The sequence below is a fragment of the Ictidomys tridecemlineatus genome, unplaced genomic scaffold, assembly GCF_052094955.1.
Source record: "Ictidomys tridecemlineatus isolate mIctTri1 unplaced genomic scaffold, mIctTri1.hap1 Scaffold_108, whole genome shotgun sequence".
NCBI lineage: Eukaryota > Metazoa > Chordata > Mammalia > Rodentia > Sciuridae > Ictidomys > Ictidomys tridecemlineatus.
Window position 1 is genome coordinate 763,113 of NW_027521026.1, and position 72,089 is coordinate 835,201.

Below are 72,089 nucleotides of genomic sequence, written 5' to 3' on the forward strand. Positions count from 1 at the left end.
CAATTCCTGGAAACAGATTTTCTATTAGTCATTTAAAATGAAAAGGAAACTTGAACTAGAAACCCTTCTTCTTCAGTCTCCTAATAACTGGGGTTACAGGTATGTACCAGCATGTATTGCCTGTGTCTAATTTTTAAACCAATTTCTTATATTGAATAAATAATGTGTGAAATAACATATGTAAAGAAAATGTAATCTCATTTGTATTAATGTATATGAATAAGTAGACATACCTTCCTAAAAAAGGTCCCTGTGGTGAAAGATTTCCCTGCTTATAGTGGTGGGTAGGTTCCTCTAAAGTGGTAAGCCTCTGCAGCCAAGCAGCTCTTGATAGCAGGCTCTGCTCACCCAACTTCCAGTAGACCGCAAAAGCTCACCACCAACCTTCTTTTGCAGGTTTCGAGGGTTCCCAATCCCAAGGAAGAAGTCCAACCTTCAAGCAACCACAGCACCTTGCACTGGTGCATGCAGCTAGTGGTATATATACCTCTTGGGTCAATCTCATTGGTTCAATTTTATGCTAATAAGGGTTCAGAAAAAGTATCCACATTATTGGTCCAAATTTATTAAAGGGCTCTGCCAGTAAGCCCCCAGCGGAAACCCGAGGTGAGGGTGGAGCATCGGAGCTAACCAATAGTGTGTGTCCATTTCCAAACCACCATTAGCACAGAAGCCTTCGCCTCCAGCTCAGCGTCAGGACAAAGGAGCAGCCACAGAAGCAGGAGCCAAGGTCTACCTTGCCTTGCTGCTACCACCGGAGCCTTAGAAGCCGGCACAGCCATCAACGCTGTAGCTGCCACCAAGCCCAATGCCCCCAGTGGAGCACTGCTGCTGCAGGAGTCACTAAGGCCCATGCCCCAGGATCCACCACAGGAACCGGAGACACCATGGCTACCAACGCCAATCTGGGGTCCCAGCTAACGCTGTCACAGGAGCTACCAACACCACTGCTGCAGGAGCCGTCTCTGCTTCAGGAGTCCTTGTCAGGCTCCAAGGCCAACGCAGTAGGACTGTTGTGGGGGTAATGTTGAAATCCCTCCTTTCTTTGGCTACGTATTATTTCTCATAAGTCTAATTATTGATATTTGAACACTTCTTTTCTACTGGGAGTTAGCATCTTTACTCTCTTCGAATTCCCAATAGAAAGGAAGTGTTCTGTATTTTGAGTGGAAAACCAGCTGGTCCCTAGATGGACAGTTCCTATTTAGATGTTCCCCTTGGGCCAATCAGCTGGGGATGAGTTAGGAGAGAGTGGATAGCAATGTGGTCCTGTTGTCTACACCACACTGTCTACAGCCTGGTGTTGGAGACCTAAATAATAGAGGGGTCTCATTCTTGCATGTAAGCTGTGAATTTGCTCCTCACTCTGGTTCTTAAATCTCTGTTTCAAGTTCTTCCTTTATCTGCTCCCCTTGGTGGTAGATCTCCTACTGACTAGTCTATTGGGTTTCAAGTGATCCTTTCAGGTCTGATGTGTTCCTTGACATGCTCTCTCCCATCCCCATTCTTGAGTCTCATTTAACCATATCCATTTGGCATCTTTTCCCTACTACTTATACTGCTATTTTTGCTGCTACTTGTGATAGCTACCAATTTTGAGATTTTATAAAATGGTAGAACCTGCTTTATTCTTTTTTCTGCATTATCCCATTTAGTCTTTGTAAAATCTTATATGGTGCTAATATCATTATTTTCTTTTTATAGATAATAATATGAAGTTTATTATAATGAGAGCAACACATAACTCAGGGTATCTGTGTGTCCTAAGTGAGCTTGGCTCTGCAGGTCAATTTTCCCAAGTATTCTGTTACATTTATAAATGACTGAACACTGTTAATGCCTTATGATGATTGACTCTTCTGCTCAGGAGGAACCACCTTTCTGTGGTCCCTGAGTGATATCTCTCTAATTAGATTTTTTATGTGTTTTATTGGTACATCATACTTATACATAATGGTTGGTTATCTTGTTTCATATTTGTACATGCCAATCATATAACAGCATAATTTGACCAATATCATTCACTACAATTTCCCTTTTCCATTTCCTCCTTTCTCCCTTTCATCTGCTCTACTGGTCTCTCTTCATTTTCATGAAATCCACCTTCTACCCTTTTTCCTTTTTTCTCCCTAGCTTCCACTTATGAGAGAAATATGTGATGCTTGTCTGTCTTTGAGTTTGGCTTATTTTTCTTAAGAAAATGTTCTTGAATTTCATTCATTTCCCTGCAGTGTCATAATCCTATCTTCTTTGTGCCAAAATAAACATGCACTGTGTACATATGCACATTTCTTTATCCATGTATTAATTGATGCACATCTCTACAGTCTTCATAATGTGGCTCTTATGAATTGTGAGGCTAAAACTATAGTTATGTATGTGTCATTATACTATGAAAACTCTAATGCTTTGGGATGAAGACTGAGGAGTGGGAAAGCTCGATCAAATGGAGATTCCATTACTACTCTTTTGAGGAACCTCCATACTAATTTCTATAGTGTTCATATTAATTTACAATGCCACAAATAGAGTAGAAGTGTTTGTTATTCTCCACACCCTCTCCAGTGTTTATTATTGTTTATATTCTTTATAGTTGCCCCTCCAGCTAGAGATTAACTCTTAGTGTAGATATGATTTACATTTCCCTAGTTGCTAAATATTTTGAACTTTTTTTCATTTTTTTGGTCATTTGTATTTTTTCCTTTCAAAAAGTATTTGTTTAGATCATTTGCCCATTTATTGATTGGGTAATTTTTGGTATTAAGTTTTTGAGTTTTTTACATTTTCTGGATGTTAATTCTTCATCAGAAGAGTAGTGGCAAAGATTGTCTCAAATTCTATAGATTCTTTCTTCTCGTCCTTAATTGTTTTCTTTGCTGTGCAGAAACAGTTTAATTTGATGGTTTCTCCACTTTATTAATTCTTGGTATTTTTACTGAGCTTTAAGTGTCCTATTGAGAAAATTTTTTCCTGCACCTATATCTTGGAGTGTTGACCCTACATTTCCTTCTAGGAATTGCACAGTTTCTGGTCTAATCCCTAGATCTTTAATCCATTTTGTGTTGACATCTGCTTAGGGTAAGAGATAAGTATCTAGTCTCATCATCCTACTTATGGATAATCAGTTTTCCCATCAATATTTGTTAAAACTTCTATCTCTTTTCTAGTATAGGTTTTTGGGCATCTTTGTCAAGGATCAGATGACTATAGATGTGTGGATTTGTTTCCTTGTCTTCTATATGTCTGTCTTTTTTTTTTAATGCTGGTGACATGCAATTGCTGTTACTATCACTCTGCAGTATAAATTGAAGTCGTCAGGTATTATGATACCTCCAGCATTACTTGCTTATTTGTTTGTTTGTTTGTTTGTATTTTACTTAGAATTCCTCTGACTGTTCTGGTCTTTTACTCTTCCAGATGAATTTTAAGACTATTGTATCTAGTTCTATGAAGAATGTCATTGACATTTTGTTGGATATTTCACTGTATCTATGTATTGATGTTGGTAGTATGGCCATTTTAACAGTTTTAATTCTTCCTATCCATGAACATAGGAGGCTTTTCATAGTCTTCTGTCTTTGTAACTTCTTCAGTTTTATATAGTCTTCATTGTAGAGGTTTTTGCCTCTTTTATTGTTTTATTCCTTTTTTGTTTATTTTTGTTTTAGGTGATGTGAATGGGATAATTTTTATGTTTTTTTCCTAAGCAGAGTCATTATTGGTATATAGGAAAGCTCTTGATTTTCATATGATGATTTTATAATCTGCTACTTTGATAAATTTGTTTATTAGATCTAGCAATCTTCTGGTGGAGTCTTTTGGATCTTCTAAGTGTAGGATATATTCTCTGTAAACAGTGATGACTTGATGTTGTTTTTACTATTTTTATCCCTTTTATTTTTTCCTTGCCTAATTCTTGGCTAGAATCTCTAGTACTATACTGAATAGGAGTGGTGAGAGGGACACTCTCTGTTGTTTCAGAATTTAAAGAAAATACTTTCAAGTAAATACCCATTTACTATGATGTTGGCTTTGGCTTTCTCATAGATAGCCTTTATTATGTTGAGACAAGTTTCTTTAATTTCTAATTTCCTCAGTGTTTCTATCATGAATGACTGCTGGAGTTTTTTTTTAATGACTTCCTCTTAATCTACTGAGATGATTAAGGGTTTTCTTCCCCCTCAATTCAGGGGTGAATTCCATTTAATGATTCATGTATGTTAAACCATTCTTGAAACCTAGAAATAAAACCAACTTGCTCATGATATACAATCTTCTTAATACATTATTGAATATAATTTGCTAATAATTCATTAAAGATTTTTGCATCTGGGTTTATCAGGATTACTGGTCTGTAGTTTTCTTTCCTTGATTTTGATTTGTTTAGATTTTCTAGCACAATGGGCAAGAAAAATAGAACACATGTATTTAGTGTTTTCTTAGTTGGAAGCACAAATAAAGCTATTATATACTTATTCTGTTGGCACTTACTATTTAAGTTCAGTTCCATCTAAAATATGGCTATGTATGAGAAATGTCTTTGAGAATCAGTTGATGCACTCTGATGCACAGACATATACCTACCTCTTATTCTAAAGCAATAAGAACAGCAAATGGTGCAAACAAAGTAGTATCAGTGTTGAGGACTTCACTAACCTGCCCTCTGAGAACTTTACTCTGCATTTGAACTAGTTCCTGAATTTCAACAAAGAGACATTTGGAACTGTATACTTTTAATTATCAATCAGGTGTGACTAAGTTAATAGTTCTTTCTTCTCACTTTTTAAAAATTAGTTTTCTCACCAGAGAATGAGGTTAATAATCTCCATCCTACTTTTTCACTTAGTTGTATTGTGAGGATAATAAACACTAAAGCACTGTATAACATTGTAAAACCCAAATAAGTGCTAGTGTAACAAGAATTTAGAGGCTGCCTTTGTTAAAAGTATTGACTCTTTCCTTGGGATTACAAATGTCCAACAGGTTAAAATATTGACATATCTGTCTCTTTCGCTCTGATTCACCTTGCATTCCAGGAACATTATGTCTAATCCTAAATGTCTTGTAATGAGAGGAAATTATCCCTCAGTCAACAGCAGCTTTATTTAAGGAAAGAACCTGTCTGACTGAGATAATGATCAACCAGACCACTCTGATCAAAATGGATTCAGTATGCATATTTCTGGTCCCCTTATGTATATAATCTGGAAGTCTGGAACATGTCAGTATCCTGAATACAGGGCAGAGATGCTTCATCTCACTTGTCTTCCTAATCTGGTCATATTGATTAAAATTCCTTTATTTGGCTGAGGTTGTGGCTCAGCAGTAGACCACTCAGGTGAGTGGTCTCACAGGGAAGTCCCTGGGTTCAATCCTCAGCACCACATAAAAATAAGTAAACAAAATATATTGTGTACAAGTAAAAAATAAATATTAAAAAATCCCTTTATTTTTATCATCATTCTTCTTTCTACTTTTGTTTCTTTTTGGGGGGGAACTTTGCCAGAACTTGTTTCTTGGTCCCTCCCAAGTAGGGCCCCTGGTTTTCAACTACAATAACACTATTATTGTCATTTTACTATTCCAATCCATAGTGAAGGCTACTAAATGAGTTAGGAATAAATAAATATTTTTTCTGCATTTAAAGTTGATGCAGCTTGACTTTTATCCCTAAAGAATCTATTTTCCTCCCAGAAAGAAATAGAAAAAATACCTAGAGACATTCTCCCTTCATTATTCTGACATCTCTGTCAAGAACAAGAAATCTGGATTTCTTCCCTGCTGTGTTGTTTTTATCCTATCTTCATCTCCAAAGCTGAATAGGATGCCTCTCTTGATAGATTCTACCTCCTACACACATTCCCCTATATACAAAATAATTTGATTTTAAAATATGCCATTTCCTCTGACAGAAAGAAATCTGGCCCATGGGAAATGTGTGGATAAGTTCTGGAATAGGTGAAGGATGACCCCTAATCTTACCAATAAATAGGGACTCATTTTTTCTTGTGCCCAAGAAATAAATCAGGTCATCATATTTCTCTGTTCTCCATTAACCTGAGTTTGTTTGAAGAGTAATCATAGGTTATGACATGATAGGTAAGTCATCTACTTCATTTTAAGCTGGATTTCAATTCTAGCACCATTATCCCTTATCCATGTAGCTTTCTGCAAATAGTTCTGACTTTGGGGGCCTAATTTTCCTTATCCACCAAAAAATATAATGTTAGTTGATGCTTAGTGAAATAAGCCAGACTCAGAGAGTCAGAGGTTGAATGTTTTCCTTCATGTGTGGAAGCTAGAAAGAAATTAGGAATTAAAAATGAAAGAAGATCTCATAAAAATAGAAGGGAGAATTATGGGGTAAAGGAAATGAATCTAGGGAAGGGAGGAGGAATGGGAAGGGGAAAGAACTGCAGAATGAAATTGACCAAATTGTGCTAAGTGCATTTATGAATAAATCACTATCAATTCTGCTTTTTTATATATAATGCCTCAATTATAAAAACAGTAAATGAATAGAAGGGAGATCAATAGAATAGAGAAAGGTGATCCAGAGAGTGAAGGTGGGAGGGAAAAAAGAGGTACAGGGGATTTAAATGGAAAAAATATTATATGTATTTATAAAATGTTGAACTCCACTTCTATGTATAACTAATAAAAATATTGAAATGAGGTTAATGGTAATAAAATTTATTTCACAGAGTGGTTGTGAATGATAAATTAGGTTTAGCACTTGGTACAATGCCTGGTGCATAGCACATCCTCATGAGTTGTAGCTGTTGTCATTTCAACACTGCCATTTTATTAGGGGAAGTGGGAAACACAATGTTGACCTGAAATGGTGAAAATCTTTGTCTCTTCAGGACCCCCAGGTGGTTCCCATCATGTATCCAGCTCCTTATGACCTTTGCCCTGCTCTAGTTTTCCCCAGGACTCTGCACTGAAATGGAACTACAAAACCAGAAGGAATTTCTCTAGCAGCTTCTGAGTGTTAGAGCCTATTCTGTGGAAAGCTGTCCTCATTGAGTCAGGATGAGCCCAAGGTATTGAGATTTCTTTAGATTGAAGCCTGGATCACAAAAGCCCCTAACTCATAAAGTTGTCCTTACAGAGTGAGCATCCTGGCTGATATCTGGCAAGAGAGAGACAATGAGAAATTCTAATTTTCTTCAAGCCTTGAGTCATTTATAGTTGATAAACTATAAGGACATCTTCATCCTACACCATGCTAAATTAATAAAATATCTTTTTAACTAAAACTGTCATGCCTGAAACATCTTTTGATTTTAAAGGCTTTCTTTGAGGACCAAGTACTATGCTACTATTAAAGAAGCCAGAGCATTTTAAGCCATGCAAATGAGCTTTGTATGAGAAAAATGGGCAGCTGATTAAGCTGTTGGCTTTTTGCTTGAACCTACAGCCTCCATCTCTATGCAGACTTAATCTCTTTCATTCAGTATAGAAAAGGAAAGCTAGAGTTTAATTACCTGTTGTTAGTCATTTACTTGAAAGAGTTTTTAAAACATCTGGGTGATATAAAGATATGACTGTTTCAGTAGGCACTTAGCCCGTAAAATGGAGACAAGATTTGTGTGAATGCTGTTTGATAGTGATATTCTTCTGTTCACCTTCTACCATGTGTGTTAAATTCTCTTTCATCTTGCAGTTCTTCCTTCCTTTCCTTCCTTCCTCTCTTCTCAATCCAAGATTTATAATGTTTGCTTTTTGTGTTTTTTTTTTCTGAAGAGATAATGCTATTTGCTGTTCAGGAATGATGGATTTGTTTTTTTTCATGGGATCATACATTGAAAGGATGTATTTTAATTTATGTCTGAATATACATAGGAAGACTTTCTGGCAGTCTTTCCTTTAATTCCCAGGCAAAGAAAAGCCACCTCCATGATCTTTCCCATCATTTTCCAACCAATTAGCTGCTACTTCCATTTGCTTTCAAGGCACTCTTTTCTTTTAACATGATGGAAAGCTAATGTCATTGTGCCAAATTGAAGTGGTTTGTACAATGCTGTTTCTCTAAATTGAAACACTTAAAGGCAGAGACGATTGTGAATTTCTGTTTCCTCCATATGCAGTTAGGTTCTAATCCAATGCCCAAAAGAGTATGCGTTCAGGAAACACCAAGTGAGTCATGCATGCCTACTTAGGACTAGGATGAAGAGGGTCATGTGAACATACTTATGTTTTTATAGGTGTAGTGCTAGAATGGAACTACACACAGCTACCCGGAGGAAGGAGATCTGACTAGACTGAACAGTGTGTGTGTGTGTGTGTGTGTGTGTGTGTGTGTGTGCGTGTGTATGTGTGTGTGTGTGGTGGGGGGCAGCTGGGGGGGTAAGGGCATTGTAGCTACAGCTGTGCTCCCAGCTGCAGTGGTATTCTCCAAGAGTACAGCATGTACCCAGTGGTATAGAACAGATGGAAGGGGAAATTGTGTTACCAACAACTTCAGATCAGAAGATCATCCCACAGGAAACTCAATGTCTGAGGGCTGAGTGCTGGGGAGAAAGAAAGACTTTACTGAGTGGTGGAAGAAAGAAGAGGGAGCCTTGCTTACCAGTCAGCAGGAAATTGGTGAGTTACAGATACAGGACAGGAGTGATGAGAGAGATGGATAGGATAATGAAGGGAAGGAGAGGAATAATCAAGTCTTCTCTGGGAATTGGCAGAGAGCTTGCAGGAATTCCTATGCCACCTTCTTTCAGTCCTTCATGGTTTGTTTTTTGTGTTCATCATGGCTGGTAATTGAGGGAGGAGTGAGAGAGAGACAGACACAGAACCCTGTGCAGTCTGAGTCATGTTAACTCTATATTAATTTTAGGCAAAACATTTTCAAAATGATCCACGTGTCTAGATGCAGAACTTGGTAGAGTCTGGCAAAAGGTTAAGGTAACAAAGGAGACAGACACAGAATAAAGACTGAGATTTTCAGACTTTTCATCCTATTCCAGTTACTGATTAGATATCTGTAGGCCCAAGTGAAGACTCAGTAGTGTAATCAGGAAAAGTAGCCTTTAGGTCCCTGAAGAGTAGCCCAGGTAATCATTATCATAACCCATCAAGGTGTGAGCTAGGCAAAGCTGGTAAAGACCAATAATGCATGTGACCAGCAATGTGACCTCCCAAATTAGTGCCTTTTAAATCAACTAATAGCAATTGAAGGTAAAGTGTTTATTTAGGGTTTTAATTTAGAAAAATGTTTTATACATTGGAAACATTTTTAGGGGAGAATTTTGAGTCAGAAATGACAATATTTGTTACCTAAGAGGGCACAGATTTATCCAACTTGTGATCTGTTTTTCTAATAGATGTTCATCCAACAAGAAGAATATTAGTAAAAGTAGTTTAGGTTCATTCCCAACTACTGTCACTGAAAAAAAAATTATTTGCTGCCAAATTAGGCAAGAAACAGGCAGCAAGCCAATCATATATTAATTACAACATCATATTAAAACAAGGCAATTTTTTTCAATCAGTGCTAACACAACTTATTTATAAACTGTTATCATATGCATTAGTGTCCTAAAGTATATTTTATTCCAGGCTGGGACTATAAGTGTTTCATTATATTCTAAAGTGAAAGGCCATTAACCTACAATTTCTCATGCCATCTTGCCCCTACATGGGATTCTTTTCTATTCAGAACAGAATTTTTAAGCTCTTTTAGATTACTTATCTGTTACTATTTAGTTTCTCTGTGGATCTTAATAGGCTACAATCACAGCTTGTTCAACCGGTGTGACCTGTATTGTGGGCAACTGGCTTTTAAAAAAATATCTGGAATGGGTCCTGAATGGGGTCAGGCCTCTTTATTTGTCTCTTCTTCCTGGGTGTTAGTGATTATAGAAGCCAATATGTATTTCCTAGTTCTGAACCCTTGCAGGTCTTGGCAACTCTACAAAGAATACTTAGAACATAGCGAAACAAGTTGCGGGACAGCTCCACCAGTAAGATGACCTCCTATTTTCAAAGCCAGCACATGGCTTAGTGTTGGGAGGTCTTGTTCTGCAAGCTGAGTGTGGATAGTGTTTAAGCCTAAGCCTAGAATTCTGAAGGAACAATCTCCATGTTGGCAGCTTCTCCCAGAGAAAGCTCATTAATTGATGCAGTGAACATAGAGACTGAGTGGAGGGCAGTTGTCACTGGAGAAACTTGTGATTAAATACCTGGATGAATCAACTCTAATCTGCCTCCACTGCTCAGAGAGTGACAGAATCTTCATATGAAGAAGAGGAAACTATTTATAGTTTCTGCTATCAATGTGCCAGAAACTGCTGAGTTGAGCATGTTTAATTATATTTCTCAATATAGTTTCCTGACTCTTCCAAACTAGGTATTAATACCAAGCTCATTTTATATACAAAGAAACTGAGGCTCCATTCCCTCTATATTGCATCATGCTGTAGTTTTCTTTTTTACATTATGCAACATTTTCCAAGGGTGAGTTGTCCGTTCTGAGGATTAATTCTATAAATTTTCTTTTCTGGTACTTAGGCCTGTACTCACTGTATTACTACAGTCTTTTACACAGGAGGCCGTAGGAGGAAGGGGGATGTTTGTGGAATGATCGTGACATGATTGTGGACCCTTCTTGTATGTGTGCATGAATTTGGGGCCAGAGAATAAGGTAGGTTGTGTCCTGGCAGTGCAGACCATGGCCCACACAGCAAGAATATGGCCCTTGATGGAAGCTTCTACACCCTGGGTCAGAGCTGATTGACATTTTGCATACTAGTCTAGTTTAAAAAATAGGATAGCAAATGTGGCCACATGCATGTTGATTATTTGTCTCTGAAAGAAAAGAAACATTTTAAGGGCAGTTCATATTTCTAAATATAGATGTTTTTTCTATGTTTTCTTAAGAAGCCTTCATAAAAGGAGGACAGGTTTCCCAACAACTGATAGTTTTCCTATTGGTGTGCATTTTGGAATCAAACAGTACACTTCCACCAAATTACTTCACTAATCCCCCTGCTGCTATACCAAATCTCTTGGTGGAGTTTGTGACAATCTCTAGTGCTAGGAGCCACAGCAAAAGTATTACATTCATATGGAAATTGGACTCCCGGAGAGTTCCCATTGGTTGGGGAAGGATGGTAGGAGGGTGTTCCGGGGGAAGTGCAGGCCCCCCCCCCCTCCGGTAGACACACGTGTGTGGACCGGCTTGCAAGAAATACTGAGTATGGGCCTCACCTCACACTTATGGAATGAGAGTCTTGGGATTAGCACCCAGGCTGAATTTGTAAAGTCTCTCAGGTGTTCAAAATGAGAGTCAAGTTGAAAAACAACTGAGTTCAATCCTATAGAGTCCTCCACTTCAGAGTTTCAGACTCAAATAGATAATCTTAATGCAAACACATCTGCATGAGGACATGTAGTAAGAGAAGGTTCTAGACCAAACACAATAGCCATAGATAACATCAAGGATGGCATGAGAAACAAATGCAAAGATGAAAAAATAAACATAAATTGTCAGGGATGAGAAAAGGCATCTTGGTTTTATTGCATCTGGTTGATAGGAGAAAAGATTCTGCTGTTCATATTTTAAAGTTGTAAATAAGGGCTTCAGCTAGTTCTACTTTGAAAGGTAATGTTTTAACTCTTTCATTATTGTGATGTATTTAAAACCATATAAAATTATACAAAGAAATTATCTAGAATGCATGCAATTTATTTTAAAGCTATACAACATTTCATTCTTATCCCAGAGTTGTGAATAACAAAGTCCTACATAAGACTGCATATGTTGTCCAGCAAAAATTGAAGTATAAGTAATATGCTCTGAACATGTATAAGCATATATTCACAGTCATATTTAAATGAATTCCAAGTGGTCACATATCAAGTGAAAAGAAGTCAAAGATTTACAGTCTGGTAAGGAGAGGTTCTCTGAGGAGCACTCTGTGGAATGCATTTCTCTTGGCAGTAGTTCTGGTGGACTCAATTCAATTCTAATCATATTTCTTTAATCCTGGCCTCTCACTGGGTCAGAACCATTTGATTTCAAGTATTACTGTAGGAGACCCAGGGACAATGATTATTGAAAGGTCTATGATAAACTTTCTCTGGAAATTGCTTTTTTTTTTTTTTATCTTTTGATCATGCTCAGAAACCCTGATTCATCTTGGTCGAAAAGTCCCAGGACTACCTCTATTTCAGCATAGGGGACAAACTGAGTGCAGCTGGTGGTCCTCAGATGGTAAATATGCCAAAAACTCTGTTGAGGGATTTGGGATTTTTTGTTTGTTTGTTTGTTTGTTTTTTGTTGTTTTGTTTTGTTTTGTTTTGTTTTTTAAATCGGCTGCTTAGGAAAGTGCTTAATCAGCTTTGTATATTCTTTGTATCACTTCAGGAAGATTCATCTGGGTAATTTAAGGACATGGTCTGGAAGAGAATTTTCAGAATTGGTAGGATAAACATTTTGAAATCAGATGGTCGAAAGGATCCTGTGGTTAGCCTTCACCTGAGACAATTCTCAACAGGTGGCTCAGTGACAATGATTCAAGGCAGCTCTTAGGTGCTGCCTGTTAACTTAGGATCATTTTGGTATTTGCCAGCAGCTCCCCAGATTCTTTTGTTGTTTGTAGTTTGGGTGTTTACATTTGCAATTATATTTCATAGTGATATTTATTTGATCTCTTTCTTCCAAGGTTTTTACATCCTTTCTGGTCTATTTTTGATTTATTTTTAGATTTTAATTTTTTGGTGCAAGGGATCAAACCTGTGGCCTTGGTTTCAATGTGTCAGGTGATATTTCTAGTGCAGGGTTAAATAATAAACAGCAGCGACAGCCACATTCTTGTTGTGTTGATCTACATCTGGGCATCACTGTGTTGTTTACCCAATGAAAATGATGAAGGTTGAAGAATGATGAAGGTTGCCATCCCTCTCAGTCCCCAGATCAAGTGACAGTATCAGGTTTTATGTGACAGGACCACTCAGGCATTCCTGGAATAAACTGCAGAATTGACAGTACCATGAAAGCTCAACAAATGTCAGCTACCATTATTTTCTCTTTAGGTTTATATAAATAATATGATTCTTTTATATTTCACACAATGAGGTTGGGGGGACCAAAGGCCTTGGGGCAAAGAAAAGAGCACGAGCCTGGCTGGGCCTAATAAATGCCGCAGTACCTTTTATGAAGTAAATAAATGAATAAACTAATTTCTAGACTGAAAAATCACCACAGTAAACACACCTTGTCTCTCTCTGTATTTATAAATTTTGAGATATATATATGCCCTGTAAGAAGCATTTTCAAATGTTCTTACAGATTTGTAACTGAGTATTTAAGTGTCAAAGCCAGATGACTAGAGATTTCAACCCTCAGAGAGTCTCACTACCCACTACACTCAGTCTACCAGCCATGAAGACTTTGAAGGGTAGGGGACCCAGGGGAACTCAACCCTGTTGCCCCTTCCAGTGGGTCAGCTCTCTCTGCGATTTGCAGTAGGTCACCTTCCAGACCAGTGATTTGTGCAGGAGAGACAGCAGCTCCTTTTCTTGTTTACTAGACTCAGAAACTGAGACATGTCTTTTTTTTTTCTGTTATTGTTAGCAATCAAGAGCTCGAAAAATAAATGGGATATGTATAATCTCAGCTCTTGAATGGATGAGGGGGCAAGCAACAAACCATACTCCCCTCAGCTCGGTATTACCCTACCAGGGAAGGATGGTGTAACTTTGATTTTCTTAAGTTCTGCCAAAGGTTTTGAAGTTGTCCAAACCCAAGCCGCCCTTGGGGTCAGCCTGGGCTTGGCAGGGGGTGCTCACAGACACCACTTGCACAGCTTTTCCGCGATCGCCTTCTCTTTCTGCAGTCTTCTCCCTCCAGATGGATTATCAAAGCACACCGCAACGAGAATCTGCTAGAATGTCCAATGACACATTCCATTTCTCAGAACGATCTTATTATTCTAAAGTACCCTCAGCCTCCAGATGCCCGCCGCTCGAGTTACCTTAGAGCTCGAATCCTCTTAATCAGAAGCGTCCAATTAGACATCCATTGGCAAAGCTCTGCCCGCGTTGTTCAAGAGCCATAAGCTTTTATGTCTGCACCTGAGGGGGGATCCTGCTGCCTGCGCGCCGCCCCGCAGCCTGTGGCTACAGGGTCCCTAGCCCCGCTGCTCCAGGGCCGGGCGGGAGGCTGAAGCCCACAAACGTAGCCTGAGGGTGGAGAAGCCACCGGAGCCCTGGAGCTACGCCGCGCCTCCCTGCCTTGCATGTTTTCCTCATCTGCCCCTGTTCCCCAAGGGATCGAGCCAGTCCCAGGGCTTCCGTCTCCACTTTGGGCAGCAAGAAAAGGCGGCCGAGGGCGGGAATGGGGAGTCGATATCGGTCCGGAAGCCCAGCACCTGGACATGGCCAGCACAGATTCAACTCCGGCGGAAAGAGGGAAGGGGCTACCAGGATGCCCGTCCTCCCACCCCCTCGCCGGAGCGTGCCTCCGCCTCCTCCCGAGCTGCCCGGCAGGACCTCGGAGCCCTGTCTATCTCGCAGCCCCGGAGCCGCCCCCGAGCTGCGAGGAGGTCAGGTTTACCAGAGGAAGAGAAGACTGTGTCCGGGTGCCCCGGCTCCGCTCGGCCAGGGAGCAGCTGCCAGGGGCAAGGACCCGCGAAGCGCGGAGCTCCCAGCGGGCAGCTAGGCGGCCGCCGGGCTGTCACTGCCGCCGCCACGGAGCCGCTGCCTCTGCTCCCTGACGGCTCTGGCGACTCCTTCCCCTCCCTCTGCCCGCCCTCTGGCTCAGGATCCGCAGGGATCTCTCTCTCTCTCTTTCTCTCGCCTCACTTCTCTCCTGCCTCCTCTATGCTCTCCTCGCCTCTCCGCCCTTCCCCCTATCTCTTTCTGCCTCCCCCTGGCTCCCTATCACGAGTGCGGAGTTAAGTTCCAACCTCCCTCTCCTGCCTCGGGACTTCTCTCGCGTATCAGAGAGCAGCCCCTGCCAGCCCCAAGGGTGACGGTGCTGGGAAGGAAAGGGGACAGGCGAGGAGACAGGAGGTAAGTAGGGCCCGGGTGGCGGGGGTGGGGGGTGGGAGATTGGATTGGGATGAGGGGTGAAGACAGTGAATGGGGACGCGGGTTCCGGACTCAGGTCGGACACTAACCGCCAGCCAATGAGGATGCTCCAGTCCCTTGCCTGCCCCAACCTCTTCACCCCGCCTTAACCCACTCCACTCCACCCTGGCCCGGGGCGGGGGGATGAAAATGCTGCTGGGTCTCAGAGCTAGTGATTCTGCAATCTTTGTAATGTTTTGAACGACCAATAAAAATAAATAAATAAATAAACACAGATAGATAGATAGAAACTGAGACATGTCTACAGGCTGAGGATTATAAATAGAGTGAGAAGCCAGAGACCCCACAAAGGCATGATTTCTCAACTCACTCCAAGGTATACAGGTGTGTGGGGAATGGAGGAGAGACTAGGCAACAAGAGAGGAATGGCAGCAAAAAAAAAAAAAAAAATGACATTCCCACTGAGGTCTGCCAGTGAAGGAAATGAAGATATTAGTTTACCAGGAAACTCTGTTATATTCTTGAGCCTGGTTATCTTACCATGTTTAAAGGCAGGTGAAAGTATTTTTTATTTAGAAACTGTTATAATAAGTTATACTTAAATTAAATTTATTATTATATGCATGATGGGGTGTAAAGTGATGTTAATGCTTTTACAAATAATTAAATCAAGATAATTAACATGTCACCTTGTGTGAAGGTATTTCAAAGTGTATAAATACTCACCCCTATTATTTAATAGTGGTTAAGAGCCTTTCCTTGATAATCTAACAATTCTATGTGTGAGCTCCAGCTCTGTCAGTTATAGGTTGTGTGATCTTGAGCCAGTATATTAATTAAGCCTTCATTTTCATATTTGTAAAGCAGCAATAATACACCACCCTCCTTCTTAAGGTGCTTGTGTAGATGAAATGAGAAAATGTACATGGAAGTACCATGGAAGCTCAACAAATGTCAGCTACCATTATTTTCTCTTCAGGTTTCTATAAATAATGTGACTCTTTTTATACTTCACACAATGTGGGGGGGGGGATCCAAGGCCTTGGGGCAGAGAAAAGAGCTATTTATATCCCTGTAGTTTTTAATGATGTTGAGAACTGTAATACAACTTCCTATAAAATACATTTTAGCTCAAAGCCAAGGGAGGTGTGATTCATAATGTTGAAAAGTGTATGCCTCTTGGCCTTGAATAAAGTCTAAGTGACCACAAATTCAGATGAGACATGAGTCCTTAAAATAGATTGTTTACAAAAAAATACACATTTTAAAAAAAATTATATATGTATGCCAAGGTCTCGGCTTGGCACCAGAATCACAAGCCACCACACACCTTTGTAGGTTCAAACAGCAATACTTTATTCCCGCTCTCACACCGCCTCCACACAGGTCCAGGGGCAAACCCGTTCTGCCATCTGCCCGCACAAACTTACTCCACGAGGCTATCTCCAAATCCCATTTTAATCTCACGAGAACTCACGGGAACAAGCAGCAGGAACACCCTAATCCCAGCAATAATCTTCAACCTCTAACTTCCCTAAAACCCATTATCTTAAACTGGCAACGCCTTAAACTCAAGGAACCAGTTACTTCCTCAAACCTGATCAGCTCTAAACCCGGATCTGCCTTGGTCCTTGAGCAAGGTCACCTTATTAAAGCATGTATGCAATGTTCCATCAAATGTCCTCTAAGCAGCATGGGGTACGCTTGGCAAGGAAATTTTGATGTGTCATTCCTACTTGGTAATGGCCCTCAGCATATATATATATATATATATATATATATATATATATATATATATATATAATCAGCTATAAAATGATCATGCAAAGCAATATTCAGTACTAGTGAATATAATATGCACATACTGATATAGAAATTTAGGCTTTTTTCATATTGTATTCTATTTTAAACAAATTAGTCAAATTCTAGAAGAGGAAAATTCCAAACATAAAAAGGACACTTATTGGAATAGCAAGTGAAATATTTAGCTTACAATATGACACATTCATGAAGCCCATGGGTCAGCACACTTTTTTTTTTTTTTGGTAACAGGATAGTAAATCCTTTAGAATTTTCAGACTGGTAGTTCTCTGTCCCAACTACTCAACTCTGGTGTTGTAGCAAGAAAGCGATTACAGACAACTTATAAAATAAATTAGTGTGATTGTGTTACCATACAATATTGTTTATATTGGCTTGTGATGCTAAGGCTGGAAGACCTCATGATTCTCAAAGCCAGCTTCAGCAAAAGCAAGGTGCTAAGCAACTCACTGAGACACTGTCTCTAAATAAAATACAAAATAGGGCTGCGGATGTGGCTCAGTGCCCCAAAGTTTAATCACCAGTATCCCCTATTGGAACAAACAAACAAACAAACAAAAATAAGTGGCAGGCCAGATATAGCCTGTGAGTTTTGTGTTACCTTTATTAAATATATATGTGTGTGTGTGAACTGTTAACAAATGAAGATGATTGTGTGAATATATTGGTATGTTATATTCATGTAATATGTTACAAGTATTTAATGTTTAAATCTTATACATATTATGAAAAGCTTCAAACTATATTGGGCTCTTTCCTTTCACAGCTACAGCTGCAGCCAGAAGGAAGCTGAGGCTTCAGAAGAGGTTTGCCTCCAGTGTCCTCTGCTGTGGCTAAAAGAAGATCTGGTTGGATCCCAGTGAGACCAATGTAATGTCCAAGGCCAACTATCACATCTGGATCAGATCTGGAAGCTGATCAAAAATGGCTGATCATCCACAAAACAGTGACTATCCATTATGGGGCTGCATGTCAGAAAAATACCTTGGCTCCCCAGAGGCACAGACATGTGGGCATAGTTAAGCAGAAGAGTACAGCTAATGCTCCAATGCAGGAGAAGGTCACCTTCATGCAGAGGATGCAGATTCTGTGTAGGCTGCTCAGAGATACCATGAATCTAACATTGACCACCACATATATCACAGCCTCTACCTGAAGGTAAAGGGCAATGAGTACAAAAACAAGTGGATCCTCATGGAGGATATCCACAAGCTGAAGGCAGATAAGGCTGACAAGAAGCTTCTGGCTGACCAGGCTGAGACCTGCAGGTATAAGAACAAGGAAGCACACAAGTGCTAGGAGGAGTGCTCCAGGCCAAGGAGGTGGACATCATACAGACTCTGTCCAAGGAGGAAGAGACCAAGAAATAAAGCTCCCCTTTTGTGTTTGTATATAGTGGCCTTGGTGATAACATAAATACTCCTTGGACTATAAACAAACTTTATCTGTTAAAAAAATAAAAACTGTATTGTACCAAATTTTTAGAAGTTAGAAGTTTTCTAAATCATCCTTTTTACAATAAAAGAAATACAATTAATCTGGTCTTTGATTTGTGAGGTTTAAAGAAGTCATGTTACTTGTGTTAAAACCAGTAATAGTTCATCACTCTGCAAATATTTCTGCTCTGTTGCTCTGTTACTTTGATTTTTTTTTAATCTTCAACATCGTTCTGAATTTTGTTCACCATTACATAAAATGTTCAAATTTTCAGCATTAAATTTTATTGGAAATGTATAATTGTCTTGTTGAAACTCATGTCCTGAAAGACTATGGACATATTTAAAAAGCTAAATAATGAAATGCAACTAAAAATAATATTCAGAAAGAACTTTAAGTGCATCCTGATGATGGTCACTGGTAAAAACTGGCAAAAACAAAAATCTTAGTACAAGAATATGTAAATATAGTTGGAAACCTTTGGCTGATATGAAAAAATATTAGAAAATGAAGCTGTCAATTGTCATTTGGAAAACAAAAGCTATGCTTAATAGAGGACAACTTTTTTTTAAGTCAAGCTTTTTTTTACAACCATATAATTTATATGGTAAAGATTTTATTTTAACAATTGTGGTTAGAAATACTATATCTATACTTAAGCACTTAGCTCCAGTCTAGAAAATGAAGTAGCTTCTGGCTAATTCTATCAGTTTGACAACTGTATTTTGTTGAAGATGAACTAAAAGAGACTGGTTTCTCATTATGGGAATGAAAAATCAATGGAACTTTAAATCATCACACTGTCTTTATAAGTTCCAAAACACAAAATGTAGTGATGTGCATAATGAGCTCAAGAGGCTTACAGAACATCATGGCCTGTTTGGGCCACAATATTTTCTGCACTCAGAAAGCAGTTCAAGAATTTGAAACTGAGCAAGATCTAGAGATGTATTGAATTCTTTTTTTCAAGAGGACTTTGGTTCAAGGGCAAGAACTTAATGTTTCCTGACAAAAGAGACAAGTGCCCCCCGCCCTCTCTCTCTTTCTTTCTTTCTGTACTATGAACTGAACCCAGGGGTGATTTACCACAGACCTACATCCCCAAACCTTTTTATTTTGAGTTCTCCCTAAATTGCCCATGCTGCCCTTGAACTTGAGATTCCCCTACTTCACTGGGATTACAAATGTTTGTCACTGTACCTGGTGTGTGCCAATTACTTTTACAAACCAAACTTGAATGGCATTTAATTAAATATCCAATTTTGATTTCATACATGCATAACCTTGTAGATCAACAAAGAGTTTGTTGGAGTTTGTTGAGTGAGATGAAAAGTACTTAGGATAGTATCTGATCTAATAAATTCTCAGTGCACTTTATCATTACCTTGTTAATATCAACATTTCTTATTGTGTACTGTATATCTTGGGATAGTGGAACAGTGCACCTTGATACTTGTCTGACAGTTTTGCCACTAGCCATGTTCACAGCCCACAATCCTCTTCCCTGCCACCTGGTCCTTCTCCAACATCCTTGGGCAGTGGTTTGAAGATAGGTGCACACCAGCATCACTTGCAGGTTCATCATCTCATCTGACCTCCTTCTTCACCTGGGGCTGCTGATCTCTCTTCCTTGTTTCCCATGCAGTGCTCCTGTGATTTGCTGTCCTGGTCCCTTTTCCACATTGATAGAAGGGAGCTGAGCCATGGTGGTTGGATGGTAACCACCAGAGCATTTGTACAGTCCTGCAGAACTTCTAGCACCATGAAGAGTGCAGGCTCTGCAACCAGCTGCCTGGGTGCTTGTTCAGCTCCTGCTCTAGTTCTGCCCTGAGCAAGTCCATTGCTCTAGACCTACCTGCCTTCCTCTGTCAAGACAGACTCCTATATGGATCTATATTGTCATGTGGTGTTGATGATCTACTAAGGAATGGGCTTAGAAATACCTGGCATATAATAAGCAGTCAAAATTAAAAATTTTAATTTATCTTTTTTAATATTCCTCATTATTAGCCCTAGATCTTGGGACAGTAAAATAAATGGAAGCTAGCTGGGTTCAAATTCTGACTGAACAATTCATTGGGAGTACTATTTGGAGCACATTATTAAACTAAATCAGCCTGTTAGGCTATAGGATTAATAATACCTACTTCGTAACACATAGTTGTTATAAAAATAAATAAGATAAATGGAATTAAGCACTTTGTATAATGGCCAGCATGGAATAAATAGGAATTACTAAACTTCAGTGCAGTGGTTTATAGACCTTATGATTACTGATACCAGATTGCAGATCAAAGTTATTATACAGGGCCCTATTTTCATATATCAATTGGAATTTAGCTCTACTAGTATCTAGAACTGAGTAGCAACAAATAGTTTTTTTAATAACCATAAATTACTTTTTATTTTAATAAATATTAAAGTTTTAATAAAAATATTAAAATTTAATAAAATAAGAATTTTTATTAATTATTAAAAAATTAATAAAAATAATAAATGTATATACTGCATCTTTAAGTAATGAACTTTGCTCTCTGGGTTTCTTTCCATTCCACCTTAAAGTGCATTAATTAAAAAATAATGAACCACTTCTTTATCATTATTGTTCAAAAAAGTAAAAATAATATTAACATGAAGACACTAATCCACTACCATTAGTACTGCAATCTGGCAGATTAACTTAACATCCTGCTCTATTTAATACTATCCAGCAGAAGAAAATATCTAATTTTGATTTTAAACACACTCACAAACAAAAAAAAGGAAACAAAACAATCTCACCATGGACCTCTGACAAAGGTTTGCTACAGATGCCGGGATCAGGGTGTGGTGAGGGACAAGGGTGCTGGGATCCTAGGAAAGGCTTCTGGGATCCTGGAGGGTCAGGTGAGAGGGTGAAGGCCTGCTAGGGAGGAGCAGGTGAGGGCAGGGCCTCCCTCCAATTTAGGAAACAACAGCCCTTGGTCTTGTGATTCTGGCAGCTTATTCAGTGGCTGTAAAGCCTCATCTGTCTGAAATCAAAGGCATATGCAGAAATCTACTCCCAACATAGGGTGAGTCCTTGGAGAAGCTGGCTGGGCTTCTTTCCGGAGAGTTTCTCTGAGATATCAACAATGGAAAAACAACCCAAAATTGACAGAAGACCTGCAGGAAATGTCACTCTCTTGCTTCTCCCTTTACTGGGACACTGCCTCCGGGAAGGCCAGACTGGTTCCAAGCACAGGGGTCCTCCTTCTTTGCGAGCAACCATGGCATTGTTAGTAGTCCAGAGGAGTGGCTGGTGGTATCTGCTCCAGGAGGCCCAGCTGGGGTCCCCTCCACCCAGGGTGGAGGCCATGGCTACTTCTCCACAGTTCTCTGTAAGGCTTTCAGCCCTGCCCCATGGGAGAACATACACAGAATGGCAACCACCCAGCATCCTGCATGCTGCCTTACCTCCTAAGGTCTGGCTCCTAACAACAACCTCTTCCCTCCTGGGAGGGTTTTTGCCCTACCAAGGTTGGGCAGGAACCAGAAGAACAGTTTCTCTGTTTTGCCAAGACTGGGACATGGGCTTACTCAACCCCAAATCCCTTTTGGCAAGTGTCATGAGGGCAAAGTCCACACAGTGGAAACCAAACAAAATGACATGCTCATGGAGGGGGAGAATGGGAAGCCAAATACAAAACAAAACACCCCTCCACAGAGAACAACAGAAAAGCTCACCCAACACTCCTTCTGTTCCCATGTGAGGCTGACCCCCCAGGGAGCCCAAGCAACCCCTAAAATAAAACCCAAATCAAAAACCTGAATTGTAAATCCAAACCAACAAACCCTTCCTGAAACATGCAAAGGAACTGCTTACTCAGAAATATCCCAAATAGTCTGTGATGATGATCCAGAGCATTATGGCTTCCCCTACCCTCTAAACTGGAGAATTGTATTTTCCATGCAGCACCCCAAGGAGAGCAAACTCTCTTCTCAAGGCCAGGGCAATAACAGCTAAGTAAGAAGGTAGTTCTTGCTGGCACCTGGGAACTGTGTTTTCTTTAACTCCCAGGCACAGACAGTGGCCTGGCCCAGGGAGAGATGTGAGCTCATGAGACAACTCCAAGTCCCAGGGACTGTGGGGTCTTCATATGCACCCAGCCATGGTGGATGGTGGCAATTCCTGAGAAAGAGCATGATCCGCAAACATGGATAAGGACAATATAAGGGCTACCTCTGGTGACAACATGGTAGCCACCAAAACAGCCAAACGAGCAGGATGCTGGAGGCCCCCCTATGACCACATCTCTTCCAGATTTGTAGCAAAGGCACAATTGGGGTTTCCAAGATGGCCTGTCCCAAATGACATGTAGTCCATCAATGAAGAAACCATGGTGCACCATAGGTCCCAGCTTTCTCATGTCTGGGTTCCAGGTCATTCCCTTCCCTATTCAATGTATCCTACCTTCCAGGCAATAGCTGGAAGGTGGGCCATCTTTCAGGTCCCACATCTGTAGGGTTTAATGTTGTCCTTCCCCTCTGGTTGACGGTGTTGAGCACCTGCACCCATCTCTCGATCTTCTCCAGGCTGTCTGACTTGCCTCATTCTGCCTGCTCTTTAACACATCCTGCTCTTTTCCAGGGGTGTTAGGCTGCTCATTCTCATCATGTACCAAGTAGTGGGAAGGGGCCCAGCCCTCTAGCTCCCCAAACCTCACATACCAGTAGCCACTCTCCTGATTTTCCAGCACCTGCACCTCCACTCCAGCAGGGAAACTGATCTCTGAGTCCTGGATCTTCTGGGAGGTGCTACATGTTACATAGGAGGTGGCTGGCCCTTCCTACTCCTTCTTAGGGATACATGGGAGAGCAGTGGCTGGGAGGATAATGCTGTCGGCTGAGCCTCTCCTGGTCCCCCTTCATTGGGCCCTTCAGAGGCTATGTGTGGGGTAAGCTCTGAATCCTCATTCCTAGGGTCCTTAGGGCCCTTCCTCCTGGAGCTGGCCTGTGGGTCTCAGTTGGCATCCTAAAGTGCTGATGTCCATCTTCTCTTGACTCTGTGACTCTGCAAGTTCAGAAAGGGCTTAGGCTGGACAGATGGCTTGGCCTGGACACAGGAGGTGATCCCAGCCCTCATATCAGTGTCCTTCCCCTGGCCCTGACATTGGGAGTGCCACGAATGCCTGCATCCTAGGCAAAGCATGGCTTCAGGCCACCACTGTTCTTTGAAAAGAAGGAGGAAGAGGAGGAGGATGAGGAGCAGGTGGTGTTGATGGTGATGGATGAAGAAAAGGAGGCCAAGGAGTGGTTCTTCTCCAGTTCGGCCTGGCATTCTTTTCTGTCTTGAGCTTTAGGAGTGATGATGACTTGGGGGAGCCTCACTTGGGGGAGTTTTTCTTGGCAAGGAACAATGAGGAGCCCCCTGTGGAGTCACTGTCCCCAGAGGAGCCTCTGGTCGACAGGGTGTCCACTCCATATGGCCAGAAGCCCTCATTCTCATCCCTGGTCTACTCTTCTAGGGCCAAGTTTTCTGAAGGCTCACCCACCTTGAAGTGGGCCACTGCAGGGAGGAGGCATGTGAGGGTCTATGGGGCTGGGCAGGCTTATGGTCTCCTGAGCCTCTGTCCTCTGTGTGCTCCTCACTCAGCTCTGGTTCAGAGTCAAAGCCAAAGGTGGGGATGTCATACTCAGGCTCCTCTTACTTGAGCTTCAGAAGGGAATCCTGGCTCTTGTTGGCACCCACAGGGGCCTCCTTGTTCTCCTTGGGCTTGCTGAGGGGTATTGGCGGCAGGACTTTGGACTGTGTCAATATGCTCCTGCAGCTTCTCAGGTTGTGTCGCAGTCTGGCTAGGCACAGAATAACCAAGCTGCCACACAGCATTGTAGGTTCAAAACAGGAACTCTTTTATTCTACACACTCCCAAGAATGCCAAGCACACAGCCTTCTCCTGGGACACACCACCCCAACCAGAAAACCCTCCTCTGGAAATCCCTCCTCCCACACTTCCCCAACCAATGGGAACTCTCTGAGAATCCCAGCAAGACCTCCAAACTAGCAGGCTTAGAACTCCAAAGTACCAGGCCAAGGCAGACAGCAGGGGTCTAATATACAATTGAATACACAGCTTAACATAAACATTAACATCTCAATGGCTTGCTGGAATCACCTCTCAACCACTCCCTACTGGCAAAAGTGCCACTCATCATTCCCACTCAGCTATGGCTCTCAGCAATATGGGTCTTTGCAGTGCAGGGTCCAGCAGAGGTCACAGCTGGGTGTGGTCACAGTGATGCAATAGGCAGCAGGGACAGCAGACTACCATGCACCATGGGGCACCTAGAAGAGCATGTCCCTACACTGGTCCACAGTGGAAGCAGCCAATGTGAGTGTCAAAGTCACAATTGTGCCTTTCCCACAGTTTCTTAATTAGAAAACACAAGGATGTTGGACTTGCTTTATGTTTGGATATGGAGTGACCAGGAGAGAACAGCAAACACAAAACCATCAATTGCAAAATGAAACACACCTATCCCACTCCTCGAGTTATGCCTGAATGACTTAATGTGACACAGCCACATTAATGTTTATAGCAGCTCAACTCACAATAGCTAAACTATGGAAGAAACCTAGGTGCCCTTTAGCAGATGAAATGGAAAAGAAAATGTGGTATATATACACAATGGACTATTACTCAGTCATAAAAAGAACAAAGTTATGACATTGGCAAAATAACCTAATCCCAAAGAACCAGAGGCTGAATGTTTTCTCTGATTTGTGGATGCTAATTCACAAAAACGGGGGAGGGTGCCTAAGGAAGAATAGAAGGGCTTTGGATTAGACAAAGGGAGGGGAGGTGGCATGGGAGTAGGAGGGATAGTAGAATGAATCAGACATTATGAGCTTATGTGCATATATGATTACATGACCAATGTAATTCTACAACACGTACAGCTGGAAGAATGAGAAGTTATACTCCATTTATGTATGATGTATCCAAATACCATCTACTGTCATATAAAACTAATCGACTCTGGATGGGTACAGTCATGTCCAGTAGAACCGTGGAGAGATTTTTGGAGCCAAGTGGAATGACTGCCTAAGTAACCCAGAGGAAAGCAGCCTCAGAATGACCCTCTGGAGGGTGAGAATAACTGTGCGGTGGGTGTGGGAGAAGAAGCAGCGCAGAGTCAGGAGGAGCCTGAGGTCAGACCAAGTGGGGGTGGGGGTCTCTTCACCCTGGAGACTTCCTTTGACCAACCGCCTTGGCCCAAGTCCTTTATGCGTCACAGGTTCCATCCACAAGTCACAAAGGCTAAACTCCAGTTCAGCCTTTGGTCCAAGGAGGAGCTGGCTTCTCAGCCAAGCTGCTCTGTGCTGACCAGCGTTGGACTAGTGTGGACTTCTGCCTAGTGACGAGCCCCCGTGCCCTCCATGGGCACTCTTCTGGCCATGTGCGGTCACAGGCTGTGCCGCAGGGCCCTGGTGGCCCGTCAGACTCCCCTGCGCCTCGCCCAGGAGGCTCCCTCTCCTCACAGGGACCACCCGGCTGCACCTGCCGCTCCCCCCAGCCCTGCCAGCAGGCGCTTCCTCCAGGATCGCCGACCTCCACCTCGGGGCCTCCTGCTGCTGGCAGGGACAGAGGCCCGCTCCTCTGTAGGGGGATCCTGCCCCCGCGTCCTGGGGGCCGTTCCCCAAAAAGCAGGTGCTATCGCCAAACAACTCCCGGATGGACGGCCCCTGGACAGCAGTAAGGGTCCCCCTCCTGGGCGCTGGCCACTCCTCCTGCCTCCAGTTCCTCAGCTCATCCACCAAGCTGAGGGGCCCATGACAGCTGCTCGCTGCCCTCTTGGTGCAGCTAAGGAAGCTGAGCTCAGGGCCCAGGAACATCCAGAAAACAGCAAGATCCATCAGGAGGAGGAGCAGGAGGAGGAGGAGGAGAAGGAGGAGGAGGGGGACAAGGAGAAGCTGAAGGAGGAGAAAGAAGAGAAGCTGGAGAAGGAGAAGGACGAGGAGGAAGAGGAGAAGGAGGAGGAGGAGGAGGAGGAGGAGGAGGAGGAAGAGGAGGAGGAGGAGGAAGAGGAGGAGGAGGAGGAGCTGAAGGAGAAGGAGAAGGGCGAGGAGGAGAAGGACGAGGAGGAGAAGAAGATGGAGGAGGTCACTCGGGGAGACCTCAGTGCCCTGGAGGCCAGTTCTAGGCCCCTAGAGGGAAATAGTGTTCTCGAGAGGCCCCCCGTGTCGCCCAAGTAGTGGATCTGCCTGTCTGCCTCCCCATCCATCCAGGGAGAGCAGGGCCTGAAGCCCACCTGTGTTCTATCCCAGGGTTGGCCCCTACTAACTGCTGCTTCCAGGAGGCCGCATAAAAGAAAGCTGCCAGTGGCCCTGCCATCACTGATTGCCTGGCATCAGGATGGGCTGCCCCCACCTGCAAAGCGGCCACTTTTATGTTCAAAAGGCACCCTGAGGAGGGTTCAGAGTGCCAGAAGTAACCACGTGAAGCCTGAGACACAGGTCGCCCAGGGCGGAAGAGAGGCTCTGGAGGACTGCACCACCACTGTCCATTCATCCTCCCCACCTGCAGGCCCTACCTGGAATGCAGGCCCCCTCCCCCCACCCACTGACCCCTCCCCCATTCCAATGGAATTCCAGCCTGCTGGGCCCCTGAACCTACCCATCCCTCCACCTTCCCCCTCATCTAATATTCCACTGCCTCTTCCCAGGAAACCTCCTTCTCCCTTCAGCCCCAGTCCCCATGTTGGAATTACCCCTAATGTGTTTCACCTTCCCACACCTCCTACCCAGGTCCCTTTCCCCTCCAATACTACCTCTTCCAGAATGGAATCCCCAACCCCCATGTGCATAGATCCTCCTCCTCCTCCTCCTCCTTCTCCTTTTCCTCTTCCTCCCCCTCCCCCTCCTTCTCCTTGTCCTCCTCCTCCTCCTCTTCCATTTCCTTCTCCTCTTCTTTCACTTTTTTCTCCTGCTCCTCCTCCCCCTCCTCCTCCTCCCCCTCCTCCTTCTCCTCATCCTACTCCCTCTCTTCTTCCTCATTCCCCTTCTCCTTTTCCTCCACCTCCTCCTCCTCCTCCTCTTCCTCCTCCTCCTCCTCCTCCTCCTCCTTTTCCCTCTCCCCCTTCTCCATTTCCACTTCCTCCTGCTCCTATTCCTCCTCCTCCTCCTCCCCTTCCTGCTCCTCCTCCTAGTGTTCCCTCTCCTTTGGCTGCTCCTCCTGCTGCTCCTCTTCCTCCTCCTCCTCATTCCTTCCCAAGACCCACTCCTGTCCCTTCCACCCCAAACCCCAATACCCAGGGCCAGCACTCCACTAGGAGTGTCCCTCCCACCCTAATAGCCATGTGATTGGCTCACCTTTCCCAGAATCCCGCTGTGCTGCCTGAGGACACGGCCATGGACACCACTCCCCCTTCCATGGCGGTCATTTTGTCCTCTCCTGCATCCAGTGACAGCAATGTCCATGGCCATAGGCAGCACAGGCAGCCAGCAAAGGGACCAGTCCTCCCCAGCCCTGCTGCTCCTCTTCCTCCTCCTCCTCATTCCTTACCAAGACCCACTCCTGTCCCTTCCACCCCAAACCCCAATACCCAGGGCCAGCACTCCACTAGGAGTGTCCCTCCCACCCTAAGAGCCATGTCATCGGCTCACCTTTCCCAGAATCCCGCTGTGCTGCCTGAGGACATGGCCATGGACACCACTCCCCCTTCCATGGCGGTCATTTTGTCTTCTCCTGCATCCAGTGACAGCAATGTCCATGGCCATAGGCAGCACAGGCAGCCAGCAAAGGGACCAGTCCTCCCCAGCCCCCCAACCCTTCAGTTCTCCCAACCCAATCTGTCCCATTCCATTGTCCCACCACCCACCCCTCAGCCTGCTTCTAGGAACCCTGCTGGACAGCAAAGAGCCTCTCTTCCCAATGCCCCCACGGTTACCATGCTGCCAGTGCAGGACCACTCACCGGCCTCCACCCTGGCACAGAGGGCATCAGCACCACCAACCTCCCAGGCTGCCAGTGAAGAGCCCATGGATACGACCCCTCCTTCGAAGGCTGTCAAGTTCTAGTCACCTCCTGCCTGCCAAGTTCTTAGACTGACTCAATTTGGTAAGCAGGGCAGACACGTCGACAGCTATTTCTATATTGTAGGCCTGGTGCCACATATTTGCGATTTGTTGGCTTTTCACATAATAGCTGAAGACATAATCACCAATGAAGCAGTGTATATGTGTACGCGCACACACACACACACTCACACACACACATACACAGAAATGCCACAGTGTTTGTCTCTAAGTTTCAGAAGTAGGCAAACTTGAAAATTTTCTGAAACTATAAAGGAGACTAAAGAGATGTGATAAGTGTATGAACTGTGGGAGCCTGGACTTAAATCAAGCATGGAGGATGACAACAGGACAACTAAGAAATCGGGCTATAGACTAGAGGAAAGTATTGTGTCAATGTTAGTTTCCTGAATGTAGGAATTTTCCAGGGTTATGGGAGAGAATGTGCTGTCCTGGACAATTCACAGCACAGTAAAGGCATTAAGTGCACAGGGGTAGGAGACACAAATACTCTTCTCAAACTGTTCAGAAAGGTTGAATTAGGGAAAGAGGCAAGATAAAGTACATGTGGCAAAATGTGAAAAGTCTGTGACTCCTCCTAGACATTCCAAAGAACTCTCCTGGAGAGACAGGAAATAAAGTTTGTCCAGGCAGTTTCAGTGGTCTTCCCTCCCCCACTAGGAAGAAAAGTTTGGCATTCATTTGCAAACACACTTCAATATTTCACATGTATAGATGAATCTTTCAACTATTATAATATAGACCTCTCTCCCTCATTAATGATGTGTTAAAAATCTGTAAAAGCTGTTTGCTCCACAAGATTAGTTCAACAAGATTGATTAGATCAATTAGGAAAGAATTCCCATATGGAATTCTCTTAACAGTATTTCTAAAGTTTGAAAATCCTGCAGAGTAAAAAATATCTAAAATTACTATAAAGAGTAAATAACAATGGATTGGAACTGATGTAACAATGACTGCAGATTGTGTTTACATAGAAAAACAGAATTGGGCTTTACAGGAGGAAATGTGAGCAGGCCAGAAACAGGGCAGCAATGAAGTTACGTAAGTTGTCAAGAGTTTGATAGCACCATGACGTTGATCATAAAACTGTTCCATGATGTGTGTCCTCATGAGAACCCTGAGGTGCCCGTTTCCATGACTCTGTACACTATGCTTTGCTTTGCTTCACATTCTCTATATTGAAGAAGCTGGAGTAGAGCAGCTTTCTATTTCTCATAAAGATTAAATTTAATCTCAATTAAAGGAAGACCTTTCTAACATGTGGGACATGAGTAGTCACATTGGGTCTGGCCTTGTGATCCTCAGGTGGCGTATTTGTCATCAAATATAGCAGTTGACCTTGTGGGGAGGATCAGTATTCAGGGTCAGTACCAAGCAGCAGAGAACTCAGCCCATCACAGGTTGAAAGCAGAGCACTGCAGCACCAAGGGAATGAGGTTCTTGACTCAGCTAACCATTGGTGAATTAGGCTAAGGCTTGTTGAATATTTGTTGATACTTGCCCTCAACTAGCTTTGAACTATGAATAAGTATATCTGAGCAGCTGGCTCCGACAGAGGGCAAGATGGAAGCACCCAATAGAGAATAGTATGAACCAATGTTCTTTTCCCTGGAAGTGTCTTTCTTACTCTGATTTTTCTACTCCTTCCCATGTGCAGGCCCCACCTCCTTGGCCATAGGTGTGAGCTCACCACCTGGACTGGCCCATCAGGAAACTCAAACTTCCCCAAAGAAACAAAGCATTCAAGGTGGAGAGGTGTTCCATATGGAGACCACCCAAGTGGAGGAAGGGGAAAAGAAAATCAGACACACTGGCCTGAGAACTGGTCCACACTGTTTATTTTTTGCATTAGCTTCAACCAAAGGAGGAACGGTAGTTTTATTGTCTCAGTGAGACCCTCGATATCATTCATTGTCTTCTGAAGAGACTACTGGTCACTGCGAAATAGAAGAAAAGATACTCATGCTCAAATTCCATTCCACTGTAAAGTGCACAAAAAGAGTACTACCACATGAAAAATTCATGTGTCAGGAAAAAGAATTTTTGAAAGAATGATCACAAATTTTATTAGATGTTTTCGCCATGAGTCATTTATTCCCTTTATGATTTTTTTTTTATTTCTGGGGAACTAAAGCAGAACTTGCAAATGAGAAAAGTTAACATTCTTCACTTTTAATAAATATGGGTGTGTTTTATAAACTAATTCATAGATCTTACATCTTATTAGCTTCATCTCTTTAATTCCAGTCTGAAAACAAGAATAACTGCTCAATAAACTTAAGATAATACTACTAAACTGAATAAAAAACAGATTAATAATAAGATTTCATCAGTTCATCTGTCAAATCAATACTTAGGAATTAATTGTGGATTGTAAATTTCATTTTAGTTTATTTAGTACTATATATTTGGGTGCTTCCCTATGATTTTGATCTAAATATATAAGGAAATAATATTTTTAGATTGCTATAATAAAATCTGTCAAAGTTATGTTTATTTTTATGGTAATGTCTTTCTCTTCCATTTCAAAGTGTGAGGGAAAAGAAATTTATCTCTTCAAATTCTATTTTATGTTTTGTGGCAAAATGTGAAAAGTTTGTGACTCCTCCTAGACATTCCAAATAACTGTCATGAAGAGGCAGGAAATAAAGTTTGTCCAGGCAATTTCAGTCTTCTTCCCTCCCCCACTAGGAAGAAAATTTTGCATTTATTTGCAAATACACTGACTTCAATATTTCACATGTGTCTATGAATATTTCAACTATTATAATATAGATCTCTCTCTCTCATTAATGATGTGTTAAAATCTTAAAAAGCTGTTTGCTCAACAAAATTGGTCAACAAGATTTGTTAGATCAATAAGAAAGGCCATATCGGGATTCTCTTAAGAGTCTTATGACATTTCCAAAGTTTAAAAATCCTACAGAATAAAAAACATCTAAATTTAGTATAAATAATAAATAACTGTGGATTCAAACTAATGTAAGAATGAATGAAAGTAGAATTGGGCTTTACAGGAGGAAATGTGACCAGTCCAGAAACAGGGCAGCAATGAAGTTATGTAAGTTGTCAAGAGTTTGATAGCACCATGACTTTGACCATGAAACTGTTCCATGATGCGTGCTCTAATGAGAACCCTGAGGTGCCCGTTTCCATGACTCTGTACACTATGCTTTGCTTTGCTTCACATTCTCTACATTGAAGAACCTGGAGTAGAGCAGCTTTCTATTTCTCAAAAACATTCCATTTAATTTCAATTGGAGGAAGACCTTTCTAACACGTGGGACATGAGTAGTCACATTGGGTTTGGCCTTCTGATCCTCAGGTGGGGTGTTTGTTATCAAATATAGCAGTTGTCCTTGCAGAGGATCAGTATTCAGGGTCAGTACCAAGCAGCAGAGAACTCAGCCCACCACAGGTTGAAAGTAGAGCACTGCAGCACCAAGGGAATAAGGACGCTGCTCTTTTACATCCACTCTCCAACAGTTTTCATTTTCAATCAGAGTACTTAAGTAGGAATGATTGTTCTTCCAATGGTAATGTCCAGTTCTTTGTTCTCTCAAGAGCAATGCATACCAATTGTAGCATAAAATATTTTGCTTAGAGTTTTTCTATTACATTGAGCCTTTATAGTGTCATACACTCTGTGCAAAACATCACATCATTTCATGTAAATTTCACAATTCTCTGAACTAGACATTATGAGTCCCATTTTACATGTTCATAAAATGAGCTTTATGGAGGGAAGCTTCATTACTTTTCTTCCAAAAACACTCAGTGGTAAGAAAGAGCAGAGGTGATTACAAATCTGATTCCAAATCCATAATGATTAACCTGTATACTCAACAAACTTTACAACATGGACTTGCTGAAAAGAGGCTTATAAACTGCTTTATGCAGAGTTTGTAATTAGGCATTCAAAATATGCTACCATCCATTCAGTAACCATGTGTGCCAAATGTCTTGTAGGACCATGACAATGAAATAACTTGTTGAAATTAATCATGGAATAAATATAGAGCAAGAAATGCAAAGAAGAGATATTTTTACCGATTAATTAAAATTAGTATGAAAAGTACATTTTAAAAGGAACTAACAAACTGTAATAATATTCAAAATGCAATATTTGAGTCCTATTTGTGCTTAGCAAAAAACTAAATCAACACTGTTTCCAAATCCTATGACTTCTCTGAGGATAAATTTAAATTTATTATTGTGAATGTTATTCAAACCAGAGCTCCATTAGGCATCAGATATTTCAAAATATCTGATTTCCTCTTAAACACTAACCCTGTGCCTTCCATTTCTGATTTCATCTTCAGCATTAACCCTGTCCCTTCATTTAAAGGAAGTTCAGTGAAGTTCAATGCCCCCCAAATTACTGAAAAATATCAAATTCAATTTTTTTAAAGGTCTGAAAGAAACAAGAGTTTAATAAGATGCTGACCTTGGTTTTTGTCCCTCTCATCATTTCCTTGAAGGATCTTAACTCAGCTAACCATTTTTAATTAGGCAAAGGTTTATTGAATTTTGTTGATACTTGCCCTGAACTAGCTTTGAACTATGAATAAATATACCTGAGCAGCTAGCTATGACAGAGGGCAAGATGGAACCCCCCAACAGAGAATAATATGAACCAATGTTTTTTTTCCTGGAAGTGTCTTACTCTGATTTTTCTACTCCTTCTCATTTGCAGGCCCCACCTCCTTTGGCATAGGACTGAACTCACCACCTGGACTGGCCCATCAGGGAACTAAAACTTCCCCAAAGTACCAAAGGATTCAAGGTGGAGACTTGTTTCATATGGGGACCACCCAAGTCCTGCAGTGGCTGACTGCTGTGAAAGAGAAGTGTCTCTCCATCTGACATCAAGAACTAAACAAGTTAGGTGTATATGCCAAATGTCTTCTTTGATATAAGGAGGGCAACAAAGAACAGAACAGGGAGGAAGAGCATGAGAAGAAGACCACCATTAAATAGGGATGAGAGGTGGGAGGGAAAGGGGGAGAGAAGGGAAATTGCATGGAAATGGAAGGAGACCCTCATTGTTATACAAAATTACATATAAGAGTAAGTGAGGGGAAAGGGAAAAAAAACAAGGAAGAGAAATGAGTTACAGTAGATGGGTTGAAGAGAGAAGATGGGAGGGGAGGGAAGTGGGGATAGTAGAGGATAGGAAAGGCAACCCATATAATCCCTTGGTGCATGGATGGCAAGTGCTCATAAATGGAGTGACCATGGTTCTGGAAGATGATACTTTCAGTACAGGCTGCCATCCTGCTTCATGAGCACCAAGTGAAAATGCCGTTGCCTAGTCTGTGCACATTTGGGGAGGAAAGAGAATTTTGTATTGTCATTCTCTAAATGAATACATAACCTTGCCAAATTGTCTGACCACCTTGTTTACTTTTGACCAAGGATCTCATGAAACTAATGATGTAGAAAAGAATCCTTTGGTAGCTGCTACTATCCCTATATTCCTTGTGATGATACACCTCATATGCATACTATGTGGCTTTCACCTGCAGTGTCTTAGGCATATCTGTTCTTGAACAATATATCTGGTGCTGCAGAAAGGGAAACAATGAGACTGTTAATGCCCTGGGGTGCAGCTCAGTGGTAGAGCACCTGCCTGCCTTGCACAAGGCCCAGGTTTCAGTTCCCAGCCCCATGAAATAGAATGTTATTCTTATTGTGGACTAAGAACTTGAAAATATATTTTCAAAGAGTAGATGGAAGTCTGATCAGGGCCAATCACTCACCCCTGCCCACCCCAACTTCCTTCTTCAACTGTGCCCATTCTTCAACTGTGGACTGTGTCATATGTATATACTTTTTTTCCCCCAGGACTGGGGATGGAACCCAAGACCTCGTGCATGCTAGGCAAGCACTCTGTCACTGAGCTACATCCCCTGCCCTGTACGTACTTTTATTATCAAGGATTCTCCACATCTGTGCTACCTAATTCTAGGAAATAATTTTCATTTCATTGCTTCACATGAGCTCAGAGAGTCTTTCAAGAATAACCAAAACTTAAGTTTCAATAGGTGAGGGCTTGGTAGACTTGGGCATATAATTCTTGAAGTCTCCAAGGAAACATCAGTTCCCAACTCTTTGCAGACATGGGATCATTCTGCAGACCCACTTCTTGCCTGAAGACCATAAACAAGAACATGGTTCCTAAGCTATAGAACTCAATGTGGTTCTGTTACAAAACACAGAGACTTGATTGGCATTTGTCTTGGCACAGTAGCTCCAAGCTTGGAAGAAATACACCACAAGGAGACATTAGATCTTGCAGCATTATTTCATCCCATTTGTACATTTTCTCTGTGATTTTGCAATCTTAGAGCATCCGAATAAGAGGTGGCAAAAGTCAGGGTTATAGATTTCCTGCTGGCATTGTTACAGATTATGAAAATGGAAAAACAATAGAGGCTCATACAATATGGCCTAGAATGGCAACATTTTCAAAAATACCATACTTTAAACATTCTGTCAGGCCCCAAAGGAAAATTGTTTAATATGGTTTGGGTTTCAATTTGAGATGTCACATTGATGGACTGATATGGGTGGGAGGTTTGGGACTGAGGGTTATTTTGTTATTTACTAATAAATGAGATTACTTCATCACAAAAATATATCACAGCATTTCATTTTAATATTTGGCTTAGAAAAATTGGTGCTTCCCAACAGATGACAAAGTCCAATTTCTCATGCTATTGTAAAGATTGTTTTTTTTTTTCATTTGTTTTCAGACAGAAAGGAGACTCTTCTGAGCTGCTCCCCACATAGAATCTGAGTTGCTTTTTGTTTCCATATGGAGTATTGTTTTCCTCTCGGTGACATATGCAATGTTCAAGTGAATTGGCTACTGAGACATAAAGTGATTCATGAGGTCCCCTGAACCATTTGCTCTGAGGACACATCATGTCCTCCTGCAGATCCAGAAAGTGCCCAGAAATCCACAAAAAATATGCTGAAACCAAGCAGCTTCATTATAAATGGCACTACCTAGTCACCAAGCTGTGTCATCTCTTGCCATTTAAAATGAACAGGTGTTATTTTTGCTCTGAACTGGATTGCAAAACATCTAATTTTTTTTAGCTCTTTTTTGCCAGTGAAAATCACATGAACAACAATACCTGAGCTACTTGCCAGAGTGCCAGAAATATTTGTTCTCCAAATCAAGCATGTAAGGATCTCAGAAGGTGAAGGATTAATCTGGCAGCATTGAAAGAATGGACTGGAAGGAGGGCCAGAGTTTCAAGGTGTTGGTCACTAAGAACCAACCTGTTGTGGCCACTCTGCTTTCTCAGGGTGGGCCTGCAGTTAGAGAAGGCAGCTGTAAAAGGGTAATGGAGGTGTCATAGTTTCTGAGTGACAGATCACTATATATATATTTTTTACCCAGGTAACTCCCTACTCCTGAATTCTGCCATGCAACCAGACCTGACAGTGAGCCGAACATGCAGTGGTCCCATCTGTCTACAGGACCTGCTGGACAAGGAACTCCTGACACAGTCCTCCCTCTTCAACCCTTTGTCGGACATCAAAGTCAAAGTGCAGAGCTCAATCATGGTTTCTCTGGGAGTGTCTGAGAGAGCCGAGTGCCACGGCAAGAATCACTCTGGGACATTTCCCCATGGAAACAATCGCAGCTTTAGTACAATGCATCCCCAAAATAAAACGCCACACATCCAAAATCTGGCATCACTCCCCACAAGGACAGAACTGAGGACAACTGGTGTCTTTGGCCATTTAGGAGGGTACTTAGTAATGCCAAATACAGGTGGGTGGTAAGTGTGTGCCTGTGTACTTTCCAGAGTTTGTTTAAATACTTCATATAATTATATCCTGTCAAAGTCATTTTAGGATGTTTATCATTCCTTTGTCAGAACAGAAATGCCACCACTCTACCGGTCTATTGGATTTACACAGCACACCAGGACCAAGGCTAAGATTAGGCTTTGTGGTTGTTATCTCAGAAAGCTTTAAATGCCTGTTACAGTTGGTAGCCATATTAGCTGAAACTGTCTAGGTAGTCCCCTGGGTTTAAGCCCCTTTGAAATATGTTACCTAGGGCATGATCAGTTAGCCCCAAAATCATTCTTTGGCATGACCACAACAAGTACCATGTTTATAGCTTTGCATGGCTTATATGCTAGTAGATAATTTCATGCAATGACAGTCTCATTTCATCAGTAAATGACCTAATAAACACACTCAGTGTTCATAGACCTTGCTAAGGGTGTTCCTTCATGATGAGCAATGATGAATAGTCATTGCAAAGCTGCTCCTTTGAATTACCACTTCAGTTACTGGGCTGTGTTGTAAGCACAATTAAGTTCCAAGTATTTTCTTTCTTTCTTTGGGTTGGAAGAGAGGAGATTTTCTTGATGTTTTGCAGGACACATAAGGTGCCCAGCTCGGCTAACTTTTAAAATGACGTCCTAACTGTGGATTAGTTTTTGGAGTTGCAGCCTGGGACTTAAGTGGGTGGCAGAATTTCACTTTGTCCCCTGAGTCCTAAGCAATGAGAATTGGGTAGTGTGCTGAGTCACAGGGTGTTTGCCTGAGAGGGATGGGGCCATTGGATCTGCAAGCATCGTTAGATTAGCACAGATTCAAGGCTGTGGCAGGTTTCTCTCTAAAGTAAAGCTAACTAAAATTTTATCTCATAAAATAAAATCTGTAATAGGACTAGTCCAATATTATTGTTCTAGCCAACTGAACTCTTTAACAGTTTAGTAATTTGAAACTCAACTTTTTCTTAAGTTGATGAATGTTGACTTGTTCATTCTCTCCCAAATTAATTACTTTCTTTAAACATCATTTCAAAATCTGTTTTACTTCTTTTAAATAACCCTCTAATGCCACCCTAATAATTATATTTGGATAAAATTCCAATCCTTCATACCTTTCTTGGTTAGCATTTTAGGACGTGAAAGGATCTTGGTTGAAATATGTATGGGCATCACTGTATAAATGTTTGCATATGATGTCACTCTTCTTTTGATGACTCAATGTACAGTGAATCAGTCAACCATATTTACCAAGTACTCTCCCTGTAAGGTTTCATAAGTTACAAGGGTGTGTTCTGAATGAAAAAATGAAAAAGACACATCCCCTACTCTCTCAAAGAACAAGATACACACATCATAACTCATACAAAGTCATGCATTGAATCATTGTGCTTTCACCTTATGTCCTCTTCCTAGTTCATGATTGGCATTGTCTCAGTAGTTATGAATTGAATAGGTTGGCAAGTACTCCTCCCTTCCCTTCCCTTTGTCATTTTATAATGTGTATTTATGTGTGTGTGTGTGTGTGTGTGTGTGTATGTACAAGTGTATCTTCTACACATATCAAAGGAATGCCAAGACCAACCCACTCATCAGCTATATTTATTTCATTAAAGAGAGTGAGGAGATTAAATCATAACGAACCCAAAGAGCTTTCTTTTCCTCCCCCTCTGACTTAACAAAGACCCAAGTTGAAAACAAAGAACTCTGATAGCTCTGTCAAAGATTCCCACACACCTACTCTGTGAAAGGGGAATTTTCAAAGTTCTTGACAAGGAGCACTGAACAAGAGTCTATGAATGTGTTTGGGGAAAAATAAATGTGGGGAGTTGAAACATATCTCCTGTTATTTGCAGGATATAAATGCAAAATATGCCCTGGGGACAAAGAAAGCAACACATAGAAATCAGATTGCTCTAATGCCATCCATCCCAAATTGCCATATGGCACATGCTAGAAATCATGTACATTATGCAAAATATAAAACAGGAAACTCAGACAGGTGGTTCTGTTGTCATATTAAACAAAAGGCTGTCAGAGTAGCAGGTGGATTTGTGGGGGAATATATTTTTCTTTGATCAGAGTTAACTAGTGAATGACATACTGAAAATGAATACTTCTTTAAGAACCATAGGCATAAAACTTTCCCACAGTGCCTCTCATTCTTCATAATATAACTTGCCAACAATACCACCTCCCTCTACAACCCTTGCCTTGATTGACTGTCTTCAGACTCTGCATACAATTTGCATGTTTGGGTAGGAGGAAGGAAGTATGTTTGACAGATAATAATAATAATCTAATTTCTGATTGAAGAAGAGGAAAAAATAGTTTAAAGCTCCAATTATCCTGTAGATTCTGGTTGAGTTTTGGAGTATCATAAATAATGTTTCAATCTAAGCCCAGGGAATAAAGCTGACTTGAAAGAAAAAAGACTTGATGTGCTGCCTAATAGCCCCTTTTCAGATAGCTTCATTCACATTCCTTTTCTTTGGATCTGGAAGTAGATCATTAAGCCATGATGATCTAAACCAGACAACAAGATTTACAGCCTGGTGTTTTTACTAGGAATTTTTAATCCTCTTCATTTATACATATGTGTATGATCTGTTTAGTGTGTTGCTGCTCTGTGCAAGGCATTCTGCTAAGTGTTGTTGATGTGATGTGGCATTATGAAGAGTAGGGGTTGCCTGTGTCTTTGTCATCATGGGCTAGAGAGCCTGAAGGGAAGGCAGCAGCAGAGAAAGTGATACGTCAAACTAAGACAAGGCACAATAACTAGGGCATGTTCAGGTTGACAACCAAACTCACCGAATATCCTCTGCATTGCAACTTGTGTTCAACAGCAGGAAAGGATATCATGGACGCCCCTTTTTTTTGGCAACTCTGTTTAAGGAAAATTAGAAAATGCAAGGAGGCACCTTCCTGATTGGAGGTCCCTAAGTATGTTGGTTAGAGTTCTCCTACAACTGAAGTTAAGGTCCAGAATATAAATGGGTCTCCTTGCTGTAAGGCTGTGAGCAAGATTTAAATGTGCCTCATTCTTAGTGCTATTGAAAGATACTAATGATAACTAGCATGTTACTAAATATTGTTCATACATGTGAATCACAAATAACTTGTTTTGCAATGAGTCTTGCATTCCTCTACCGTATAGCTGCTAATATAGGCACATAGAAGGCTAACAAAAAACAAAATAACAATAAAAATTAAACTTGCAATCTCTAGATTTAAATTAGCAGCAGCAGCCTGAAAGATTTTTGTGTGATTAACTCTAATGAAAGAGATTTAAAAAACAGATGAGGAGATGCATTATTCAAAAAATAACATTCCCTGAGATTTTATTATGTAAAGATTATATTATTACTCCATTTCATTTCTTTTTATAAACAAGAAACTACATTAAAAAGATTCTCAGCTCTTCCTAGACATCTCTCTTGGCCAATGTGAAATATTTTCCTCACTGCATTCAAGAGAGGGGACATTTAAAATGCAGTGTGATGTGACTTCCTATGCCTTTCCTCCTTGCATTATGTGATTTCGCTCATAACACTGCTGGGTTTTTTGCAATTTCACATTAATATGAATGTGGTTAAGGCACTTTTAGCTTAACTCTTTTAGCTTCTGTTTGGAAATTTAGGTTATTGTGTAACCATATTGGTTACACAATAACCTAAAAGGTTCCTCAGCTTATCAGATGGTTTCATTTTTCCTAGTTTTCTTGGCAAACTGTGTAGGCCTCTGAGTACCACCTCATCTTTCTTTCTCATAACAGATTCACGCAAATCTTAGCTCACCCATCATCTCAGGTACATTTCTAGAAGTGAGTGGATACAAACAAGATAAATACATTTTAAAATTTGGGAGCAGATAAACTTATGTATCAATATTCTAAGATATGTTTTAAATTATATATATATATATATTATATATATATATATATATATAATTCCCAGATATGTGTGTGTGTGTGTGTATGAATACAAGTGACAATAAATGGGACTGCAAATTGATGCAACTACACTGGACCAATTGAAGATTCCTTTAAAAACTAGGAATGGAAACACTATTTGACCCAGTTATCCCACTCCTTAGTATATATCCACAGGATAAAATCAGTCTACTACAGTGACATAGCCACATCAATGTTCACAGAAGCTCAATTCACAATAGCTAAGCTATGGAACCAACCTAGGTATCCATCAACAGATGAATGGATAAAGAAAATGTGTTATATATACACAATGGAATATTACTCAGCACAAAGAAGAATGACTTTATAACATTTGCTGGTAAATGAATGGATGTGGAGACTATCATACTAATTCAAATAAGCCAAACCCCCAAAACCAGAGGTTGAATATTCTAACATGTGGATGCTAACACACAATGTTGTAGGTGGGGGTGGGCCATGAAAGTTTAGTGGATTAGACAAAGGAGAATGAAAGGCAGGGAGAGGGGATAGGAATAGGAAAGACAGTGGAATGAATCTGACATAACATTCCTTGTACATATGTGAATATACCACAGTGAATCTCGGCATTGTGTACATCCACAAGACTGGGATTAAAATGCAATATATTTTGTGATTGTACAAATACATCAAATAGGTTCTACTGCCATGTATAGCTAAAAAAACAAATGAATTTTTTTAAGAAGAGAGAAAGAAGAAAGAAAAACAAAATTCCTTTTCCTAGCATGTCAAAGGAGTTGTGGTTGGATGTGAAGATTTTCTCAATCTGCCATATTTCACTTTTGGTTCAGCTCCTGTGACTATACCTTTATCAGAGATTTCCCCAGCAGACTTTCCCTTTCATCTCAACCCTCAGAACTAGGTCCTACTCCCAATCTCAAACTGACCCAAACAAGGAGAACAGCACTGTCACGCTGATTTGGGGGTGGAGTGAATGTTTGAGACCACCACAGCAGTCCCTTCTGAGGTTTGGATGTGGTTGTCTTCCTAGGTCCATGTGTTGGGATCCTCAGGGGGGCAGGATTGAGAAGGGGTGGATCCTGTAAGAGGTGAGGCCAAGAGGGAGGCCTAAGGTCATTGGGAGAGTGACCTCAGAAGCACACTCTGAGCACAGAAAAACCCTGGTTTTTGTCTGGCTTTCTGTCTGATGATGAGATTTCTTCTTCACTATGTCACATCAAGTCACAGGATGTTTAGGTGATAAGGAGAGAATGAGCTCTTCTCCTGACAATGGTCAACTTTCCATGTAAGGCTAGAAAACGTGGTTACAAACACAGCACACTCCAAGTCATGGCATCAGATCTCTTGACACAAGGTCATTAAGATATGAAAAATATAAAGATCCTTCCACTCAGACTCCATCCCCAGGTTCAAAAGCAGCAGTGTCCTCCAGCTGTTATACAGAACTGCTTCTATAGTGTCCTACCTTCAGTGTGACTGTCTAGTGGGTCATCCAATTCACTCTGAAAACAAAGATGCTCTTCGGGATCCAACCATACAAAACAGAGACATAAACACAGGGTGGCTACAGAGTGGCTCTGACATTGCTCCTACCTCTGAGTCCATGCTGTGTGGACAGCATCTTCTTGCTCTGACTTCTGTTGCCAGGCTCTGACTGGGTTCTGTGCAATCAGAGGCCTTCCAACAAGACAATGCAATCAGAACAAAGCCTCTTCCACTTGGAGTTTCAGGAATGTATGCCTCTAATTTGGAAGCTCTTCAGCGGAATCCACAGGATGTTCTAAAAGAACATAGAGTAAGCGTCAGTACATGGGTCTGGCTGAAGATTTCTCAGGCAGCAGTGTATGGACACAGGGCTGGAGTGGTTGGAGGTGGTTGAAAAATACTCAGAGATAGAGTTGCTGCTGGGACATGATCTATGGTGGACAAAGAAAGGTAAAGGCATGGATCAGTAGTGCATGAGAAGCAGAGCCTCGGCTTCTCTAGCTAAAGCCCTGCAACATGGGATGGTGAATTTACCAATTGGTTAAAACTTAATAAATGCACTGTACAATTTGATGGCAGCATGTTACCACTCCTCCTGCGGGGGCTGGGGTTTTGGCTCAGTAGTAGAGCACTTGCCTAGGAGTGCGAGGCCCTGGGTTCTATCCTCAGCACACAAAAATAAATAAAAAGAAAAATATTATATCCAACTCAAAAATAAATATTTAAAAAAGAAGAAAAAGCCAACATATAAATGACTTAACATTACATCTCAAAGCCCTAGAAAAAGAAGAACAAATCTACACCCAAAGCAGTAGAAGATAGGAAATAATTAAACTCAGAGCTGAAATCAATGAAATTGAAAGAAAAGGAACAATTGAAAAAATTAACAGAACAAAAAGTTGATTCTTTGAAAAAATAAATAAAATTGACAGACCCCTAACCATGCTAACAAAGAGAAGGAGAGAATAAACTTAAATTACCAATAAACAGCATGAAAAAGAAATATCACAACAGACATTACAGAAATACAGAAGAAAATTAGAAATTATTTTGAAAACTTGTACTCTAATAAAATAGAAAATATCAAAGGCATTGACAAATTTTTGAGTCGTATGATTTGCCCAAATTGAATCAGGATGATATACACAATTTAAACAGATCAATTTCAAGATAGAAGAGAACATCAGAAGTCTACAATCCAAGAAAAACCCCAGACTGGATGGGTACACCGCCGATTTCTACAAGACATTTAAAGAAGAACTATCACCAATATTCTTCAATTTATTTCAGAAAATAGAAGAAGAGGCAGCACTTCCAAACTCATTCTATGAGGCCAATATCACCCTGATTCCAAAACCAGGCAAAGACACATCAAAAAAAAAAAAAAAAAAAAAAGAAAGAAAGAAAGAAAGAAAAAGTAAAAAGAAAAAGAAAAGAAAACTTCAGACCAACATCTCTAATGAACATAGATACAAAAATTCTCAATAAAATTCTGGCAAATCGATTACAAAAACATAACAAAAAGTCATGCACCACAATTTCATGGGGATTCATCCTAGAAATGCTAGGTTGGGTCAACATACAGAAATCAATAAATCTAATTCATCACATCAATAAACTTAAAGATAAGAATCATATGATCACCTTGATAGATGCACAAAAAGCATTTGACAAAATACACCACCCCTTCATGCTCAAAACACTAGAAAAATTAGGGATAACAGAAATACCTCATCACCATAAAAGCTATTTATGTTAAGCCCCAGGCCAACATCATTCTAAATGGAGAAAAATTGAAGGCATTCTCTCTAAAACCTGGAAAAAGTCAGGGATGCCCTCTTTCACCATTTCCACTTAACATAGTTCTTGAAACACTGGCCAAAGCAATTAGATGAAAGAAATTAAAGGGATAAACATAGGGAAAGAAGAACTAAAATTAGCATTATTTGCTTATGATATGATTCTATACCTAGAAGACCCAAAAAAAATCCACTAGAAAATTCTACAATCAGTAAATGAATTCAGCAATATAGCAGGATATAAAATCAACACCCATAAATCAAATGCTTTTCTGTATATCAGTGACAAATCCTCAGAAAGGGAAATGGGGAAAACTATCTCATTTACAATAGCCTTAAAAAATATTTGGGAATCAACTTAACAAAAGAGATGAAAGATCTATATAATGAAAACTACAGAACCCTCAAGAAAGAAATCAAAGAAGACCTTAGAAGATGGAAAGCTCTACCTTGCTTTTGGACAGGCAGAATTAATATTATCAAAATGACCATACTACCAAAAGCACTATACAGATTTAATACAATTCCAATCAAAATCCCAATGCCATTCTGCATAGAAATAGAAAAAGCAGTCATGAAATTCATCTGGAAATATATAAGACTCAGAATAGCTAAAGCAATCCTTAGCAGGACGAGTGAAGAAGGTGGCATCACTATACTAGACCTTAAACTATGTTACAGAGCAATAGTAACAAAACAGCATGGTATTGGCACCAAAACAGACTGGTAGAACAATGGTACAGAATAAAAGAACACAGAGGCTATCCCATGAAATTCTAATTACCTTATATTAGACAAAGTTGCCAAAAACATACATTGGAGAAAAGATAGCCTCTTCAACAAATTGTGCTGGGAAAACAGGTAATCCATATGCAACTAAATGAAATTAAACCTCTAGCTCTCACCATGCACAAAAGTCAACTTGAAATGGATTAAGGACCTAGGAATAAAACCAGAGACACCGCATCTCATAGAAGAAAAAGTAAGCCTTAATCTCCATCATGTGAGATGAGGCCCCAACTTCCTTAATTAGACTCCTATAATGTAAGAATTAAAATCAAGAATCAATAAATGGGATGAATTCAAACTAAAAAGTTTCTTCTCAGCAAAAGAAACAATTTGTGAGGTGAACAGAGAGCCTACATCCTGGGAGCAAATTTTTACCCCTCACACATCAGAGCACTAATCTCTCGGGTATGTAAAGAACTCAAAAAGCTACACTCCAGGGCTGGGGATGTACCTCAAGTTGTAGCATGCTCACCTAGCATGCGTGAGCCACTGGGTTCGATTCTCAGCACCACATCAAAAACAAAATAAAGATATTGTGTCCACTTAAAAAAAACTGAAAAAAAAGTATTTTAAAAAAAGCTAAACTCCAAAAAAAACCCCAAATAACCCAATAAAAAAATGGGCCAAAGACCTGAACAGACACTTCTCAGAAGAGGATATACAATCAATGAACAAATATATGAAAAAAATGTTCATCATCTCTAGCAACTGGAGAAATGCAAATCAAAACTATTCTAAGATTTCCTCTCACTCCAGTCAGAATGTCAGCTATTATGCAATAGGTGCTGTGTCTTGTGCTCTCTTTGGCTGGATGGCGTGCACGCGACCCACTGCATTGCCTACAGACCCAAGGCCCCAGATGCAGGTGCAGATCCCGCAGGCAGGGAGCCTACTGTCCGCCCAGCTCCTTGGCAGCGCCCGCTCCCGCTGAGGGAGCTTGAGGCAGTACCTGGCGGGAGAGCGGCGCCACTCAGGTCGCGCTCTAGTGGTGCCCGGGCTGCCCCTGGCGTGGCGTCCGCGGGCCTGACCCTGCGCTCAGCCCGTGGCAGGCAGCTGTGCAAAAGCAGACGCGCTGAGGCCGCCCTTTCCACGAAGTTGGCCGCCGCCCCCAGAACTTTGCTCTCCTCCGGCTTCCCGGGACGCGACGCGGGCTCCGGGCCATCCTGAGGGCGGCAGGAGAGTTGCTTATTGGAGGCGCCCATCGGACCCACTGATGGTGGGGATGGCGCGCGGCGACTGTGACCAACTGACAGTTGGTCCCTGTGGTGCGGGCTGATGGGAGCCGGGTGCCCCGCCCACCCAGGCCGGCCTACCGCCAGGGGGCGCCCTCAAGCTGGGTAGGGGCGGCGGTTGGGCGGTTGGGCGCCTGAGTGTGGCCCCACAGGTCCCTGGGATGGGCTTCCAGTTGGGGGGGGGGGAGAATCCCTGGAGCTGTGACAGTTGTGCCTGGAGGCAGAAGCACCAGAGGATCAATAATAACCCCTGGTTTGGCTGCCTTCCAGTTGACTCAGGCCACCTGTTGGGTCCTTGCTTCCTGAAGATTTCCCTAACAATGCCAGCTCACACCTAAAGCTCCTTTGTCCATCTCTTCATTTTGTACTTAGGCTAACTCTTTGTCACTCTGTGTTTTATGTTTCTAAGTTGGATTATTCGCTTTCTACAGATAGATTATGAATGTCTCCAATGAGGACTTTAATATTTATTTTTCTCGAAACTCAGTTTTTATTTTTGACCTACCAGCAACCGTGAACTGAGCCTTTAACGGGTGCATTTCCTTCCTTAATTCAGCTAATGAAACAGTTATAGAACACCTACTATGTGCATTCATTGTGCTTGGTGCTGTACTGGACACTTACCATGCCACTTGTGGTCTAGCAAACGACCTTAGTGCCCTTAACAGTTGCAGTGGTCAAGCAGAGTCCTCAGGGAAACCAAGACACCAGCAGGGACTGAATCATGGTCTAATAGAATCAGCAGTTGGCACTGTGATGGGACAAGCTTTTCATAGATGACATAGTCCCAAAGTTGTGGGCAAGAGTCCTATCAGGGATGCAGGAGTGGCAGCAACTGCCATAACCCACCCATACCAGGGATCTAGAGGGGTGACAACAGCTGGCTTGACTACCTGGCTGTGTGACAGAGTGATTGGTGACTGTCAGTCGAGCCTGTGGACCACTGTAGCTGACTGTTGAACAGTTGGGAACATGTTGTGGCAGTGACCTAAACAGACACCCATCCCTCCCTTTCCCATCATTCCTGAGGAGCTGGGATTTATTCCCTGTATTTCAGGCCCTGTGGCCTCACCTCTCATCCTTATTCTACTTCCTCACTTTTGTCCTCTGAAGGGGGAGCAGATAGGTCACTGCAGTAAAGGGTCCTGCAGAGGTCACAGCCTGGTGGTGGTGGCAGTGATGTGGCAGGCAGCAAGGACACCAGGCTCCCATGCCCTGTGTGGCCCCTAGGAGAGCATGTCCCTGTTCTGATCCACAGTAGAAGGAGGCAATGTGAGTGTCAAAGTCAGAATTATGTCTTTTCCAGTTTTTCCTCATTATCAAACACATTGATGCTGAACTCTCATTGTGTTTGGATGTGCAATCACCAGGGACTTCAGCAAAACTCAAACACCAAACCATCAGTTGAAAAATGAAACACTTTATCCAACCACATCCCATTAGTCACCTCTAGGTCCACTCCTCGGACCATTCTCATTGCTCTCAGTCTGGGTTCCATGGAACCTTCTCATCATAGGACAAATTGTATTTGAATAAGTCCAGTATCAGGTGTTATAATTTCAAAATGAGGTGTCCACTAGAAGCTCACGTGTGAGACAATGAAAGAAAGTTTTGGTGTAAACAGATTGGGATGTAAGAACCTTAACATAAACAGTTCCTTAATCCACCAATATGGATAAACTGAGGGGTAACTCTAGACAGGTAGAAGTTGGTTAGAAGAAGAAGGTGACTGAGGGCATGCCTTTGGGGCTTATACTTTGTGACTGGTGCTTGCTCTCTCTCCTACCAGGTGGCCATGTTCTGAACTGGATACTTCCACCACATACTTCTGCTATGATGTTATGCCTCATCTTGGGCCCAGAGTTATAGAGTCAGCTGTCTAAGGACTGACATAAGAAACTGTGAAGCAAATAAATTTTTCCTCCTCCTTCTTGTCAGGTCTTTTGGTGATAATGTGTTAAAAAGCTGGTTAATAGAATATTATGCAGCACTAAAAAATGACAAAATCATGGAATTTGCAGGGAAATGGATGGCACTAGAGCAGATTGTGCTTAGTGAAGCTAGCCAATCCCTAAAAAACAAATACCAAATGTCTTATTTGATATAATGAGAGCAACTATGAACAGAGCAGGGAGGAAGTGCAGGAAGAAAAGATTAACATTAAACAGAGACATGAGATGGGAGGGAAAGGGAGAGAAAAGAGAAATTGCATGGAAATGAAGGGAGACCCCCATTGTTATACAAAATTACATATAAGAGGTTGTGAGGGGAATGGCAAAATAAACAAGGAGAGAAATGAATTACAGTAGATGGGGTAGAGAGAGAAGGTGTGAGGGAAGAGGAGGGGGGATAGTAGGGGATAGGAAAGGTAGCAGAATACAACAGTTACTAATAGGGCATTATGTAAAATTGTGGCTGTGTAACCGATGTGATTCTGCAATCTGCATTTGGGGTAAAAATTGGGAGTTCAATGATTTTGAAGAATGGTACAAAGGAAATTCAGTGGAGGAAGAGGAGAGTTTTTGAGAAGTGTTTCTGTACACAGGTAGTATATGGTTTGTACAGAACCCTTCCAAACATATAGGAATTTGTCTCCTACTTGATAGGTCAAGAATCCAAATTCAAACATACATCTATTAAATTTCTATGAGTCTAAACATCGGACAAAGTCCTTTTGCTCTTGGGTGAGATGAAGATTACCTACAGACAGTATCATCCCAAGAACAAGAAAGGAGCAAAAATGACATCTGAGATGAAGAAGAGATATTTGGAAGATATCTCTGTAAGAATAAAAGAGCAGAACAGAGATTGATAGAAATGTTTGCAAATCATATAAAAACTTTTGTTATATGCCATTTGAAAAAAATCTAAGCCTAAATTTTAGAAATTAAAATAAAGTCAAAAGCACTGGCAAAATGCTTTGAAAAGAGATATCATTAAGACAGTCATATACACAGGAAACAATCACTTGAAAATTTACTTATCATAATCAACAGCTTTGTAAAAACTTAGATCACAAGAGGATACAACTGCACAACAGTTGAAGACCTAAAACTTAAATGTCTGGCTACACAAAATATTGGTGAGAAAGTGTAGGGAGCAGAACTCTTCGGCACTTAGTGGCTTGGTACCATCCCTTCCAAGATTAGAAAGTCTAGGGCTGGGGATGTGGCTCAAGCAGTAGCGTGCTCACCTGGCATGAGTGCGGCCCGGGTTCGATCCTTAGCACCACACACAGACAAAGATGTTGTGTCCGCGGAAAACTAAAAAATAAATACTTTTTTTAAAAAAAAGATTAGAAAGTCTAGCCACTTAAAATTGAAACCTGCTTCTAGCATATGGCATAGCCCTTCTCTTCCTTTGCCTATTCTTATAAGATCTTTCAAGAGACATTCATACTAGCTTTACTTTTAATAATTGTACTCTACAACATAGATATCCGCCAATAGTTGGGTTGTCCCATGGTACACTCACACAATGGACTACTATACAGTAAACCACAGGGATGGGTCACTGACATAAACAAAATCATGTTTTCCCCTCAAAATCATTATGGGGGTCTGGGTATAGCTCAGTGGTAGAGTGCTTGTCTAGCATGTGTGAGGCACTGGGTTTGATCCTCAGCATCATTAAAATAAATTAATAAAATAAAGGTACTGTATCCATCTAAAACTATAAAAACTAAAAAAAGAAAACATTTTTAAAAATCATTGTTTTATGAAAGAAGCTAAACAGGCAACTTTGTATACTCATTTGCATACATTTATAAAATATATTGACACATCTGTAAGGATGGAAATCATAGCCACATCACCCTGGGGGATGTACAGGTGTAGTATGGACAAGGGTGGAAGGCAGGACACAGGAAGGAGCATGAGGAATCATTTTTAGGCTTCACTTGACATAACTACACAATCATGGAATATAATTTGCTCAAATTCAGTTCGAAGTTTCTCTGCTTTTCCTATACTCCTTCTCTCCCATGAACCCTCACCTGTACTCTACTGATGTTTCTTTTATTAATCATTTTAGTACCTTGTGGATATCAACAAAACTTAAATTCCTATTCATATATACACACAGGAAGTTGGGTCAGATTCATTCCACCATTCTTCCCTTTTCTCATTCCTCATTTCTAACCCTCAATCCCCATCCTCCGTTCCACTGACGTCTCTTCTAGTTTCATGGAATTCCTCCCCCCCCAAAAAACATACTTTTTCTTCTATGTTTTTCTTACTCTGGTTCAGCTTCTGAATATCAGAGGAAAGCATTTGATCTTTTGCTTTTTGGGTCAGGTTAATTTTATTTAGTAAGATGGTCTCCAGTTCCAACCATTGACTGCCAATGCCATAGTTCAATTCTTCTTTATGGCTGAGTAATAATATATTGTATGTATAATGTATGTACTTGTGAATATCTATATATCTACACACACATACACACACACACACACATTTTCCTTATCAATTCCTGTGTTCACAGATACCTAGGTTGGCTCCATAGCTAAATAATGTGAGTTGTCCTATAAATATTGTTGTGGCTGCACCCTGTAGTATGCTGATTTTAGTTCTTTTGGTTATACACCAAAGAGTGTAATCCCTGGATGATATGGTGAGTTCCTTCCAGTTATTTTAGGAACCTCTATACTGCCTTCTAGAAAAATTGCACTAATTAGCAATCCTACAAACAATTTATGTATGTATTTCTTTTCCATATCTGGCAGGTGGGTCAAGCTGAGTGTCCACAAAGTTCTCCTCTGTGCTTCACACTGGTTTGAAATAGATCCATCCTGATTGAGAGTGGGCTGTGGAATGGGACCTCCATCCTGGTGTGGGTATGCTACACCCAAAGTTCCCTCCACCCCTGGGAGCCCCAGTTCTCATGAACTCCACTGGGCCAGAAATTGTGCTAGCAAAGATTGAAGTTCTGTCTCTGGAGCTTGTCACCCTGCTGGCATATCCCAGTTCAGACCTTGTGGCTATGCCTGTGTACATACCATCTGGGTTCTTGGGAAAGGCTGTCAGGTTGTGGAGTTGTGTGCAAAATGGTGTTCATGGTGATGTGATACCCACAGGTCCTGGCTACACTGTGCTGCCACTCAGCTGTTGAGCTGTGGGAAAGCTTAAGTCCATAGCTGGGCTGGGCTTCCTGGATTACCCAAAGAGAAAGAGTTGTGCATTAGGTTGCATCCCTAGATGTGGGCTGATGGGTTGTTTCAGCACTGCTAGGATGCTGGAGAGTAGAGCTGGGTCCCTGCACAGGCTGTACAAACCAACTTGTGGATAAAAGGAGGGAGGCAATATTGCCACTGGGTAGGAGGTTCCCATAACCAGGGAGCAACCCGTAGTATGGGCTGAAGTTGTTCTTGACAACAAGAGAGGATTGGAAGATGACAGCCTTGGATAAAGGGGTGATATCCATAGCACCATCGTTGGTATACTTGCGGGTTTATGGTATTCTATATGGTGTGTCATCTAGGAAGGAGGCCACTGCATGATCCATGACTGGGAATAAGATGATTAGAGGAGTATTGTGAAGAGGGGCTCTCCCTGTTGCCCATGAGGGTTCTCAGATGTGGGCTGAGGAGTGGTTTATGGAACAAAGAGATGGTTCCATAGGAGTTGGAGCAGGAGACCCTAAAAATGGTCCACACTGGTCCATTTTCCATCTCCCTGTAATGCCTAGGAGTATAGACGTGGGGGAATGGGTAGGAGCTGCTATTCGAGCCAGGGACAATTATGACAATTACTGCCATAAAATAGGGAGTAGTGTCCATGGCAATGACCTCATACTACCCTCTGGACAGTTGGCTGCTGGATCGGGTGCTCAGAGGCATTGGCTCTAGAGGTGGCAGATTCACTTTCCAGAGTTAGGGGCTGACCAATGCTAACATGTTTGCTGGTGAAAGGGATCAAAGGAGAACTGGGAAAGAAAGAGAGGAGAAGGAGGAAAATCCACACACTTGAGGATTGGGGATTCCATTCTGCAGGAGGCAGGCTGAAGGGGAAAGGCCCCAGGATATGAGGTGTGGGGAGGAGGGAAATGGGGGGTGCAGCAGCTCTTGCCAAGTGAGTAGAGTGATGATACTTACCAGCAAGAATATCCACACTGGGACTGGGCCTCAAAGAAGGAAGAGGTTAGCAGGAGGAGGGAGAGGAAGACAACTAGGGAGGCCCACATCAACACTACTTGGTATGGGGGAAGGTAAAGGGACAGACAGGATCAGGGGCAATCAGCCTAATTTGCCAATACAGTGGTGGCAAGAATAGCTGGATATTATGGGATGTATCAGTGGGTGGAGTCATGGGTCTGCAGTCCTTGCAGGATCCACAGTTGGGGAGAAAGAATTCAGGGTCCTGGTGCTGGCCGCTGCAGTCTGTTTTACCCTCCAAGGCCTCCATGTCATCCTCCATGATCCGGCTCTTCTTTGGAGACAGATCCTTCTTCTGTAGGGTCCTAAGTCCTCCTCCATAAGAACCAGAGTGTGCTTAGGAGGTGTGGCAGCTCACCTCAATGCCACTGAAGTGGTATCTACAGGGTCACTAGCATGTGGCTCTTTCTGTTACAGGGCCTCTAGCTAGCAGGTATGAGTGGAAGAGTACTCCTTAACGGGTTAGTTGAAGACTTCCCACTGTACCCCATCTGGAGATTCCCAGGAGTTGGGAGAACTGGGCAGAATGTCTTCAATGTCTTCATCCAACCCTTACTTTACCCATTTTGTGGCAGCGTGGAGCAGGCCAGGAGCACTGCTGCATCTGCCTCAGGCTGCACCAGTCAGGCTGTCAGAGAAGATCACTGGAGACACTTGGACCCTCTCTTGTACAGTGTGTGTTTCTTAGAGCCTAGGAGTAGGCTGCACACAGCGAGGTCTTCCTTGGTGTGCAGAGGCTTCAAGGGTGATACTCCCCCATTGCTAACGGCATCCATTTCCAAAATGTCCTACATATCTCTTTGCTCTCCTCTTCCTCCTCCTTTATTCTCCTGTTCCTCTTCCACATCCCTGTCCTGTGCCACCACAGCCACTTCCACTGCTGCTGCCATCAGATCCTCTGGTTGCTCTTGGGCCCTCTCCTCTGTTTGCTTTTCCAAGGAAGAGAGGTATGTGACTAGGTGTCCTGGGCTCCAGATCTCCGTGGACCTGCTTTGGTAGTGGAGGCAGTACAATTGATCTGGGCTCGGAAGGAGGATCCTGGGATTCTGGAGGGTCACAATGTTCCTAAGTTATCAGAGGACAGTGCCTGCTTTTCCCTGTGGTCCCTCCAGGAGGGCGGCAGGAGGATCCACCGAGAGCAGAGCGCCACCTGCAGGAGAGGGCCTCTGTAGTAGCCAGCCCAGCAAGGCACAGCCAAGCAAGGCACAAAGGACAGGTTTCTTGGTGGAAGTGTCTGCAGGCAGAGCTGATGGCAGATGCTGGGGCTGCAGGGTGATCCCGCCCAGGAGTTGGAGGCTGGCAGGTCAGGCCACTGGGTGGGTGATAGGCCGTGAGGGCCTGCTGGTCGGCGACCTCGCTTGCTGAGATGACTGTCCATTCAGAGCAAGTGGTGGAGGCCAATCAAGAGGAGAGACCAAGGGAGCTGCGTTAGCACACCGCCAACTTCTGTTGTCCAAACACACACTGTTGAGTCCAGTTTCTGTGACAGATGGCTGGAACAGGTGACCTGGAAAGGGCGTGCAGGGATCTCTTGGGGAAGAACGGTTGGTGAAAAGGCAAAGGGCAAGGCCCACTGTCCACTGCTGGGCTGCACGTCGCAGCTCCTGGGGACTCCCCACTTTCCTCACGGATGTGTGACCTGTTGACTGTGGGCCTGCAGCCTGATCCCACATTGATCATGGGTTTTGGGTACTCTTTCCACAGGCTCCGTGGTGCCTGGCCAGGGTGCTATTTGGGTCACATACTGCATGTTTGTCTCCAGCCATCTCCTCAGGGACATGGTGGAGGGTAGGAAAGGGATTTGGGGAATGCTAGACATGGAAGGGCCTTGCAGAAGGTGCTGAAAGTCCAATCTCAGGACAACTCAGATCCTTCCACGCCCCTCCAGCGACATCTCCAGTTCTTGTATTTTACATTGCTTCTAGGGGCATGTTCCCTCAAGGCTAGCCTCACCTGCTGCCCCTGGCTTCTGAGGAGAGGGAGTGGTGCCCACTCAAGTTAAGGGCATGCTGCCACCCACCCACTCCCTTCCTGCTAGGCCAATTCCATTTACTTCCTTGAAGTCATTTCCTTAAGAGCACAGCGAAGCCTTATACCCTTTATGAGGTCAGTCAGCCTGTAGTGGACATAGTGGCCCTGCTAGGCCTTGAAGAAACCAGAATGCTTTATTTAGGGGGGGGGCGGGGTGGAGTGGGTACTGGGGACTGAACTCAAGTACACTCAACCACTGAGCCACATCCCCAGCCCTATTTTGTATTTTATTTAGAGACAGGGTCTCACTGAGTTGCTTAGCGCCTCGCTTTTGCTGAGGCTGGCTTTGGTTACTGGATCCTCTTGCCTTAGCCTCCCAAGCCACTGGCATTATAGGCTTGGGCCACTGCCCCTAACCTGGAATGCTTTTTTTGATCTGCAATATTCTCCCACTTGTCATTTCAAGGCAAAGTAAGGTTCAGTTCATGACAGACGATTCTTCTGAGATATTTGGGCTTTGTAGACGTAATCATGTTGAGGTCAAATTTGGCAAGGCAAAATATTTCCAAAAGCCACCTTGAATATTAATTTGGAAAAGTATTTTATTAATGAGAATTTATACCTGGCAAGCTAGTTTGGGTTGGTGGGTGGCTGCTCTGCTATTGAAAAGTTAAGAGAGTTGCTCTTGGTCCCTGCACCCACTGTGCCCACCATGTGAAAGTCAAGGTTGCAATGTAAATTGTAGATGGCAGATTCCTGCTCGGGTCCAGCCCCAGCAGGGTTCTAGGGGTCCTGAAAGAGGAGTGGCCTCCACAAAAGAAGAAGAGACTGGATGGCAGGTTGCAAGTTACAAGCAGCCTCCAGAAAAAATCTGCTGCCCCTAGAGAGGCCTTTATTTTTATACCTTTTTACAGGTGATTTTATCAGGTAGTGAATGAATAGCCTCAAAACCCAAAACTTCTTTGATTTACATGATTTTCAAGAGTTACAATCTTTTCTGACATATATTGATTACCTAAGATATTGAGTACATTGTTTAAAATATTTTCCTATAACCTTAGCCAATCATGATTAAGCTTTTACGTTTTTCACCTCAACCACTAGGTGCTAGGCTATGCTACTTGAGTACATGTCTCCAGACCCATTATTAACTTCTAACTTTAAAGCATACCTATAATCATTTCAGTTATCTTTAACTTTAAATCATACCTCAGATTACTGGTAAGCTTTCTTACTTCTAAACTAAAGTCCCAGTAAAACTCATTTAAAATAGTGAAAGTTATTACTTAAAAGCTCACTACTCTGAAGTGCCTCTAAAATATATCTATAGTAATTTTAAATTATTTTATTTTTAATTTCCAAAGTAATTTTCTTTTTTCATATGACCTATTTAATTGCTGTCTTAGAGTTTCCTTGATCCTTGGTCAAAGCACACCAATTCTTATGTATTTGTAATCTTTAACTAAAGGGCAGACTCTGCACCTCAACCCATTTGTCATTTATATTAACTATGTATTTCCCATTATCCTCATGAATTCCTGTGTAAGACAAAGGAGGGTCTGTTGGTGGGGGGAATGTATGTTGCACAGGTTATGTTTTTAAAATGGGGGGGACTTAATATAACTTGTTAAGTTTTTCTCAGGAATCTTGATTTGCAATCTTTTTCCCGTGAATTTCTTGAGGAATAACACTAATGTTTGTATCTTGAGAGAGATTGAAACACACCTTGTGGCATGTCTTAATTGTATCCTTCCTTACTCTCACTCTGGGAATTTTCCTGCAATCTCAGGCAACACGTACTTTTATTAATGATTGACATATGCCCTATTATCCATATCATGAGTATCACAAACAACACTTAACATTCCTTGGGGTTCTGGTTTCCAGATGTTGTGGCCCTGCATGGGCCACAGTTGCTCTGGGAGGCAGTAGGAGACTGCAAGACGACTGCATTGTATAGTAGGTGGGTATCCACAGCATCATCTGCAGCATGCTTGGGAGATGATGGTGCATAGGTATGGGAGAGGAAGGGGCAGTCTGAATGATGGTGCTGAGAAAGTGGTGGCCCTCTCCTCCATACACAGCAGCCTTGGTGCCATTAGCATGGGCCAAATTCTTTTTCTGGCCTCCCTCTAGAAGATTTACATAGAAAACCTCTCCCCAATCAGCCTGAAGAAAGATTTTCACCCAGAACTGCTCTCCCGCTGCTAGGAGCCTTGAGGGTGGGACAGATTTTCTTCTTTCAGGCATTCCTTTCCCCACTTTCATGGCAGCATGGAGCAGCCTGGGGTTGGCTCAGGGAGCACTGCTCGACCAACAAGCAGCAGGACTGTACCAGCTGGGGACAGCATGGCTGTCAGAGCTGTCAGAGCTGTAGTGGTTCATGGGAGAAAGCTTGGTCCCCACTTTGTTTTCTTGCATAGCATAACATTTATTTTTTTCACTTTTAAAATGTTTGTATTAGTGTATTGTAGTTATTCCTAATAATGAACAGTAGTGTGGTTCATTTTGACATAAGCATACATGCATGGAATATAATTGCTCCCTTGTAGTCCTCAGTGCTTACCTTCCTCGCTCTCCTTCTTTCCTCTGTTTCCCTTCCCCTTCTCTACTGGTCTTCTATTTATTTGTTATTTTTAATTGATGCTTTATAGGTCTACATAAAGGTGAAATTTATCATGGTATATTCATATATGTACCCAGCATAATTTGGTCAATTTCATTCAACAGTTGCTTCCGTTCCTGTCCTCTTCCATCATCTGCTATTTCCTTCCTCTGCTCCACTGATCTCCCTTTTTAATTTTTTTTATTTTTCACTTGATACATTCAGACATACATGACAATTATGTATAATATTTTGACATACATACGTGGAGTACACCCATTCCAATTGGATCCCATTCTTTTGGTTGTACACGATGTGGACTTACATTGGTCACGTATTCATATATGAGCAGAGGAAAGTTATATCTGCTTTGTTCTACTGTCTTTCCTATTCCCAGCCCTCCTCCCTTCCCTTCATTCCCTTTTGTATAATCCAATCAACTTCTATACTTCCCTTCATGCATTAGCATCCACATATCAGAGAGAACATTCAGCCTTTGGTTTGTTGGGATTGGGTTATTTCACTTACCATGATATTCTTCAGTTTCATCCATTTACTGGCAAATGCTATAATTTCATGCTTGTTTATGGATGAGTATTACTCCATTGTGTATATATAACACATCTCATTCTTTTATTAGTTCATCTGTTGAAGGGTACCAGGGTTGCTTCCATAGCTTAGCTATTGTGAATTGAGCTGCTATGAATATTAATGTGGATCCATAACTGTAGTATTTGGATTTTAACTCTTTTGGATATAAGTTTACAAGTGGGTAGCTGGGTAAAATGGTGGTTCTATTTTACATTTTCTAAGGAAACTCCATACTGTTTGCCACAGTACTTGCACCAATTTGCAGTGTAGTGTGAACGATTTTCCCCACATTTTTGCCAATATTTATTGTTGCCTGTATTCTTGATAACTGCTGCTCTGACTGGAGTGAGATTGCATCTCAGTGTACTTTTAATTTCTCTAACTGCTAGAGATGTTGAACATTTCTTCATATTTTCTTTATATATTTGTTGACCATTTGAATTTCTTTGTGAAGGGTTTTTGTTTTATTTGAATGTGTTCTGAATGATTCAAATACTCCTACACATATTCATATTTGTTTCTCTCCTCATTTCTAGCTTTCTTTTTCTTTTCATATTTCTTTTTTCCCCTGAAAGTCTCATTTTCCCTGCTCAGCATTGTGAGGGCTAGGGATTCTGATTAGTGTATTTTGATTTTTTTTTTGTGTGTGTGTGTGTGTATCATCTTTGCCACTACTCTTATCTCCCTTATCTCCCCCAACACCTTATCTTTTTCTTTATACTTTTTTAGTTGTAGTTGGACACAATATCCCATTTATTTCATTTTTAATGTGGTGTTGAGGATTGAATCCAGTGTCCCACATGTGCAAGGCATGCACTCGACCACTGAGCTACAGCCCCAGCCCCCCGCCCTGCTTTTTCTATTCCTGAAGCCAAAGTTTTATTCTCTTTCTCATCTTTATGCTCTTCTGGTTTCTTTTCCCTTTTTACATTAATAAAATAAAGAAGGACACTACATACTTCTCAAGGGAACCATACTCCAACAAGACTTAACAATTACAAATATATTGTTAAATTTGTAATTGGATATATATATATATATATATATATATATATATATTTGGATATATATATCCAAACAATGGAGCATCTACATTCATCAAACTTTTCTCAAGTTCAAGAGTCAAATAGCTCACAACAAATAATTTTGGGTGCCTTTAATGCACCTTTTTCACCACTGGATAGATCTTCCAAACAAAAGCTGAACAAAGAAACTACAGAACTCAATAATAGAATCAATAAATTAGACTTAACTAATATATATAGAATATGTCATCTTTCAACGAGAGAATACACTTTCTTCTCAGCAGCACATGAATCCTTCCCTAAAATAGACCATATGCTATGCCATAAAGCAACTCTTATCAAATATAAAAAATAGAGATACTACTCTACATTCTATCAGATCATAATGGAATGATATTAGAAATCAATGATAAAATAAGAAATAAAAGCTACTCCAACACTTGGAGACTAAATAATATGCTATTGAATGAACAAGGAGACACCAAGGAGGAGATTAAAAAATTTTAGAGGTGAAAGAGAACACAGATATGACTTATAGAAATCTCTGGGACACTATGAAGGAAGTTCTAAGAGGAAACTTCATTGCATGGAGTTCATTCCTTAAAAGAAGAAAAAGCAGGGGCTGGGGTTGTGGCTCAGTGGTAGAGCACTTACCTAGCAGTGCAAGGCCCTGGGTTCTATCCTCAGCACCACATAAAAATAAATAAAAATAAAAGTATTGTATTTAACTAAAAAAATAAATATTAAAAAAGAAGAAGAAGCCAACATATAAATGACTTAACATTACATCTCAAAGCCCTAGAAATCTACACCAAAAGCCCAGTATAAGATAGGAAATAATTAAAATCAGAGATGAAATCAATGAAATTGAAAGAAAAGGAACAATTTAAAAAATTGACAGAACAAAAAGTTGGTTCTTTGAAAAAATAAATAAAATTGACAGATCCTTAGCCATGCTGATAAAGAGAAGGAGAGAATAAACTCAAATTACAAATATACAGGATGAAAAAGGAAATATCACAACAGACACTACAGAAATATGGAACATAATTACAAATTATTTTTGAAAACTTGTACTCCAATAAAATAAAAAATATCAAAGGCATCGACAAATTTCTAGAGTCATGTGATTTACCCAAATTGAATCAGGATGATACACACAATTTAAACAGATCAAGTTCAAGTGATGAGATAGCAAACAACATCAGAAATCTACCATCCAAGAAAAACCCAGGACTGGATGGATACGTAGCTGAGTTCTACAAGACCTTTAAAGAAGAACTATCACCAATACTCTTCAATTTCTTTCAGGAAATAGAAAAAGAGACAGCACTTCCAAACTCATTCTATGAGGCCAATATCACCCTGATTCCAAAACCAGGCAAAGACACATCAAAAAAAAAAAAAAAGAAAGAAAGAAAACTTCAGACCAATATCTCTAATGAACATAGATGCAAAAATTCTCAATAAAATTCTGACAAATCGATTACAAAAACATATCCAAAAGGTCATGCACCACAATCAAGTGGGACTCATCCCAGGGATGCTAGATTGGTTCACCAATTATATTTATTGATTTCATACAGAAATCAATAAATATAATTCATCACATAATAGTCTTAAAGATAAGAATCATATGTTGGGCTGGGGATGTGACTCAAATGGTAGCATGCTCCCCTGGCATGCGTGCAGCCCACGTTCCATCCTCAGCACCCCATACAAAACAAAGATGTTGTGTCCACAGAGAACTAAAAAAAAAAAAAAGAAGGGACTTTAAAGGGTAAATTTCAGGGTGTGTGAATTTCCTCTCAATATGTTTTTGTTTAAGAAAACAACTGAGACTACTGCATCTAGCAAGATTCTCAGCATGGCTAGACACAGTGCCACCTGGCTGCTGCTGAGAGGCTGTTATCATCAAGCAGTGCTGGAAAGCCCCAGGCCCCATGTCTGCCCATTCATGAGGTCTGGGGCTCCCTGTGGGGTTGCCCCATCCCTACTCAAAGCTGAGCAGGGCAGCTGCAGGCAGGAGGCAGGCTGCTCACAGAGTGTCATGTTACCCAGGCCTGGGATCACCCACAGTGTTGGTTACTTAGGGTCCATTTGGGACCACCCTTTAGCTTGCTTGGGCCAACTCAGCTGCCCTACTCCCATGTCTGAGGCAGCAAGGGCAGTAGCCCCTCACTGCCCAGCCAGGCTGGCTGCACTATGAGCACTGTCCCAGAACACTTACTGACCTCAAGAGCAGCCAGCCAGACCCAGGACATGAGCCTGTCCCTCTGTTGCTCACCCTGCATTCTGTGGAGGACACAGAATGAATGGCAGGAAGACCCTGCCCCAGAAGGTGCCACTCCCCTCCACCCCACCCCCAAACCTGCCACCCCCTGTGCACGTAGGTCGTTATTACCTTCTTGAACCTGATCAATTAAAAATGGAAAGAGCTCATCTCCTTCCAGCCTCCTGGCCTGTCATGAACATCCAGAGGCTTGGGAAGCATTGGGCTCTGCCTCCTGCAGCAAGAGGGCATGGGCTGAGTGACACACCCCCCTCAGATAGGAGAGAGCCCTTGGGCCCCTGCCTCCACTACCCCCTTTCCTCTAGACCCAGGTCTCGCTCACATGTGAACTGGGTTCCCCAGAGAGTTTGCAGTGCGTGAGTCTTGACTTGCTCAGCACTTCAGCGAGCTTCTGACCCTGGCCCCATCTCAGGCAGCTTGTAAAAGACCAAAGGACCAGCCATGGGGCCAGCTATAGACAAACTGCTCTGCATCTCTATGACACTCCACACTGGAGCAATTCAGATGCACAGCATGGTCCCTAGGGAATAGTGCCTCTTAACCACAGCAGTTCCTACTGGACTGTGATTTGTGACTACACTGTGGCACCTTGCAAGGAAGACACACACAGGGTCAGCAGCACCTCACAGGATGAGGACCTCAACACCTACATCCTCTATCCTCAGAGCTCAGAGGCATCACAAGGTCATAGCCAGCCTGCCAGGCTGCATGTGAAAAAGGGGGCTCCTTGTGCACAGACTCACCCAGCAGAAGACAGCCTGGTTTTCTGTGGCTGTTTCTCAATGGGACCTGGGAATGGACCAAGGAGAACTCATAGAGAGTCTGGTGGGGACACAGCCTATCCAGGATGACAGGTTGTGTTGTGCCCTCTCATACCCTGATGCCTCCACCCACAGTGCCCCTTCCTGCAGAGAAGGCTGGCCTCACAACCATCACCAGCCAAGGGCAGAACTTCCAGAGTCACAGCAGTTTGGGGGAAGGTGGGAAATGTAGGCAAGTCTGCCCCAAGTCCACGGCAACCTCTCTCGGCCTGCTCTAAATGTTCTCATTTCTTTCCTCAGAAAAGAATCCAGCAGTTTCTCCAGTTTTGTCCTAAGAAACCATGGCTTCCTCACTCTGTCTCAGGACATCAGTGTTCAGAGCTCTATCCTGAGTCCTGGGCTAGCATCCCTCCTTCATCACTAAGGAGATTTCACACAAAAAAGTAGAGTTCTGTTCCTGGGCAGAGAGCTTGGAGATGTCCCTGATGTCAAGAGTTAAGCCCCTCATATCCCAGCCCCCAGCCCAGGGGCACATCAAAATGTGTGAAGGAGAGACTGACCAACTGCCCTGAAATCTCAGCATTTCACACTCACCAAGCACAGGGGCAGAATTGTCTTCCTGTTCAACATGGCAGGCTGACCACATGATAAACTTCCATGTCCTCCCTCAAGACCTCATTGATGTAAGACTAAAGGTATGCAAAAGTAGAAAGCTCTTGGCCAAAAGGAGCCCCCAGTGACAAAGAGAAAATTCCTTTCTGGATCAATAGGAACTGGTTTTGGAAGCAACACTCTGAACAATGCACTGCTGCTGAAGTGGGGGCCCTGCTCCAGGAGAGACTGTGGGTGCCATATCCCGATAACGTGCAGACACTTGCACATGATCAGGTATTACACATGTCACTCGGGATGTATCTTGTTAACTTGACTCATCACCAATACCTATCCATGCAAAGTGTGGGAGCCTGAGGTGCTGCTTGTTCCTCTCTGAGGAGGGGATAGTGAACACCCGCACCACCCAAAACCCTGTCTTGACAGGTATAATGTCCTAATCTCCAGGGAAATGTGATGGACCCTCACCCCTGGGGGCTGCAGAGCACTCAAAATGTGGCTACTGCCACTGAGGAATTAAAATTTTATTTAACTTTAGTTGATTCCAATTGTAATAGCCAAAGATAACTAGTGGCTGCTAAATTGGATAGTGCAGATGCTACACTACAATTAAATGGCACCTCTTACAGAGTGGACACAACTGTCATGGTGGTAGTACTAGTGATGTTAGTAACAGTAACAAAGTAATGGCTCCAATCACTAACCTGTTTTTACCATAAAATCATCCCCCTAATCATGGTGAGGTGTTTTAAAACTAGTACCTTGTGGTGGTTGATGGTTTTTGATGTGCAAGAATCTCACATTAGATTTCTTGCCTTCTCTTAAGTAGAAGTGAATGGGGTACTTGACATCACACTGCAGAGTCCATGTGACCCTTTTGCATATGGGACAACCCAGGCAAACCTGCTGTAGGCACAGTTTCAGCAGAGGGGGAGTTCAGAGAGGAACTGAACAGTTTCACTTGGCTTGAGCACATACATCTCCCAGGTCCCCAGCTGCTGGAGTCAGCCTAGGCAGGATGGCCCTGTGTCTACCCTCTGCCCTGGGCTCACCTGTTTTTTTTTTTTTCTTAGTTGTGGATAGGTCTTTAACTTTTTTTATTTATAAATGATGCTGAGAATGGAACACAAGGACTCTGACATGCAAGGCAAATGTGCTATGACTGAGCTACACTCCCAGCCAATGTGGCAACTTTTTTTTAAAAAGTGTCACAGATATTATTATATAGGAATATGTATACAGATATGTAAAAGTATTTTTAAGAAATAAAACACTAGAGGGACAGGGGATGTAGCTCAGCGGTAGAGTGCTCAACTGGTATAGGAGAGGCCCTGGGTTTGATCCTCAGCACCACATCAAAATAAATCAATAAAATAAAGGCATTGTGTCCAAATACACTCCCTCAAAAAAATCTAGTAAAAATATATTTTGTATATGCATGTAAAATGATTACAGTGGACCACTTCTTGGTAAAATTAAAAAATTAGCCACAGTACCAATGAATGACTCATTTAAATTGAAATTCTTGGACTAAAGGTAGGCATGTCCTTTAAATTTTGGCATATTTTCTGAAACTTCTCTGCAGAAGAGTTCTGACAATTTTGTATTGCAATTATCAGAACTTGAAAATTCCATTTTCCAACACTGTTAACATTAGATTTTCTCACTATCTTGATTCTTTGTATTTGATAGGCAAACACACACATATACTTTATGTTTCCTTTGGATTCCTCTATTGTGATTTGGATTACTAAATTTTTGGTATGTCATCTTTTATAAACAGCAGATACTGGGTTTTACCACTTTTGTAGGCTCTTTGCTTCTCCCTATTGACTTGTAGGAGGTCCCTATGTTATTAAGTTCTCAGAAGCAGGGCAGATTCCCCCAGAAACATCACCAAAAACCTGTTTTCTAGCAATTGGCCACAGTTTTGCCTCTTGCAGAGAGCTCTTTGCCAGCTTGACCTGAGAACTTCCCGTTACTCTGGCCTCTCAAAACTTGCACCGCCTCCCAATCACCTTGCCCTGTGGACCAAGCTTTGAACATAGTTTGCCTTGAGAATCCTCAACATCTCAACCATTAGATACCCTTCAGTGAGTGCAGTGAATCATGTAAGCTCTGTCCCAGGGGAGAGAAAGTCCATACCGCTGTGACAGTTTCCTATAAATAAGTGTCTGCAATTCTGCGTATTTCAATATTCACTATTATGTGGTCAAATGGAAATCCTGGAGACAGTTATGGAGATTTTGTGGAATGGTTTTCATTAACTCAGAAAGGAAAGATAGGAAATAAAAATAATTACTAAAATTTAATCATTCATAAATAAATAATAAATTTAATTATTAAATAATTATTGAAGTTTCATAAAGGGAAGTATCGAGAAGTCTATAAAAAATGACTTCATTTCATCACTGCCTTTGAGAAGATGAAGAGTAGCGGTAGTATTTCTAGCACTAAGACAAATTCGCCACTGGGATGTAATTGAGAGAGGGCTTCTTTCCACTTGATATATTTTGTATGAATATTCACTGACCTGTGTTGTTTGGTTTTCTGGCATTCCCTCTTATTTGGATTCAGACTTGCCCAGGGCTACCCTGGAATAGGCCATATTCATACCAGAAAGACAGATTACTAAACCCCAGTTAGGATATGTAAATGATACACATATCTTTCAGTTCTTAAGATTCTCATTTTATTTGTAGACACTAAAAATTGTTGAACCATCTCTAGGAAATTTCCAGTTTCCAGGAAAGGAAGATACAGTCCTTCTTCTCATTCTGTCTGTCTCCCTGGCTGTGGAGTCTGTATGTGTTCAGGGGATTTTCAAATATTTGACAAGGGCCCAAATTCCCATGATTGTTCAAAGCAAAGGCCTTATAGGAATTGTGCCCTGTTCTCATTAACCATGCAAGGATACTCCTAGGAAATTTGTATCAGCATAAAGGGATAGTTATGAAAAGAGTGTGAAGCGATAGATTCTTTATTCATTGGTAAATTTTTCTATGATTTTTATTCTCTTTTATATTAAGTGGAACTTACCTGAACTGTCAGTTAAAAATGAGAAACAATGCCACTAAAGCCTAGAGTAGTCAGCTCTTTGCTGCTCTGAAGACAAGATCTGATCAGAACGATTTAAGGGGAGGAAAAAAGTTTCTTTGGGGGCTCACACATTCAGAGGTCTCAGGCCATTGAGAGCAGACTCCATTCTTTGCAACCTCAGAAGAGGCTGAACATCATAGCAGGAGAGTGTGGCAGAGGGAAGTAGCTGACATGATCATCAAGAAGCCGAGAAAGAGATTTCCACTTTCCATTTACAGGTACACAGCCCAAAGACTTGACCCCCAAGACAGACCTTCTCCACCTGAACCCCACCTGCCTTCAGTTACCAGCCAACTGATCCCAGCAGGTGAGGAGTTCACAGATTGGGTGAAGGCTCTTGACACCCTATTAACTTCTACTATCCAAAGATTCAAAGGAAAATTAACAAGAAGAGAAAACAGCCTCCTCCACCCAACACTACACAGCATGGTTGGAAAATATCCAACAGAACCACAAAAGGCTCTAAGGATGTATCCCAAGAGTTGTGACTGGATGAATATGTTACAAAGAAGCCACCTTTGTCAATACCTGCCATGGCCACTCAATCAAATGAGAACAACTAAGATATTCCTGTACCATCTCTTCCTAATTTTCTCAAAGAAACATCAAATGGTACAAATGCTAAACAGAGGAAAGGGAGAAAAGGCAGATCCAAGGACCAGCTCTCTTTTGTCATCAACTCTGAGTGGCCCAGCTCCCATGGAATTTGACTTGCCTGCTGAACAACCAGTATTAGGCCACCTAATTTGATATTCAGCCAGGGCCTGCCTCAGAAAGGTACTACAGAGCAAATACAGGTGCAGGTTCTCCTTTGATTTCATGCCCTGGAATAATTGTGAGTATCCTTTCTTCCTCAAGAAGAGGCAGATAATAGCCCACCCTTGGTGGACAGCTAACCCTGGATACCATACGTGGTAACAGAAAACAAAAAAAAAAAAAAAAAGAAAGAAAGAAAAAGAAGAACAGCAAAAAGGCTTACTGAACCTTGATCCCTCCAGATGATCCAATTTTCTGCAACCCATACAAAGGATCATGCCAAGGACATGGACTTTGCAGATATTCACTGTCCCCAAACCTCTCAACATGCACTCCACTCCAAAATCCTCTCACCCTGGTTTGGATTCTTGTCAGGAAAATGCCTGAGTGTGTAAACCCATGCTGCCGGGAAATGACTGTAGAGCAGGGGAAAGTCTGGCACTCAGAGTGGAAGCCTCCAGCATCCATCCACTTCCAAGTCTAGGCTCTGGCAGGAGATTGCACTTGTTTGTGTTCCCTGTGGGTCTCTCTGGGCCTTGCGCACCAAGGGTCCCACTTGGTGCTGCTATGCCCTCCTGGCAGCTCTCCAAATATCTTCCAGTGTCAGGGACAGGTGGACTGCCAGCGTATTGACGTTAGCGTGAACGGGTCAGCAGAGGAGCTTTCATTCCTGGCGGCATCCCAGGAAGATCCAACCCAAGCAGCAGCTCAGCGGTCATGTTAGGAGGGGAGACCTTGGCACGGAACCCCAAGAAGGCATGTCCTTTTCAACACATGCGGCCCCAACTTCTTCAGCCCCTGGAAGTGGAGCGTGGTTCTCCTGGTGGCCTGTCCAAGGTGCCCTCAGGGCAATCCTGCTCCTTCCAGTGCCCTGGACCCAGCAGCTGTCCCCGGCCTGGCAGGACCCTGCAGTACCACTAGGCGGCGCCGTCCGTGGTTAGTCGCATCAGGCAGGCAGAGCGCCCTGCAATCCCTTATCCCAGAGCCAGCATTGGGGGCTCCACAGGTCCAGCGAACCTGGGAGGGCCGGAAGGCTGGTGAGCACTAGGAGGACGCAAGGATCATCCCAGGTAGCACCAGCTCCAGCAGCCTTGCTCTCCTGTCGTGTTCCTCTAGGGCCTGACTCCACTGACCTTTGGCCCAGTCAGCGAACTGTCTTAGGTTCCTGGGGACCCCAGGGAGCGGCTACTGGGGACAGCTGAGGGCAATTGTGCATCCAAGGCAGCTCAGCAGGTTAGGGGAACTTGGAGCTCAACATGCCACTAACTCTGTCTGGCTGCCCTTCCATTCCTAGAAAACCAATCTAGGATATTGAGATTGCTGCACCTGGGGCAGAATGTAGGTTAAGGGCAGGTGCAGGTGGGCCCCTTGTTTTCTAGGGAGGGCAGCAAGGGAGGGAGTCCCTGAACATGGGTGTCAGAGGGAAGGAACAAGAGAGCAAGGGAGCTTCCAGCGCAGTGCACCATCTGCACCAGCCAGGCCCTACTATGGTGACAGCGGCTGTAGCACCTTCAGCAGCAGCTGCTGCTGCTGCTGCTGCTGCCAGGCACCAGGTCCAGTCCAGAAATCCTTTGGGCCCTACTGGCTAGATATTTCTGCCAGTAGGCCTGAACCTGAGGGTTCTTCCTCTTGGCCTGCCTCTTGGCTCTCAGACATAAAGCCCTCTGAGAAAATGCAGGGGGTTCTTGGGGCAATCCCTGGATGAAGAGATTTCACCAGAGTGTCACAGCCCCTGCCAAAAAGATGCTTCACAAAGGTCTGTGGCATGAGTGCATCAAGTGACCTGTAGGAACCTTATCATCAGGCTCAACCAGGGCTTCCTGTCAATTTCACACATCAGCCTTGATAGAGGAGTGGAAATGTAGACATTTCTAAAGTTGGATATTAAAAATGGGGAGAGCTCAACATTTTTCTGTGGAGCCCTGAATCCAGAAAGGAGTCGGGAATGAGAGGATGGTATTTATTTCACAGACACTGAAAGAAGTCGGTATTTATTTGCCTCTGACAAATATCAGTAGCATCATCAGCTTCAATATACCATCAGCAAGAAGTATGGGCAGAAGATTCTGAAGCAAAAATCGTAATAGACAAGACTTCAACTTCCACAGAATATAAGGCTCTTGCAAGTTCTGAGCCATTTCTTCTTGATTGTAGTGAACAGCAGATCACACATGTGCTAATGTTGCTTTTCTGGGAGAAGATGGAAGAGGGAAGACTTTTCTGGCAGAATAGGACCTTCACCTAACTTCCAAACCAGAAAACAACCATTCTATGAGTCAGATTTTCATCATTTGAACGAAATACCTGAGGCAACTGATGTATAAAGACAAAATGTTTATTTTTCTTATGATTCTGGATGTTCTAACCCAAGCACTAAGGATCCTTTGTGTTGCTCCTGTAGAAAGGGAAGCATAACATGATGTAAGCACATGGCAGAGCAAGCTGCCCTCCTCATGAGCTAGGAAGCCCTGGAGCACAGGCTGGGCCTACAATCTCCTCTGGGGGAAATGCACAGTGACCTGAGAACTTCCCATTACCCTGACCTCTCCAGACTTACACCGCCTCCCAATCACCCTGCCCTGTTGACCAAGCCTTTAACATATGTGCCTGGAGAGTCTTCAACATCCCAACCAAGCTACCCTTCACTGAGTGCAGTTAATCATGAAGCCCTGTTTCTAGGGGAGAAAAAGTAAATACCATGGTGACAGTTTCCTACTCATAGGTGTCTTCAACTCTATGTACTTCAATATTCACTATTATGTCGTCAAATGAAAATCCTGGAGAAAGTTCTGGAGATTTTTGTAAAATTCTTTTCGTGAACTCAGAAAAGAAAGATAGGACATAAAAACAATTATTAAATTTAATCATTAATTAATAATTAAATGAACTTACTTATTCAGTAATTATTGAAGCTTCATATAGAGAATTTCAGAGAAGACTATAAAAAAAATAAATGAATTCCACAACTGCCTTCATTAAGATGAAGAACAGCGGTAGTCCTTCTAGAACTAAGACAAATTTGCAACTGTGATGCCATATGAAGAGGACTTCTTTTCACTTTATATGTTTTGTATTAATATTCACTGTCCTGTGTTACTTTGTTACCTGGCATTCCCTCTTATTTGGATTCAGACTTGCCCAATGCTTCCCTAGAGTAGGAAATATTCATACCAGAAATACAAATCAATAAACTCCAGGAAGTACATGCAAAGGATCCACATATCTTTCAGTTCATAAGATTTTCATTTTATCTACACACATGAACAATCATTGAAATATCTCTATGAAAGTTCATCTTTCCAGGGAAGGAAGATGCAGTCCTTCCTGTGATTGTCTGTCTCCCTACTTGTGGAGTCTGTGTCTGTTTGGGGGATTTTCAAATATTTGACAAGGGCCAAAATTTCTTTGATTGTTCAAAGCCAAGTCATTATTCTAAGTGTGCCCAGTTTTCAATAACCATATAATAATACTCCTAGGAAATTTGTACCATCATAAAGGGACAGTTATCAAAAGAGTGATAAGTGATAAATACTTTCTTATTTGGTAAATTTTTGTATAATTTTTTTTTCTTTAGTATTAAAGTGAGCTTACCAAAACCGGAAGTTAAAAATGAGTAACAATACCAGTGAAGCCTAGATTTGTCAGCTTTTTCGCTACAGTGAAGACCCAATCTGATCAGAATTATCTTAGGGGAGCAAAGTTTATTTGGGGGCTCATGAGTTCAGAGGTCTCAGTCCATAGAGAGCAGGCTCCATTCTTTGGAACCTCAGGTGAGACAGAATATCATGGCAGAAGAGTGTGGCAGAGGGAAGTAGCTGACAGGATGATCAAGAAGCAGAGAAAGAGATTTCTACTTTTTACTTACAGATAGATAGCCCACAGCCTTGACCAAAAAGACAGACCTCCTCCAGGTCTGGAGGCACCCTGCTTGCCTTCAGTTAGCTTCCAACCAATCCAAACAGGTGAGTAATTCACAGATTGGGTTAAGGCTCTTGATGCCCAATTAACTTCTACTCTCCAAAGATTCAAAGAAGTATTTACCAGAAGAGAAAACAGCCTCTGAAACCCAACACAGCATGTTTGGAAAGTATAAAAAACAAAAACAAAAAAGACAATAAAAATGTATCCAAAGAGTTGTGACCGGATGAATAGCTTACAAATCAGCCACCTTTGTCAATACCTGCCATGGCTGCTCACTCAAATGAGAACAACTAAGATATCCCTGCACCAGCTCTTCCTCATTTTCTCAAAGAAACATCAAATGATACAAATGCTAAACAGAGGAAAGGGAGAAAAGGCAGTGCCAAGGACCAGCTCTCTTTTTTCATCACCTCTAGCTTGCTCAGCTCATGTGGAATTTGGCTTCCATGCTGACAACTAGTATTAGGCCACCTAATTATACATTCAGCCAGGGAGCCTGCCTCAGAAAGGTACTATAGAACAAATTCTGGTGCAAGTTCTCCTTTGATTTCAGGCCTTGGAATAATTGTGAGCATCCTTTCTTCTTCAAGAATAGGCAGACTAACACCCCACCCTCGGTGGACAATCATACCTGGACACAATATGTGGGAACAAAAAAGAAAGAAAAAAGAAAAGAACAGAAAAGACAAGTGAGAACGACAAAGAGGCTCACGAACTTTGATCCTCCAGATGCTCCGATTTTCGGCAACCCACACAAGGAATCATGACAATGACTTGATTTCCAGACAGTCACTGTCCTCAAACATCTCAAACATCTTCTTCTGCCTATTCTTGAAGAAGAAAGGATGCTCACAATTATTGCAAGGCATGAACTCAATGCACTCCACTCAAAAATCCTCTCACCCTAGTTTTAATTCTTGTGAAGGAAGTGCCGAAGTATTTGAACAATACCCCGGTGAAATGACTGCAGAGCACGGGGAAAGTCCGGCACACAGAAAGGAAGTGTCTCAGTGCCATCCACTTCGGAGTCAAAGGCCTGGAGATCCTAGGCTCTGGCAGAAGAGTGCACTGGTGTGTGTCCTCCATGGGACTTTCTGGGCTTTGCGTGCCAAGGGTGCCCCTTGGTGGCTGCTATGCCATCCTGGCTGCTCTCGACATACTTGCGGGTGTCACAGGACAGGCGGACTGACAGCCCAATGACGTCACCGTGTGCCAGTCATCCTAGGGGCTTCCTGACCTGGTGGCATCCCAGGAAGATCCAACACAAGCAGCAGCTCAGTGGTCACGTTAGGAGGGGAGACCTTAGGACCGAACCCCATGAGGACATGTTCTTTTCAGCACAAGCGGCCCCAACTCCTTCAGCCCCTGCAAGTGCAGAGTGGTTCTGCTGGTGGCCTGTCTAATGTGCCCTCTGGGCACTCCTGCTCCTTCCAGGGCCCTGGACCCAGCTGTCACTAGCCTGCCAGCACCACCCTGCAGTACCGCTAGGCGGCGCTGCCTGCAGTTGGTCGCACCAGGCAGGCCTAGTGCCAGAACACCCTGCCTCCTGGCGCCAGCCCACTCTGGACTCTGCAGGTGCAGCGAACCTGGGAGGGCTGGAGAGCTGTCGAGCACTAGGAGGACGCGAGGATCAACACAGGTAGCACCAGCCCCAGCGGCATTGCCCTCCCATCCTGCTCCTCCAGGTCCTGGCCCCGCTGAAAGTTGGCCCAGTCAGCGAATTTGCCTGGGTTCCCAGCAGCCCTAGGGAGCAGCCACTGTGGACATATGAGGGCAGTGGAATATCCAAAGCAGCTGGGCGGGTTATGGGAACTTTGAGCTCCACCACCTCCTTCCACCGGGTGCCCCTCCATTCCTAGAAAGCCAATTCTGGAGATTATTGCAACCTGGACAGAATGAAGGCTAAGGGCAGGTGGGTGGATCTGTTGCTTTTTAGTGAGGGCAGCAGGGAGAGAGTACCTGAACATGGGCTGCTGTTGCTGCTACTTTTGCTGCTGCCCGGCACCAAGTCCAGTCCAGAAATCCTCTGGGTCCGACTGTCTAACGGTCCCTTCCATTTACCCGCAGCTGCAGAGATATCTAGCCAGTCGGGATGAACCTGAGGCTTCCTCCTCTTGGCCTGACTCTAGTCTCTCAGACACAAAGCCCTCTGAGACAATGCCCCAGGTTCCTATCAACCCTGTGCAAACATTCCTATGTCTCCACTGCACCTGGCTTCACTGTAGTTTTGATTTGGGACGATGAATGAGGTTGAGCATCTTTTCATGTATTTATTTGGCATTTGTATCTCTTCTCTGGTGAAATGACTGTTGAAATCCTTTACCTACTTTTTAAAATCAGATTATTTTTGTTTTGTTTGTTTTTCTGTTGTTTTTGTATTTTTTGCTTCAATTTTGCTATTGAGTTCTATGAATTCCCTATATATTTTGGAATTTAATCTCTAATTAGGTATCTGATTTGCAAATTTTTTTAGGTTTTCTTTACATTCTGTTGAATATTTCCTTACTGAGAAGAAGGTTTTTACTTTTTTTATTGATTTTTTAAAAAAATAAATGACAGCGAAATGCATTACAAATCTTATTACACATATACAGCACAATGTTTCATATCTCTGGTTGTATATAAAGTATGTTGACAACAATTCTTGACTTCATATATGTACTTTGGATGATGAAGTCTATCACATTCCACCATCCTTGCTAATCCCCTGCCCCCTCCCTTTCCCTCCCACCCCTCTGGCCTAGAGGTATCTAGAATTCATCTATTCCTCCCATACTCCCCGTCCCTACCCCACTATGACTCAGCCTCCTTATATCAGAGAAAACATTCAGCATTTGTTTTTTGGGGGATTGGCTAACTTCACTTAGCATTATCTTCTCCAACACAAGCCATTTACCTGCAAATGC

At 42.3% G+C, this 72,089-nt stretch overlaps 2 pseudogenes; one reads left to right on the forward strand and one right to left on the reverse strand.

Annotated features, from left to right (window-relative positions):
• Window positions 1-887: 887 nt before the first annotated feature.
• LOC144372469 (uncharacterized) lies at window positions 888-18,228 on the forward strand (annotated as a pseudogene).
• A 4,494-nt stretch (window positions 18,229-22,722) lies between these two features.
• On the reverse strand, window positions 22,723-24,142 carry LOC144372470 (SH3 and PX domain-containing protein 2A pseudogene; annotated as a pseudogene).
• Between the last annotated feature and the right edge of the window lie 47,947 nt (window positions 24,143-72,089).